General features: G+C 56.4%; 4 protein-coding genes and 1 pseudogene across 7 annotated transcripts; 2 read left to right on the top strand and 3 right to left on the bottom strand.

Moving 5' to 3' along the window:
• The first annotated feature begins 16,046 nt into the window (after positions 1-16,046).
• NLRP6 (NLR family pyrin domain containing 6) lies at positions 16,047-22,687 on the top strand. The gene is made up of 8 exons (XM_032879878.1): positions 16,047-16,142; positions 16,855-17,135; positions 17,368-17,406; positions 17,704-19,459; positions 20,274-20,366; positions 21,507-21,677; positions 21,772-21,939; positions 22,402-22,687. The coding sequence occupies exons 1-8, from the start codon at positions 16,114-16,116 to the stop codon at positions 22,538-22,540; spliced, it is 2,676 nt and encodes an 891-aa protein (XP_032735769.1). The 5' UTR covers positions 16,047-16,113; the 3' UTR covers positions 22,541-22,687.
• Positions 22,688-25,360: 2,673 nt separating this feature from the next.
• Positions 25,361-31,419, top strand: PGGHG (protein-glucosylgalactosylhydroxylysine glucosidase). Of its 4 annotated transcripts, none has more exons than XM_032879875.1 (14): positions 25,361-25,425; positions 25,729-26,012; positions 26,332-26,542; positions 26,618-27,053; positions 27,922-28,041; positions 28,230-28,361; positions 28,529-28,658; positions 28,899-28,971; positions 29,061-29,197; positions 29,335-29,468; positions 29,596-29,691; positions 29,903-30,000; positions 30,088-30,290; positions 30,399-31,418. In XM_032879875.1, the coding sequence occupies exons 2-14, from the start codon at positions 25,754-25,756 to the stop codon at positions 30,482-30,484; spliced, it is 2,115 nt and encodes a 704-aa protein (XP_032735766.1). In that variant the 5' UTR covers positions 25,361-25,425; positions 25,729-25,753; the 3' UTR covers positions 30,485-31,418. The 4 variants fall into 4 exon arrangements, with proteins under 4 accessions (XP_032735766.1, XP_032735765.1, XP_032735767.1 ...); XM_032879874.1 differs by having other exon boundaries at positions 30,079-30,290; XM_032879876.1 differs by having other exon boundaries at positions 28,547-28,658; positions 30,079-30,290; positions 30,399-31,416.
• Positions 31,420-33,655: 2,236 nt separating this feature from the next.
• On the bottom strand, positions 33,656-34,969 carry IFITM5 (interferon induced transmembrane protein 5). Its single transcript, XM_032879873.1, has 2 exons — positions 34,682-34,969; positions 33,656-34,147 (listed from the first exon to the last, which is right to left on the bottom strand). The coding sequence occupies exons 1-2, from the start codon at positions 34,871-34,873 to the stop codon at positions 33,935-33,937; spliced, it is 405 nt and encodes a 134-aa protein (XP_032735764.1). The 5' UTR covers positions 34,874-34,969; the 3' UTR covers positions 33,656-33,934.
• A 2,992-nt stretch (positions 34,970-37,961) lies between these two features.
• On the bottom strand, positions 37,962-39,093 carry LOC116880570 (interferon-induced transmembrane protein 1-like). Its single transcript, XM_032879871.1, has 2 exons — positions 38,808-39,093; positions 37,962-38,180 (listed from the first exon to the last, which is right to left on the bottom strand). Exons 1-2 carry the CDS (start codon positions 39,054-39,056, stop codon positions 37,989-37,991), a joined length of 441 nt encoding a protein of 146 aa, XP_032735762.1. The 5' UTR covers positions 39,057-39,093; the 3' UTR covers positions 37,962-37,988.
• Positions 39,094-40,880: 1,787 nt separating this feature from the next.
• On the bottom strand, positions 40,881-42,269 carry LOC116880571 (annotated as a pseudogene).
• Positions 42,270-56,126: the final 13,857 nt, after the last annotated feature.

Below are 56,126 nucleotides of genomic sequence, written 5' to 3'. Positions count from 1 at the left end.
TGCATCCTGTCAGGTAACAGGGCCAGCGACCGGGTCAGGACAGCAAGCAGGGTTTGGTCACCAAGAAGGTGGTGTCTGAGCGTCTGAGCGAAGGCAGGAAGGGAGCAGGGCAAGAGAGCCTTGGGGGGGGGGCGGGGACGGGCAACAAGGCGGGGGGGGGGCCAGGGGACGGGGGGGGGGGGGCCACTGTGGGGCCGTGGGGATGGGGGGACCACTGTGAGGCCGTAGGGATGCGGGGACCACTGTGAGGGCCGTGGGAATGGGGGGGCCACTGGGAGGCCATGGGGATGGGGGGGCCACTGTCAGGGCCATGGAGACTGGGGGGGCCACTGTGGGGCCGTGGGAACTAGGGGGGATGCTGAGGGCTGTGGGGACTCAGGGGAGCACTGTGAGGGACTGAGGGGCCATGGGAGCGGTTGTGGGTTTGGTCTGAGGGTTACCAGGGACCTGAAGGCTGAGGACCAAAAATGGGGCCGTTGAAAGAGGTATAATTGCTGGAGGAAAAGTTGTTGGAAAGATGGTCTGCATGGACTTGGAAATCACAAAGTTACACAGAAGTCCCTTTGCAAAGATGGGGACCAGGAGCTAAAACGTCCAAGAAACGAAGGGGAGGGGCTAGGGTTAGTGGGCCCTGGAAATCGGGCAGCCGGAGCCATGCTCTGAGGCCTCTGTGCAGCGCCGGGCCATGTGGGAGATGCGTGAGGAGCAGGGAGATCCCTGGGCGTGGAGCAGCGGACGGGCCCGGCTTTGCTAGAGGTGGGTGCTGAGGGTGTGGGGAGACCTGTCTGGGGAGAAGAACCCCCCCCACTGTCGTGGCAGGGGTCACCTGGGGAGCCTGACAACTCCCAGGAGAGCACTTATCCTTTCGTCCCCACAAGCACAAGTGTGAGGCGTAGAACTCTGGGGAGAGAGGACATGAGTAGTTTGAAGAAGCGAATTTAACATTTTATTCCGCTACTTATGTCCTCTCTCCCCAGAGTTCTGACCACGACATTGGAGGGCCAGACGGTCCTGGCCGGGGGTAGCCGCTGGGGGAGAGGACTGCTCCGTCTCGGGCAGGTCTTCAGAACCCTCTGGGAACTGAGCAGGGGAGGTAGGGAGCGTTGTCACTGCTTTGGCTCTCTGTGTGCACCTGTGGTGTGTCCTGTCTTGAGAGAGGAGGGAGGGGCTGAGCAGCCCCCACCCCGCCCGGGCAGGCAGGTGGCTAGCAGAGCTGACCCTTGGTGGGGGCAGAGCTGCTGGGCACAGGTAGACAGGTAAGAGCCCTTCACAGACCTGAGATAGGAGGGGGCCGTGGGAGGGGCTCCCCGTGCGCAGCAGCCAGGCCCCAGGTACTTCCCTGCGTCTGGGCCCCTTCATGGCCTCGACAGGCAGGAAAGCCCCCAACCTGCAGGACAAGAGGGACCCTAGGCGCACCCACCCGCTGAGGAAGGGCTTCACGCAGCTGTGTTTCAGGGGCTCTTTGCTCCTGCCAGGCCTTCCGTCCTCTTGGTCCTGGGCCTCCTGCAAAGGTGGGCACTCCCTCATCCATCTGACGGGGCACTAAGGCAGGCTCTGTCCCCTGAAGCTGAGGGTCCAGACCACCTTTCGTAAGAGAACTTCAGCCGTCACACTCCACCCTCCACCAAACTCTGCCCACAACATCCCCAGGGCAAGGATGGGAACTGTGGAGCCAGGCAGGAGCGGGAAGCTGCCCTGCTCTCCCCTCAGGTGGTGCCGTGGACATGGGTCTGGAGCCCCAGGCTGGTGGAAGGCGCCCCACTAGCTGCCAGCAAGGTGATGATTAATTCAACCTTGACAGGACTTCAGGGTTCTGGCCAGCCCAGGCTCTGAGAGGAAGGCAGGCCCAGGGCAGGCACCCAGTGGACTCCTACTCTCGGAAGGTAGTAAGGGTCAGAGCATGAAAAACCTGATAAAATTTTATGGGCCCTGTTCTCCCAAGGAGGGAGATAGCATTGCTATTCTCAAGGAGTTGCCAACAGCCCTTTGCTAAACAAACAGAGGCCATGGTTCCTGGCCTATCGGGGAGAATACTTGAGCTAATAATTAATCAGATTATAGTGACATTGACTTTCATTGTTTTACTAAAATTGTGGTAAAATACACAGGACATAAAATGCACCGTCTTCCCCATCTCTAAGCCCACGGCTCAGGGGCACGAAGCACATTCACACTGTTGTGTGGCCGTCCCCACCATCCGTCTCCAGAACTTTCCATCTTCCCAAACCGAGACTCTGTCCCTGTGAGACACTGACCCCCATCCCTCCACTGACACCCACCGTCCACTCTCCATCCCCCTGAGACACCGACCCCATCCCTCCCCCGGCCCCGGGGCTCACGGTCCACTCTCTGTCCCCCTGAGACTCCAACCCCCATCCCTTCCCTGGCCCTGGCACCCACTGTCCACTCTCTGTCCCCCTGAGACTGACCCCCATCCCTCACTCGGCCCCGGAGCCCACCGTCCACCCTCTGTCCCCCTGAGACACTGACCCCCATCCCTCCCCTGTTGCCCATCGTCCACTCTCTGTCCCTGCGAATCTGGAGACTCTAGGGACCCCATCTGGGTGGAATCCTGCAGTATTTGTCCCTCTGCATCTGGCCTGTTTCACTCCGCATCACGTCCCCCAGCTCCATCCATGTTGTACCAAGAATTTCCTGCTTTGCTAAGGCTGAGTAATATTTCTGTGTCTTATTTTAAAGACAGTGCAACCCTTTCTGTCTCTGGCTATGTTGCCAGACCTCTTGATAGGCCAGATGCCCACCAGGCAAGGTCTGAGCCGCAGGCTTTCTGGGGAAGGAGCTCCTTTCTGGATCCCTGAGGGCAAGGGGAGGGCTTCCCCGAGGAACAGAGGAACCGCAGACCCGAAGGCACGGAGGGCTTGGTCTGGTTTCTACGGGAGACGGAGCAGCGGAAGGGCCGTGTGGGCAAGGAGGCATCGGAAATGGGGCTGAGAGATGGGGCAGAGTCGCCTCCGTCCGCAGTCCACCGGCCTCAGTTAGGACTATCTTGGCCACATGGAACAGGGCGGGCGTCTTCACCACCCAGCGAGGCGGCGGAGCGGGGCTCGGAGCTGGCCTGGGGTCGTGGTGCCACCCTGGGGGCCGGCTCCTTCTCCCCCTCGGTGAGTAGTCTCCGTCCCCACATGCTCACTGTTGCTGGACCCCCAGGCCTGTGTCCACATCTGTGCAGGACAAAGAGGCCAAGAGCAGAAGGCTGTGCTCACTCCGTCCGTCCTCTCTAGAGGGAACACTTGGGCTCTCCTGAGCTCACCCGGCAGGGTTCCTCTTCTCTGTCATTGGCCAAGACCGTGCCCCATGGACACCTTCGGGGAAATCAAGCCTTGTAGGAAGGCACTTAGCGACCCCGCAGCAAGTGGGGCTCCGTCAGTAAGAAGGAAGGGCAGAATGGGTCTTGGGTCAGCAGCTGGCAGGGCTCCCACATCCTGCTCCATTCGGGACCCCTGTAGGCCGGGGGGCGGGGGGTTGTGTTGGAAGGAGAGCTGAGAGCCGTGGTTGAAGGTGTGGTGATGTGGGGGTTCCCCTCTGGAGAGGAGAGAGCGGCCAGCCCGCAGGGAAGCGTGCGGATGTTGGTGTGCTGGGCGGCTGTGCTGGGCCCTGCAAGGGGAGGGGAGGGTGAGGAAGTGGGCTGGGAAGGAAGCTGTTCGGGGCTGCGGACCAGGAGAGCAGGGGAGGAAAGGAAAGAGGGCAAGAGGGGATTTTTAGCCACTGCCCTGAGCACAGAACTTTGGGCAGAGGGAGGGCTTCCCAAAGAGCTTCTTCTAGGGAAACGTTGCTCTGTGAGGGGATGGCCCCTGTGCTGCCCCTCTGGAAAGCTGAAGCACAGAACAGTGTTTTCTGAGGCCTCCAGGGCTGAACGGGGGTTTTCTGGAGTGTGTGTGAGCCCTGAGTCATGAGGCTGCTGAGATTAATGTCGCTGCTCGTAGGGGATTCTCGGAAAAGTAGCCCTAACCAGCTGCTGGATCCAGATGCGAATCACTGGGCACCAGCCACGGAGGCCCCAGAGCGCACTCCAGGTCATGAGGACTAGTGGGTTGGAATCATAATTTTTTGGGAGAACAGACTTAGGACGGAGTGTCTTTTGACATGGGATTTATGCCTAGCGCACTGCCCAAACTCCCCAGTGCTCAGTGTGGCCAAGGGAGTGAGCAGAAGGGACACGCGCACGTCCTGGTCTTGCCCTTGGCAGGAGGGGGCGTGCCTGCTGCCTCACTTTTCCCACAGGCGAGTGGTGACATGGACACTTGGGGCCACCGTGGAGGGGGCAGCCCCAGAAACCCTGCATTGCCACTCACTGCTCAGGCCCCGTTCTTCCTGTCTTGTTTAGGGCGCTGTCGGGGTCCAGCCCTCGGAGCCCAGACAGAGCCAAGCCCACCCGCACTGGGTATGCTCCCCAAACCAAGGCTGCTTAGAAGATCCGTCAGGAGGTCAAAAACCGGAATTAATATTTCCGAAATATCTTTAATGAGGCGCTTCTGGGCAGCTCAGTCATTTTAAGCATCTGCTTTCGGCTCGGGTCATGATCTCAGGGTCCTGGGATCGAGTCCCCCATGGGGCTCTCTGCTCAATAGGGAGCCTCTTCTCCCTCTGCCCCTCCTTCTACCACAGTCTCTCTCTCTCTCTCTCTCTCTCTCTCTCTCTCAAATAAACAAATAAATAAATAAAATATTTAAAAAGCAAAACCAAAAAAAAAAATCTTTAGTGAGATAGAATTTATATACCATAAAATTCACCCACTTAAAGGGTGTGATCCAAGGGTCCTGAGAACTCTCATTCATAGACTTGTACAACTGTCACCACAGTCAGTTCCAGAATGTTCCATCACTCCAAAAAAGAGCCCCTTGCCCATTAGTAGTCGCTCCCATTCTCCGCCGGCCCCTGGCCACCTCTCATCTCCTTTTTCCTCTGTGGCTTTGACTGTTCTGGACATTTCATATGAGTAGAATCATACAGTACGTGTCATTCTGGGTCTGACTTCTCTCACTGAGCACAGTGTTTTCCAGGTTCCTCCACGGTGTACCGTGTGTCGGGACTCCAGCCCTCCTCGGGGCCGCGGCCGTCCATCCCGCGAAGGGCCGCGCTTTGTGCATCCACTCTTCAGCCGATGTTGTGTCGCTCGCACCTCTTGGCTACCGTAAAGCTTATGTACGTTTGTGTGGAAGTTTTGTGCGGATGTTGTTTGCAATTCCCTTGGGAAGATACCTCAGAGGTATTTGACCAGGTTCTGTGGTAACACCATGTTTAACGTTTTGCGGAGCTGACAAGATTTTTCCAAAATGGCTGTACCACTTTCCACCCCCGCCAGCAACGTCCTCCCAACGCTTGTTACTGTCCACCCTTCTACTTATAACCACCCATCACATGCGAAGTGGTATCACATTATGGTTTTTCTAAATAGACTTTATTTGTTAGAGTACTTTTAGGGTTATAGAAAAACTTGGCAGAAAGTATAGATAATTTTTGTACACATATATACACACACATATATAATATACACATAATAAGAGTCCCCTTATTAGTAACACTATGTAACGGTGTGGTACATTTGTTACAACTGATGACTGATACATTATTATTAACTAAAGCCCAAGGTTTACATCAGGGCTCTTCCTTGGCTGAACATTCTTTGGACAAATGCATGACATCCTGTGTCTACCACAATAGTGTCACACAGAGTAGTGTCACTGCCATAAACATCCCCTGAGCTCCACGATCCACCGCCCTTCCCCCAACCCCGGCAACCATTGATATTCTTACTGTCTCCAGAGTTTTGCCTTTTCCGGAATGTCACAGAGTTGGAGTCACATAATGCAGAGCATTTTCAGACTGACTTCTTCCCTAACAATATGCACTGAGGGTTCCTCCATGTCTTGTCATGGCTTCCTAGCTCGTTTCTTTTTATCACTGATTAATACTCCATTGTGTGGAGTCTCAAGGTTTGCGCACCCATTAACACACAGAAGAACACCTACTTCCAAGTATGGCGATCGTGAGTAAAGCTGCTGTAAACATCTGTGTGCAGGTGTTGTGCGTACATAAGCTTTCATCTCATTTAGGGACGCCTGGGTGGCTCAGTGGGTGAAGCCTCTGCCTTCGGCTCAGGTCATGATCCCAGGGTCCCAGGATCGAGCCCCGCATCGGGCTCTCTGCTCAGTGGGGAGCCTGCTTCCTCCTCTCTCTCTCTCTCTCTCTCTCTCTCTCTGCCTGCCTCTCCGCCTACCTGTGATCTCTGTCAAGTGAATAAATAAAAAAATATTAAAAGAAAAAAAGCTTTCAACTCATTTTAAAATCCTTTAAATTAAAATTTAAATATCGAGAAGCATGATTGCTGGTTATACAGTAGGAGTTTGTAAGAAACCACTCAACTGTCTCCCCAAGAGGCTGCGTGACTTTGCGGCGGGTGAGAGCTCCTGTTGCCCCTTGTGTGGCCCGGCATTTGCTGCCGGTGCTCTGGGTCGTAGTCACTGCACCGGGCGGGCGGTGCTGCACCGTTGTTGAAAGCTGCATCTCCCTGAAGACGTGCGATGCCCAGCATCTTTGCTTCCGCTCAGCAGCCATCTGAATACTGTCTCTGGTGAAGCATCCAAATCTTTTGACCACTTTTTAAGCAGATGCTCTTCTTACTTGGGAGTCTTGACAGTTCTTTGTATGGTCTGGATAACATTCCTTTATCAGATAAGTCTTTTGCAAATATTTTCTCCCAGCCTGTGGCTTGTCTTTTCATTCTCTTTACAATGTCTTTTGCAGAACAGAAATTTTTAACCTTAATGAGGTCAAATGTATCCATTTTCTCTTTCATGGACCATGCCTGTGGAGATGTATCTAAAATGCCATTGCCAAACCCAAGATCACCTAGATTTCTTCCTATGTTCTCTTCTAAAAACATTACTGTTTTCCATTTAATATTTGCGTCTATGTTCCATTTTAAGTTAGTTTCTGTGAAAAGTTAAAATCTGTGCCAAGATTTTTTTCTTTCTTGTAGACATCCAGTTGTTCCTGTACCATTTGTTAAACAAAACAACCCTTTCTAGGCAAAATATATGAAGGGGATTAAAAGGTAATTAGAAAATAAGCTGCACCCAAGGATGTAAAGTACAGCATAATAGTGCCGTATAGCTTTGTGTGGTGACAGATGGTAACCAGACTTACTGGAGTGAGCATTTGTGTGTAAATGTTGAGTCACTGTTGTATATCTGAAACTAACATAATATTGTATGTCAATTACACACCAATAAAATTAAGTAAATAGAAACTTTTTAACGAGAAAAAAAGAAAAAAGGACTACCCTTTCTCCACTGAGTTGCTTTTCCTCCTTTGTCAATGATAAATTGACTATTTTGTGGGTCTATAGGCGGGTTCTCTATTCTCCTCACTGATCTGTTTCTCTAGCCTGTTGCCAACAGCACACGGCCCTGACCTGTGCAGCTTTATGGTGCGTCTTGAAGCACTTGTTCTAACGCCCTGTTGTGTGAGCTCTTCCGGGTCTTTGCGTTCTCTGTACCAACTTCACAGTAAGTTTGCCAATGTCACAAAATAACTCGCTGGGATTTTAATTGGGATTATACTGAATGTATAGATCAATCTGGAGAACATTGACAGCTTAATAATATTGACTCTTCCCATCCATAAACATGGAATATTTTTCCATTGATTCATATTTTTTTAAACCTTTCATCAGAGCTTTGTAGTTTTCCTCGTACAGGTCTTGTACAAATTTTGTTAGACTTATACCTGAGTATTTTATCAGTTTTGGTGCTAATGTAAATGAAGCTCTGTTTGATTTCAAATTCCAGCTGTTCGTTGCTCGTACACGGGAAAGCCGGCAATCTTGTACACTGACCTTGCATCCTGCAACCTCACAATAGCTGCTTACTAGTCCAGGAGGTTTTTATTCTTTGGAATTTTCTACACAGACACTCATGTCATGTATGGGGGGGAAAGTAAATTTCTTCCTTCCCAATCTGTAGACCCTTACTGTGTTTTCTGGTCTTGTTGCATAGGCTAAGACTCCTGTTGTTGATTAGAAGTGGTAAGAGGGAGTTTCCTAGTCTCGTTTCCAATCCTAGAAGGAAAGCTTCTAGTTTCTCACCATTAAGTATGATGTTAGTGGAGGGTTTCTAGCCAATCTCTTTTATTAACTGAGGAAGCTCACCTCTATTCCTAGTTTGCAGAGAGTTTTTCTCATGAATGGGTGTTGGGTGTCGTCAGATCTCTTCTGCGTCTAATGATGCAATGATTGATTTTTCTTCCTTAGCATGTTTATGTCATAGATTACATTAATTGAATTTTGAAAATTAGACCAGCCTTGCACACCTGAGATAAATCTCACCTTGTTGCAGTATATAATTAATTTTACGCACGTTGGGTTCAATTTGCTAATGTTCAGTTGAATATTTCTGCATCTATGTCCATGAGAGATATTGTCCAATTTATTTTTGGTAAAGTCTTGGTGTTAAGATAATGCTGGCTTCATAGTATGAGTTAGGAAGTGTTTCCTCTGCTTCTCTCTTCTGGAAGAGATAGTAGAGCTGTTATTTCTTTTTTAGAATTCACCAGTGAATACATCTGTGCCTAGTACTTTCTATTTTGGAACATTATTAATTTGCGATTTGATTTTTTTTTAAGATTTTTATTTATTTATTTGACAGACAGAGATCACAAGTAGGCAGAGAGGCAGGCAGAGAGAGAAGAGGAGGCAGGCTCCCTGCCGAGCAGAGAGCCCGACGCGGGGCTTGATCCCAGGACCCTGAGACCATGACCTGAGCCGAAGGCAGAGGCTTAACCCACTGAGCCACCCAGGCGCCCCTGATTTTTTTTAGTAAATACAGACATACTCATAATATCTACTTCTCCTTGTGCAAGTTTTGATATAGTATGTCTTTCAAGGAATTGATCTACTTTATCTAAAATGTCAGATTTGTGAGCATAAAGTTCTTCCTTTATTATCCTTTTACACATGGGATCTATGGTGATGGCCCCTTTTTCATTCTGATATTAAAAATTTGTAACTTTGTACCTTGTCTGGTTTTTTTTTTTTAAGATTTATTTATTCATTTGAGAGAGAGAAGGAGAAAGAGCACTGGGGGGAGGAGTAGAGGGAGAGGGAGAGAGAATCTTAAGCAGACTCCCCAATAAGGGCAGAGCCCAATGTGGGGCTCGATCCCATGACCCTGAGATCATGACCAGAGGTGAAACCAAGAGTTACACATTTAACCAACTGTGCCACCCAGGTGCCCCTTATCTCTTTTTTTTCCTGGAGCGTCTTGCTAGAGGCTTATGAATTTTATTGATCTTTTCAAAGAATTAGCTTTTCATTCTTTGATTTTTTTCTATTAACTTCCTGCTTTCAGTTTCATTGATTTCTGATGTAATTTTTATTATTCCCTTTTTTATGCTTACTTTGGATCTAATTTTCCTTTTTCCCCCTATTTTCTCAGGGTAGCAGCTTATATTACTGATTTTAGAGCGCTTTTCTTTTCTAATATATGCATGGAATGCTATAATTTTCCTCTAAGCAGTGATTTAGATGAATCTTGCAAATTTTGATAAGTTTTTTCATTTTTATTTTATAATTTATATTTATATCATGTGTTATTCAGAAGAGTGCTGTCTAATCTCCAAATATTTGGGGATTTTCTAGATATTTTTCTGTTATTGAATGCTAGTTTAATTGCACTGTGATCTCAACAGACATTGTATGACTTCTATTCTTTTCCATTTGTTAGGGTGTGTTTTATGGCCCAGAATGTGGTCTATCTTGGTGAATGTTTTATGAGCTTGAGAAGAACATGTGTTCTATTGGGGTTGGTTGAAGTAGTCGATGACCATCCATTATGCCCAGTTGGTTGATGGTGTTGAGTTCAGCGGTGTCCTTACTGAGCTCCTGCCTGCTGGATCTGTCCATTTCTAAGAGGGGATATTGACATTTCCAAATATAAAAACGGATTCATCTATTTCTCCTTAAAGTTCTATCAGTTTCTTCCTCAGGTATCTGGCACTGTTGTTAGGTACAGACACATCAAGGATTGTTATATCTACTTGGAGAATTAGCCCTTTTATCATTATGTATGCCCCTCTTTATCTCTGATGATTTTCCTTGCCCTAAAATCTGCATTGTCTGAAGTTAATTAGTTACTCCAGCTTTTTTCTCTGCTTTAGTAAGATATGATTAACATACATATAAATTGTGTGAGTTTAAGACATACAGCATAATGATTTGACTTACATATACTGTGAAATAAGACCCAGATAAGTTTAGTTAATACCCATCATCTCAAATAGATAACAAAAGAAAAAGGAAAGAAAAGGTCCTTCTTTTTCTCCGTGATGAGAACTCTCAGGAATTTATTCTCTTTATGTTTTTCATACACGCATGCCATCCGGCAAGGTCAGCCACAGTCACCGTGGTGTCTGTCACACCCCTAGTGCTCATTTATCTTCTAACTGGAAGTTTATACTGTTTGACCACCTCCATCCGCCCAGTTTTCTTGTGATTAGTGTTAGCCTGTTATCTTTCTCGGTCCCTCTACTTGTACCCTATGTGTGTCTTTACATTTAACGTGGGTTTCTTATGAACAACACACAGCTGGGCCATGTTCTTAATCCACTCTGATAGTCTCTCTTTTAATTGGTGTTTAGGTCATCGACCATTAAAGTGACTATTGATGTAGCTGAATTAGTGTTTATCATATTTGTAACCGTTTGTTATTTGGTTCCTTTGTCTCACTTTCTTGTTCTTTTTTCCTTCCACTCTTTTTTCTGCCTTTTCTCTGGTTTTGAGGATATTTTTCTGTTTTCTCTCTTCCCTTAGCATATCAAGTACACCTTTTTTGAAAGCGCGAGCATAAGTGGGGAGGGAGGCACACAGGGAGAGGGGAATCCCAAGCAGGCTCCAGGCCCAACGTGAACCCCCACACAGGGCTCGATCTCACAACCCTGAGATCATGACGTGAGCAGAAATCAAGAGTCAGACGCTTAACCAATTGAGCCACCCAGGTGCCTAATTTATACTTCTTTCTTAAATGCTGTGGTGGCTGCCCTAGAATTTGTAATGTACCTTTACAATTACTCTGTCTGTGCTCATGTAGTACTGCACTACTGCACAGGCAATGGGTTATTTTATAAGAATCCTTCCCGCCCATTCCTTACGACATGATGGTCACACGTTTCTAATATTCAACCAGTACATGGTTATTATTATCTTGAACAAACTGATAGATCTGTTGAGTGTAAGAAAAATAAAATATTTTATTTACCTTCATTTATTCCTACAATAATCCTCTTCATTTACATAGATCTGAATCTACATAATATTCTTTTTCTTCTCTCTGAGGAACACCTACTAACATTTCTTGCAGGGCTGATCTTCTGGTGACAAATTTCCACAATTTTTGTTTTAGGAGAAAGTTCTTATTTCTCCTTCACTTCAGTATAATGTCATTAGATACAGAATTCTAGGTAGGTGGATTTTTTCCTTTCAATGATTTAAATATCTCATTCCCCTCTCCTCTTGCATACATTATTTCCAAGAAAGGTCTGATGTAATTTGTACCTTTGTTCTCTTGGTGAGCTTTCTTTCCCTCTGGCTTCTTTCAAAATTCTTCTTTGAGTGAAATAGGAAGGCTGGAGAGGGCTGGGACTGAATATTTCCCTTCCCTCAGTAAGGTAGGATGTATTAAAATCCATATTGGATCCCCAGAGCATAGAACATGTGAAGAAACTGGAAGAAAACAACTGTCTACAAGTCTAAGAGAAACGCCTTAGAAGAAACCAGCCCTGCTGACGCCTTGACCTTGAGCTTGTAGCCACTAGACCTCCTGAAGGCTAAGAGACAAGACAATTACCTCCAAGACTCCCAGTATACAAGAGTATTAAAGGTACGGGGTGGGGGGTGGGGAGAGTGTAAGAGGAACAGAATCACTGCAATGAAAACCCTCGTCAGAGAAAAGGAGAAGGAGAACCACCCAGGCTGCCTGGCCAGCTCCTGCTGGGGGGCGGCGGGGCACGGCAAGGACTCCTCAGTCACAGTAACTGATTCGGGGATGTCAAGCCATCCTTAAATTCCACTTAGCTGTGTTTGGGATAAATTCCACTTAGCTGTGTTTGTAATTCTTTTTATATGTTGATGATTCTGGTTTGTAGGAGTTTGTTAGCGATTCTCTGTCTGTATTCCTCAGAGATACTGGTCTTTAGTTTTCTTGTGATGTGTTTGCCTCACCTGGCATCAGGGTAATGTGGCGTCACAGACTGAGCTGGGAACGTCTTCTCGTCTCTGCTTTCCCTAAGGGTTTGTGCAGCAGTGTTTGTAATGCTTTAAATGTTTGCTAGAATCAACAGTGACGCCATTGGACGTGGACTTTCCTTTGTGGGAATTTCTCTTTATTATTAATTCAGCCTCTTTACTTGTAGATCTATTCAGATTCCTTCTTTTGCGTCCCTTTCGACAGTCTGTCTTTCCAGGAGTTCGTGCAAGTCAGCCGAGTTATCTCATGTTAGCGGACAGAGGAGGGGTCAGCTGTAGCTCCATTTTTCTCCTCATCCTTCCCACTGCTCCAGAAACGGTTCTTTCTCTGAAGTCAAGACGTGAAGCGCAACGCTCAGAACAGGGAAAGCAGCATCCTGCTGGGCGTGTGAGCACCGAGAATGAGGCTTTCGAAGGGAAGAGGACCAGAGAGGAGGGAAACCCCCGAGGAGGAGTGGGTGATGCTGAGGACACCAGTGAACCCTCATCGGCGGCCAAGTGTGAGATAGGACGAAAGGCTCAAAGGCTTTCCTCAAGTTTTCCTGGGGAGCAAAATCCCTGTGGGAGGGACCTGTGAGGGACTTCACAGTGCCGTCTCAATTACGCGGTAAAGATTGCAACATGGTGCACTTGGAGGTGCCCCTGCTCAGCTGCCGGGCCTGCGGGAGAACACGGATCCAGAATGGAAGGCACCGTCTGCCACCCCACTCCCCCATGTCCTTTCCTCCCTGCTGACCCCTTTCTGAGAAAGCAAGCCTCGGCCTTCACCCCCCCCGCACCCCTCCACCCGCTCCCCACCTCCTCTCCTTGTTCCCATGCTCCCACAACGCAGCTCAGCTCACAGCAGGCCTCCCTGATACTGGCTCCTGGCAGCAGAGCCTTTCCCGGGGCTGCTGAGAGTTTGTAGGGCACAGAGTCAACTTAAGGAGGGTCCATCTGATGAGATGGCGATGACCTTGACATCCCGAAATCACAGGCCTCAGGGCCCTTCCGGTGCTGAATGTGGCCGAACACACCAGAGCAGATGCACGCCCTTCCTCCAGCCCTACTCTCTCTCTGACTCGCCCCTCCCCGTCCCCTGGCAAAACGGAAACAGCACACATTTCAGGGAAGAATTCACAGTCAGCAGCGTGAAGTGCTGGGGGTGGGGAGTGAGTGGAATGGAACTGAAGTTTAGGAATCAGGATGTTCTCGGTGACCCAGAAAGCAGAGCTTCCCAGGACTGGAGGGGTGGCAACAACCAGGGCCTGGAAGGGGCGGGGCACACATGTGACAGCTTCACTCCTCTCCACCCTCAATACTGGAGTGCCATTACCATGCCGTTTTGCAGAGGAGGAAACAGAGACACAGAGAGGTTAAGTAACTTGTCCAAGGTGGTCCAGCCATTGGATGGTGGAGGCAGGATTTGATGCCCAACATTCTGGCTAGGAGACGGTGTTCCTGATGGTGGCACTTCCTGTCTGAAACGACAGTGAAAGGGAGACAGTGCAGCAGTAAAGAACTTGCTTTCAAGAAATCATCCCGTGGAGAGGAAAAGTGAACGTGCACTTAGAGAAACACAGCACCGGCCAGGGTGGTACATCTGTCTCTGCCCGGAGGACTGAGGGTGTGTGGAGTGTCTTGGGGTTGGAATGGTGTTCACTGAGGGGTCCATGAAGGATGCACTGGGGTCTCTGGAAGTGGAGCTGTGGGCCAGGGCCCTGCAATGCCACCGGAGCCGAGCAGGGCCCACATTCTGTCCACAGTCGAGCCCTGACACACCTATGTTTGTGGTCCATTGATGGCTGCTTTACCTCTGCAGAATCCCAGCCATGTCACTGGAGCTAAGTGAGTCGGGAGCCGGCAGATCGAGGGAGCTGGAACCCCATATAGAGCTCACGACTGTAGCACCCCCAACCCCCAACCTCCCCTGGCATCTGAGGTCCAACTCTGCTAAGGGTTTGTCCCCAGGACCCTGACTCCAAGGAGACTCAGTCCTCTCCTCTGCTTTGCCGGCTGTTACGCTCACCAGGGCCTGGAGCCAGGGTCTTGTCCCGCTCTGGAGCTGCCCCAGCGGAAGCTGCTTCAACACACAGGGCAGGTGCCGGACCCTGCTTTTCAGTGCTCTGTGGGGACCGTGAGCTGTGTTCATGTTCACAGGAGTTCTTTCAAAGCACCAAACACTTCCCGTCCATGTGTGCTGGCAGCAGCACCCCCTCCAGGCTCTCCGCTCCCAGCCCTGCCCTGTGTTCAGAAGGCTGCCCAGTGAGGGCAGTCAAGTGGGATGGGCGGGGACCTGTCAGGAACTTGGGGAGTAGGAGAGAGGCAGGCACTGTCCTGGGGTAGAAGTGAGTGTGACTAGCAGACCCAAACCTCTGAGAATCCCAGCCCACCTCAGGAAGACATGGAGCTATTTGTCTTAAACAGAAAAAAAAAAAAAAATCAGAGAGAAATGGACATCTCTGTAAATCCCCTCCTCCTAGTGGAGAGGTCTGCCAAAAAAGAGGCTCCCAGAACTCGGGTTCTCTCCCAGGGTCGGGGGGTCAGTTCTCAAGGCTCCTCCTGGAAGCAGGATTGAACACAAGGATGGCTTACGGCCAGAAGGGCAGTGGCAACTCCAGAACCCCGGTTCTTGCAGACGACCGCCCAGAGACACTCAGAGAGATCTTGTGTTCATCTTCTGGGGCTGCTGCATTCCCTACTGTAAACCTGGCTTAAGACAGTACACACTTATTCTCTTGTGGTTCCGGAGGTCCAAAGTCCAAAAGCCGTTTCGCTGAGCTGAGTTCCACGGGTTGGCTCAGCCACATTCCCTCCAGAGGCCCGAGAGGACATGACCTCCCCCTGCCTTTTCGAGCTGCATTCCCAGCTTCTAGTGCTGTGTTCCCGTGCTCCCTGGCTCAAGGCCCCTTCTCCCCACTTCAGAGCCAGCAGCCTCGTGGCTGACTTTTGGTCACTTCGCCATCCTCTGGGCTGAATCCCCCTCGGCCTCTAGCCATGTCTTTGAGATGACCTTTTCGGCCCATCTGGGTAACGCGGGACAATCTCCCATCTCTATATCCTGAGTTCCATCACGGCTGCAGAGCCCCTTTTGTATAGAAGGGGACCTTCCAAGGTTCCCAAGAGTAGGACCTGTTATCTTTGGGACCTGTTATGTCGCCGACTATGTCACCGACTACAGGTGCACTCACACAAACACGGTGGTCGCATAGATGCACACACACACACACACACACACACACGCTTCACGCAGGCAGACGCTGTCAGGGGAACCCCACATTCATTTGGTCACACGTGGCTGCACATCAGTCATACACACACCTCACCTCCCCACCTCTCCCCATCCACCTGCTCACGCCAGACCTGGGAAGCTACAGAGCTCTTCCCTGGCCCACGTGACAGCCTCCTTTCCCTGGTACTACCATTCGAGCCCTGGTGTCCCCTCGGCCCAAGAAGCCCTTCTTCCCTGCTACCTTCAGAGTGTCACCTATGTTGAGGCCCTAAAGTTGAAGGTCTAGTTCAGAGCCAGCCACTGTCCTCCCTGCTCTGCTGCCACCTGCTCACGGCTCTCCCTTGCTGCCACGCCCTGTGGGTTTTCAGAGTACAGTAATGGGGGAAAAAGATTAGACAAAAATCAAAGGTCACCCAGCAAAACTCTTAAAGGGTGATTGTGCGCACATGCCCAGGTGCCTGAGTTCGGGAGCCTGGTGACTGCTGGACGGACATCTCAGTGCCAGCTGAGCTAGAGCCCTTGGGGCTCGGGCATGGATGGAGCTGGGCAAATCCCCTAGAACTTGGCTTCCGTCAACCTGGGGAGAGGAGCCTTTCTGATCCCTGCGTCTGCCCCTAAGCACTCCTCCTAGGTGCCAGACTCCATGGACCAACCAGAGGCCTTCCGCTCCGGGTGAGTGCTGGCTTTTGGGATGGTCACTCGGAAAGCCCTCTAAGGCGTTGGGCTGCTGTCTGCCTGGGGCTTCACAGCCTCATCCACGCCCTTTCCCCAACATGCCCCAGGCTCAGGACTCTAGGGACTCCATCTGCACAGAAGGCATCGGAGGCTCTCTTCCCTACCAGGGGCTCAGACTCAGCCCCTGGTGTGAGGCCCCCAGCCTGGGCCCCACCAAAGGGTGCAGTGAGAGGAGTCTCACAGGGACCTGTGGGGCACAGTCTGGCTCTCCACTGAGGCTGGCTTGGCTCTGCTGGAGGCTCCCAGGGAGGGAAGGAGGAAAGGGAGGAAAGGGGAGAGCGCAGGCTCTGGTAGCTACGGCATCTTGGGCTTTTGACCTGGCCTGGCCCCGCTTGGCAGGGACATAGCAAGGGATGTGCAGAGCGGGAAGGCGCCCCCTAGCGCTGGGGTCAGCGGTGGCCAGGGCCTTGGGGAAGGCGGGGGGACCCACTCACCACCAGGCGGCAAAGCTTGGGAGCAAAGCCCGGCTCCCCACTCCAAGCCTCTCCTCCCCGCGAGTGTCCCCTGGAGCAACGGGGCCTCCTGGGAGCCGCTGACAGTCGTGCGTGCCCCGACCCCGGGGTCGAGTAGGGTAGGAGGCGGGGCATGGCCAGGGTCCCCGCAACCACACGCGTGTTGACCGCCACCCCCCCGCCCCGCCTGCCCCCAGCACCGACGCCCGCGCGGCCAAGGCGCGAGACCTGCTCCAGGTCGCGCTCGAGGACCTGAGCCAGGAGCAGCTGAAGCGCTTCCGCCACAAGCTGCGGGACGCGGCCCTGGACGGCCGCAGCATCCCGTGGGGGCGGCTGGAGCGCGCCGACGCCGTGGACCTCGCGGAGCAGATGATCCAGTTCTACGGGCCGGAGCCTGCCCTGGACGTGGCCCGAAAGACCCTGAAGAGGGCGGACGTGCGCGACGTGGCTGCGCGACTCAAGGAGCAGCGGCTGCAGTGTGAGCGCGAGCTCGAGGGTCGCCGGGGTCCCTGCCTCTCTGTTCCCTTCCGCCCGGACAGAGTCTAGGCCTCGCGCCACCAACCTTCCCGCTTCCCCATGCACAGCCCCACCAGAGCTGATTCTCAGGGCTCGGGTCCTGGGCGCTCCCAAGGGGGCCCCCCAACTCCCTCTTGCGGCCCCCGCCCGCCCCTGCGCGTTCGGCTGGGCCTCACTGCAGGTCTCCCTTCCAGGGTTCGGCCCCGGCTCCTCCGCACTGCTCTCCGTGTCGGGTAAGTCTATCTCCGTGCGAAGCACCCGCCCCAAGCCGTGGGGGCGGGGGGTGGGGGTGGGGGAGGGTACGGTGATCCTCAGGTCCGCAGCACAGGCCTCCGCGGCAGCTGGGGGAGGAGGGTGTGCGGGAGGGTGGCTGGGCGGAGGGGCTGGGGTGCGGCAGGGGAGACAGACCTGACCCTAGCGGGCTGGGGAAGGGGCCGAGAGGGTCCAGTGACGCGGCCCGTCCCGTCCTCGTCCTCCCCCGCTCCCCAGTTCCCTTGACTCCCCCCGGCCCCCTCTCCCGCCCCCGCCAGAGTACAAGAAGAAGTACAGAGAGCACGTCCTGCAGCAGCACGCCACGGTAAAGGAGAGGAACGCCCGCTCGGTGAAGATCAACAAGCGCTTCACCAAACTGCTGATTGCGCGCGAGAGCGCCGCGCTGGTGGACGAGACTCGGGCGCTCGCGGAGGAGCCGGAGGCAGAGCGCGCGTGGCGCTCGGACACCCACACCTTTAACCGCCTGTTCGGCCGCGACGAAGAGGGTCAGCGGCCTCTGACCGTCGTGCTGCAGGGCCCGGCGGGCATCGGCAAAACCATGGCTGCGAAGAAGATCCTGTACGACTGGGCGGCCGGCAAGCTGTACCACGACCAGGTAGACTTCGCCTTCTTCTTGCCCTGCCGCGAGCTGCTGGAGCGACCGGGCCCGTGCAGCCTGGCCCGCCTGGTCCTCGACCAGTGCCCCCACCGCAGCGCGCCCGTGCGCCAGATGCTCGCTCGCTCGGAGCGGCTGCTCTTCATCCTGGACGGCGCGGACGAGCTGCCGCCGGGACCCACCAGCGCCGCGCCCTGCACAGACCCCTTCGAGGAGGCGGACGGCGCGCGCGTGCTGGACGGCCTGATGAGCAAGACGCTGCTGCCCGGAGCCCGCCTGCTGGTGACCGCCCGCGCCGCCGCCCCGGCGAGGCTGCAAGGCCGCCTGTGCTCCCCGCAGTGCGCGGAGGTGCGCGGCTTCTCTGACAAGGACAAGAAGAAGTACTTCCACAAGTTTTTTCGGGACGAACGGATGGCAGAGCGCGCCTACCGCTTCGTGAAGGAGAACGAGACTCTGTTCGCGCTGTGCTTCGTGCCCTTCGTGTGCTGGATCGTGTGCACCGTCCTGCGCCAGCAGCTCGAGCTCCACCAGGACCTGTCGCGCACCTCCAAGACCACCACGTCCGTGTACCTGCTCTTCATCACCAGCGTCCTGAGCTCGGCGACTGCCGCCGACGGTCCCCAGATGCAGGGAGAGCTGCGGAAACTGGGCCGCCTGGCCCGCGAAGGTACCCTCCGGCACAGGGCGCAGTTCCCGGAGAAGGATCTGGAACGACTGGAACTCCGTGGCTCTAAAGTGCAGACGCTGTTTCTCAGCAAGAAAGAGCTGCCAGGCGTGCTGGAGACGGAGGTCACCTACCAGTTCATGGACCAGAGCTTCCAGGAATTCTTTGCCGCGCTGTCCTACCTGCTGGAGGACGAGAGGGCTCTCGAGGCACCGGCTGAGGGCGTAGGGGCGCTTCTGCGGGGGGACGCCGAGCTGCGCAGCCACCTCACGCTCACCACGCGCTTCCTCTTCGGGCTGCTGAACGCGGAGCGGATGCGTGACATCGAGCGCCACTTTGGCCGCAGCGTGGTTTCCGAGCGCGTGAAGCAGGATGTCCTGCGCTGGGTGCAGGAACAGGGCCAGGGCCGCCCGAGGGCGGCCCCCGAGGGGACTGAAGAGACAGACGCTCCGGAAGGCTCTGAGGAGCCAGAAGAGGAGGAGGAGGGCGAGCTCAGCTACCCGCTAGAGCTCCTGTACTGCCTGTACGAGACGCAGGAGAGCGCCTTTGTGCACCAGGCGCTGCGCAGCTGGCCGGAGCTCCGGCTGGAGCGAGTGCGCTTCAGCCGCCTGGACCTGGTGGTCCTGAGCTACTGCGTGAGGAGCTGCCCGGCCGGGCAGGCCCTGCGGCTGGTTAGCTGTGCGCTGGTCCCCCCACAGGAGAAGAAGAAGAAGAGCCTGATAAAGCGACTGCATGGCAGCCTCGGTGGCAGCTCGTGAGTCCACAGGCCCTGGGTGGGGGGATGTGCGCCCTGCATCCATCTGGGCAGGGGGAGGCCACCGCCCAGAGGCCTGTTCCCCCCAAGGAGGAGCCCGCACCCTCTCAAGGAAGCCTCCGATGTCCATCTGTCCATCTCCCTCCGGAGGGGCCCTTGCCATGCCAACTCCCAGCCGGTCCCCTCCGAGACAAACCTCTTAGCACGGCCATGTGGCTGTGGCCCAGCTTTCTAGTAAGTTCTGGAATGCACTACGCCAGCTGTGCCCTGAGCTTTGTACCTGCTGTTCCCTCCAACCAGAACACTGTTTGCTGCCTGTCGTCAGTGCTCTGGCAGGCTCCCCCAGCTGGCCTGGGACCCCTTTGTCCTCAGAAGTGCCCCATAGACCACTGTATGCCATGACCTCTGCCCATGTCTCTCCCCCTCACCAGACCCTCAGCTCCTTCAGGGCAAATCGTCTTAGCACCAACCCGGCACTCAACCCAGAGCTCAGCATCTGTTGACATAATGACTGTCAGGGTGTTGGCAGGGGCTGGGGCTGGGGACGCCCACTGCAGGTGCAAGGACAGACCCGTCTCGGAATGACGGTGACACCCTGCACGCACAGGCCGGACTCACATAGGCCATTTCAGCGGGGAGGCGCATGAGGTCCCAGATGAGCGGTTTCCCTCTGGGTTTGGAGTGCAGAGGGTGGAGGGGTCCCAGCTCAGTTTGGGGCTGAGGACAAAGGCAGCTCTGACACCTCAGGACCACAGGAAGGAGGGAGGGACTGGAAGGGGACAGGCGGGCTTCACCTTGCTGTCTCTCCCACCAGTTCACAAGCCACCACGAGAAAACCCCAGGCCTCTCCACTACGTACACTCTTCGAGGCCATGACTGACCAATACTGTGGTCTGCACAGCCTGACGTGAGTGACCGAGCCCCCACCCTCCCTTGGAAGGGATGCAAAGCAGGATAGTCTGGGCAGGGACAGAGATGCAGCCCTGGCTGGAAATGGCCAAGTGGATTCTGGTGTCCTGGGCTGGGATCAACAGGCTGTGCCCACTCAGGACGGGGAGGGAGGAGGGGATGGGGATTGGGGCTCCCTCACCAGCTTCCGTGTTCCCTCACCAGCTTCGGTGTTAGTTAGGAAGGAGGGTTTGGCCGCAGGTTGAGTAGAAAGCGTGGTGCAGCTATGCATTCTGGGGGAGGGATAAGGAAGACCAGAATATATTTTCCTTCCAAAAAAAGGAAACAAACAAACAAAGGAAGGCTTCGAGGAGCTATTGGAAAGAGGCGCTACTGGGCAGCCCCTCTGAACTCTCACAGGCAGCAGAGGGAAGCGGAGGAAGTACTCTGGCCACAGGCTTTGAGTCCCGGCTGCCTACCGCGGAGCCCTTGCGCAAGTCAGTCTGTCTGAGCTCGTCTCCTCCCCTGTGAAACTGAGCCAGTAGGTCTTGCCTCAGCAGGCTGGCATGAGAATTAACGTGGCCATGCTGAGTACAGGACTTGTCACCAAGTAAGCAGAAAGTAAGAGAAGCTGTAGGAACTTGTAGTGAGGCGTGGTGACACGGTCACTTGGCCTGGTGGGAGGGTACTCCAGCAACCTGGGAAGAAACAGAGGGCAGTGATCGGCAAGCTTGGCCCACCCACTCGTCTCTAAACTCAGTGCATGAAGAGGTTCATCACAGCATTGTTTCTAAAGGCAGCGAAGTAGAAACAAGCCAACTGCTTGATTGCTGGGGACTGGCTAACTGCATAAACCACGCCCCCCCAAACTCAACGGGCTAAACACGCGGCAGTAAGATCTAAACGGGCTCTCCAGACGCTGGGAGAGAATTGTGCCGTAAGGGAAAAGTGTGCAGGCCTGCCCTCGCTCGGATGGCCCTGGCGCCCCAGGCACACATGTGGAGACAAAGGACAGAGAGATCTCTGTTCCTGCCGAGCCAGCCTGTCCCCGGACTGAACCCCCCGCCTACACACACACAGGAGTGGCCAGTTTGCCCAGTGGGCCATGGCCAAGCAGCCAAGGGGCCTGAAGCCAGACCCACGTGCCTCTTGCCCACAGGCTGTGCCGCTGCAGACTGCCGGACTCCGTCTGCCGAGACCTCTCTGAGGCCCTGAGGGAGGCCCCCGCCCTGAGGGAGCTGGGCCTCCTCCACAACCGGCTCAGCGAGGCAGGCCTGCGGGTGCTGAGTGAGGGCCTGGCCTGGCCGCAGTGTCAGGTGCAGAAGCTCCGGTGAGACCTGGCCTGAGAGAGACCACGGGAGGGACAGGTTGTGGACCAGGGAGGGGGGTGTCCACAGCGGTCCTAAGGCTCCTCCTCCCCCAAGGGTGTGGCAGCCCAGCCTTCAGGAAGCCTTTCAGTACCTCACCGGCATGCTCAGGCAGAGCCCAGCATTGACGACCCTGGAGCTCGGTGACTGCCGGCTATCAGAGCCCATAGTGACCTACCTGTGTGCGGTCCTCCAGTACCCAGGATGCCGCCTACAGACCCTCAGGTAGAGGCGGGGGCGGGAAAGGTGTGGGGACTCAGCCTCTCAACCATGGGTTGGGCTGGTGCCTGGGGACTTTTCCCGGATGCTGAAGGGAAACCACCCCCCGCCCCCCGCCCGGCAACCACTCTCAAACCCAGCCCCTGGAGAACCGTGCTCCAAAGGCCTGCCCAGCCCTTGGCCTCAGCCGCTCTACCAGACTGAAATGTCCGTGTGTCATCTGGGGCCCATGGCAACTCTGGGCCAGTGATCCCAGCACCCTTTGCTCCCCGAAAGGCTCTGGGCCCAAGCCCCTTCCCCAGCCTCTGATGCCCCTGAGTAACCACCTCCTGTCACTGTGTCCCTTCAGCACTGCCTGGGCCAACAGCCCCATCACTGCCCCCCCTCACCGGCCTGTCACGGTGCCCCCAGTCCCAGCCTCAGCTTCCCCACCCTACCCCCCTTGTGCTCTGTGCCACGCGGCCACAGTCTGACCTCCGTGGAGCTGAGCGAGCAGTCCCTGAAGGAGCTGCAGGCGGTGAAGACAGCAAAGCCAGGCTTGGTCATCACCCACCCAGCCCTGAACGGTCATCCCAGGCCTCCTGCCGGACGCAGCAGTGCCCTCTGAGTTCCTGAAGGCCGGGGGAGGACTCAAGTCAGCCCTACGGAGTGGACTTCCTCATCCCAAGGGCAAGAGGACATTGCCGTCAGCTCTGGGTAGCTCTTCTGAGCCTGAGTTGCTGGGGGCAGGCAGATGGGAGGTGAGGACGCACGTGGTCCCTTACCTGGGACATGCCCCTCCCCCCACATCCTGGGCACATGTTACCTCTCTATCCTCCACACCAGGGGCCCCTCCTCCCCCAACCCCTACTGCTGCTCCACCCACCTGCCTCTCCTGGGGCCTCCAGCCATTCCTCCGCACCCCCCACCCCGCCGACGCCTCCAGCAACAGCAATGACACTGAGCGCCCCCAGTCATGGAGCGCCTGCCACAGGTCGGCCTTTACGTGATGTGTTCAGCGCAGACCACTGATCCCATCCCCATCCGCACTGCGGGCCCCACAGTGCAACTCTGGCTCTGCTCCTGGGGGGCCATGCGGGGGCTGACCCTGACCAAACGTGGGCAGGTCGCCATTCCTCCCCAGGGATTCGGGTCATGGTACCGGGAGCAAAGCCGTCGCTGAGGCTGTGTGGTCCCAGTGCAGAGGTGTCCGTTCATGGCTAGATCTTCGGGGATGGAGCCCAGGGGGAGGCCTGGAGCAGCCACGGGACGGGGGGCGGGCTGTGGTGGCGCAGGGTTGGTAGGCCGCCTACCCCCACCCCACACACGGGTGACACGTTCCCCTTTACATTTGCTTCTGTCGGCTTCTGTTGCACGTAATCGAGCACCCTCACAAGGGCTCCCGCTCTTTTCTCTGGCCACCAACCCACTTGTATGGGGGGGGGGCTCTATTCCCCATCCCCCGGGAGAGGAAGCCGAGTGATGCTGGAGCCGAGCCACAGCCCTCAGCCCCCAGGTGCCCAGGTCTCTGCTCCACACAGCGGGCCCGACCAGCTCCTCAGACCTCGGTCCGGGTGGATGAGAACCACGGAGTCAACGCCTTCCCTCCTTGGGGGGACGTCCCTTCCATAATCACCTCTCAAGTCCAGCCGTTCACTCCACAAAACAGACAAAAATCCCCGAGCCTGACAGGAAGAAAGACAATAAACATGTATAGACAGGCCGACCAGTGCTTTGGGGGAACATGAAGTAGCGCAAAAGGCAGGCAGACAATGGAGTTGAGGCTTTCGGGTTACAAGGTCAGGGGTCTGGGGAAGTCTAACTGAGGACAGGGCATTTGCGAACAGAGGGATGTGAGGCACCAAGCCCTGAGAGTATCTTGAAGGAACTTGCTCCAGGGAAAGCAAGAGCCAAGTACAAAAGTCATGAAGAGGAGTGTCTTAGCCCCCTCCTCTATCGTGACAAAATACCATACACTGGGGACTGGGGAAGGGTTTATTTCTCACCGTGCTGGAGGCTGGGACGTCCAAGGTCAAGGTGCCAGTCAGTCTGGCGTCTGATGAGGGCCCTCTTCATGGTGGCAGAGGGCTGTCCCCTTGCTCTCTCTTCACATGGTGGAAAGGGAGCGGGCTAGCTCTTGGGCCTTTCCTGTGAAGTAGCTAATCCCACTCTTGACAGCTCTTGACCCAATTACCTCCCAAAGGCCCCACTTCCAAATACGGTCATATTGGGGATTAGATTTCCACTGATGGATTTGGGGGCACACATTCAGTCCATGCCTGGACTGTTGCAGAAGCAGCAGGGAAGCTAGTGGGGCACCGGACACTAGGGCAAGGGGTCAGGGCAAGTTCAGGGATGCTGGCTGGCCCGTCCTCCCCATGAGGTGGGCATCACTGCAGGCTTCCGAGCCGAAGGCACAGTCCCACCCAGTCAGTCTTGGGGTGGCTGTGGCCCAGTGTTACCAAGACTATAGAGGGCAGAGGAGAAGCACAAGGTGAGGGCCGTGTTTATCCAAGAGGACGACTTGGTCTCAGAGGTTGCAGTGGGGATGGGGAGGGCTGGCAAGCCTTGGCCAGTGCAGAACCACAGGACTCGCTGGGTGGAAATGGGTGTGGGGCCAGGAGGGGCCTGAGCAGCTGGTCCCCCACAGTTTCCAACACCTGTACTGGGGGAGGTGGCAAGTAGAGCTGGTTCCAAAGGGTATGTTGACTCTGAGTGTCTCTGGCTGAGCCCGGTGGTCAGAGCACAGGCAGGGCAGAGAGGCAAGGAGAGGGGCCCAGGGCCCAGGACCCAGCTCTGGAATGACCGCATGGGCAGGTGGGGAACCAAGTCTGAGAGCAGAGGCCCCAGAGAGTCAGAGGGTGGGGCCAGAGCCAAGGGAGGGACGGCTCCTGGAGGACCGCGTCGCCACCTCTCCGAAGGGGGGACACGGAAGCTCTCGGAGAGACGGAGGAAACAACGCCAGAGCGGGGCAAGCGCCGACCAAAGGCCCTGCCCCTCTCGTACCCGTCCCTGGACACCTCCTTGGGGTCCGAGTTCAAACTGTGCCTCCCGCGCACTTTCCCGCGAGCGCCACCCGCGCAGCGGCAGCACTGGGTCTGCGCACGGACCAGCGCGGCAGGTCGCCCGCCAGCTGCCCCGCCCCGGGGGTGGGGGCCCGGTTGTCCCGCCCTGCGCGGCCCTGAGGGCGGGACCGCAAGGCCTTCCGGCGACGGGGCGGTGGCGAGCTGAGTGTCCTTTTGCCGTGGAGGGGCCGCGCGGAGCGGGCTGAAGCCTGGGGACACACAGGGCCGCGGTGAGCCCCAGACCCTCCCCAGCCTGCCTCCCGGAGCCCCGGCTCCTGCCGCGCCCCGGCCCAAGACCGCTGGCCTCCGCCCCCACCCCACCCCACCCCCGCCCCCACCGCCCCGACGGCCCCGGACCGGGCTGCGGCACATGCACCCCCTCTCCCAAGCCGGCCTTCCTGAGGACCACGGTGCGGAAGACGGAGGCCTCATCACTCCCCACTGACAGGTCGGGGCTCGTGGGGGTATGGCTTGGAAAGAGCTGGAAGGTGGGAGTTTGGGGACCCAGCTGGGTGTCTGGAGATCATTGTCAGGAGTTTGAGCATCTCTTAGGGTGGAAAGTGTTTCCTGGGGGGCTCAAAAGTGGAGTCGGTGGAAATCGGAGCTGCCCAGGAGGCCCACACCCTCCCCACCAGCTATCCCAGGCATCAGCCAAGCTGTGGGGTGGGAGGAAGGGGGCTTGGGACTTTACAGACAGTCAAAAGAGGGAGGCCCAGCCAATTGTGGGGGCCACTGACTGCCCCTTTAACAGGCCACTCTGCTGAGCAAGGCTTTCCATGGAGGATGCCAGTGAGGACCCCACCATATTCACTGCCCATTCTCTGCCCGGTGACCCCCGGCTCTTGGCCACCATGACCAACACATACCTGGGCACACGTGTGTATCATGACACACTGCATGTGAGTGGCGTGTACAATGGGGCTAGCGGGGACACACACCGGGCCGTTCTGCCAAGTCCCCTCAATGTCCAGCTGGAGGTCCCTGGAGACACAGGAGATCAGCTGACAGAGACCTTTGTCCTGGACACTAACACAGGTAACCAGCACCGCCCTGCTCCCCGACCTGAGCCATTGTTCCAGGTGACGGGATGGCAGCCCCATCCTGCCACCTTCCAACTCAGGATGCCCAACTCACAGAGAAAAGGAGGGCTTCAGCCCTACAGGCCTCCTGAACCCGGGCAAGCTTGGTGTCCTCTGTCGTCTGTGCCACTGGAGCTCTCCAGACACGGCGGCTGGCGCTCAGAGGGCGGCTCCACCTCCCTGAGGGGCGAGGAGCTCTGTAACCGTCCTCACTGGCCCTCAGTGGGGCCTGCAGGTTGCCCTGACACACACACACCCCCGCCACCCATTCCCAGGCTCCTTTCTGCACACCCTAGAGGGCCCCAGCTTCCGGGCCTCCCAGCGCATCTACGCCCACCGCGTGCTGCCTCACGTCATGGCTTTCAGTGTGTCCATCTCCCGTGTGGCCGTGGGGGACTGCCCCGTCACGGTGCTGCTGCGGTCCACCTTCTCCCCAGAAAGCCCAGACCTGGGCCTGCATCTGGGTCCTGACTTCCAAGGAGCCCGGTGAGGAGGGGGTCATGCCTGGCCAGGTAGACCAAGGAGGGAGCTGCTCCCTTAGACATGGCCACACTCTTGCAGGTATCTTTATGGCCGCACGCTAACCCCGGAGCAACCTGGAGGGTCCCAGCAGGAGGTACACATGCTGTGGACACCAGTGCCCCCGGCCCTGACGCTTGGGGAGAAAGAGCAAGACCGGACCTGGGAGTTCCTGACTGTGGTGGGGGGCAGCCAGGCTGAGGCCCGAGCCTGCCTTACCGAGGCCCTGCGGCTGCAGGCGGGAGGCGCTCTGTACCCCTCCCATGCCCAGGCCTGGGCCCAGCTCTGGGCTGGCTGTGGCCTGGATGTGCTGGGGCCCCTACCCCTGCGCCAGGCCTTGCGTGGTGCCCTCTATTACCTGCTCAGTGCGCTGCCCCAGCCCGGGGCCCCAGGATACACCTGCCACGGCCTAAGCCCTGGGGGCCTATCCAACGGGAGCCGAGAGGAATGCTACTGGGGCCACGTCTTCTGGGACCAGGTATGCACCAGTCCACCCCCGGCACACAACAGCCACAGACTGGGCGGCACACGGGTACAGACGGTGCCGTGGCTAAGGGCACAGACGAGCTGCTATCTCTGCCCTCCCTGGGATGGTGTGAACTGAGGAAGCACAGAGGCCATGGCAGAAGGGAAGGCTTCCTGGAGGAGGTGGAATCTCAACCAAAGAATATATGGACGTTTGGTGGAAAAGAGTGATTCAGGCAAAGGGGTCAGAGGGTACAAACAGCAGAGCTGAGGGGTGCGGGGCATCTGCAGGGGCAGAAGGAGGAAGAGCCGTTGTAGGGGGCTGTGAGAGCCATGGAGACTTGAACTGGGGAGTGATGCTCCCAAAGGTGTACTCTGGGAGGGCCCTCGTGGCTGCTGAGGGGAGCATGGGCAGAGGAGGGTGGGGACTTGGACAGGAGTGGGAGCCAGGAGAGCCTGGGGCTCGGTGTCCGTGAGCGTGGGAGGGTCCGAGCTGCTACCCCCGCTCATCAGACGCCTCAGGAGGCCAGTGCTGTGGCCCACCCTGGTGAGGCTGAGTCACTCACTCCAGGTCAGGCAGCTAGTGGACCGTGGTGCCACCCACGCAGCTTCTGGCCTGAGCTCCCGGGGGGACCCAGGTGCCTGCTGAGGACCAGACCCAAAGAGCACCTAGTCTGGAGGCTGGGATATGGGGTGGGCAGGTGTGGGGGGCCCAGGGTGGACCCAGGGTGGGCAGCACAGGGAGAAGCTGGACGGAGACAGGAGCTCTCAGGGAGGCGGCGTGAGCAGCGCTGGCTCTGGCCAAGGCAGCATGTGGGCAGGGGGAGAGACAGAAGGGTGTGAGAGCTCTGAACATGGGGCCCTTCCTCACTCGCTGTCAGGATCTCTGGATGTTCCCAAACATCCTGATGTTCCACCCAGAGGCCGCCAGGGCGCTCCTGGAGTACCGTGTCCGGACCCTGGGCGGGGCCCTAGACAATGCCCGGAAGCTGGGTTACCAGGTGAGGGGGCCTAGGCACCCACCCTGTGGAGTCCCTGAAGGACCTGATGTCCCCACCTCCCTCCTAGGCCTGCATCCATCGCCTCAGGCTCCTCTCTGGGTGGGGAGAGCACTGGGAAGTGGGTGGGCCGTCCCTGTGCCCCAAGGCCCTAGAAGAGTCAGGTCTGCTCCGTGCCCCCAACATCTCAGGGAGCCAAGTTTGCCTGGGAGAGTGCGGGTTCTGGTCTGGAGGTCTGCCCTGAGGACATTTATGGGACGCAGGAGATTCACATCAATGGAGCTGTGGCATTGGCCTTCCAGCTGTACTACCATGCCACCCAGGTGAGGGAATGCCATGCCCACCAGGTAGGACCCCCCCATCCAGCGGGGCCGTGCTCCACTACCCCCACCATGACTTGTTATCTGGGGCCAGACCTTCACTTCTGGGCACTCAGAAGGGTGGGCACTGGCAAGAAATTTAGTAACCAATGACGTGGTCCTTGTCCCAGCTTCTCCTGTTCCCCCAGGACGTGCAGCTCTTCCGAGAGGCTGGTGGCTGGGATGTGGTCAGGGCTGTGGCTGAGTTTTGGTGCAGCCGAGTGGAGTGGAGCCCTGAGGAGGGAATGTACCACCTGAAGGGTGAGGGCTCGAGGAGGGCGGGATAGTCGTGGGGAGGGGGCTTGGTCCCAGGAGAGGGTGAGTGGTAGAAGGGAGAGGCATGGACAGCTGTGGCAGGGAGAGTAGGTGGGCCAGGTGTGGTCCTCAGTTTAGCATGGGATCTCCAGCACCTGATGAGGCCAGGCCCACACTGGCTACTGGCATCAGGGGCAGGTCCCTAGGACCCTTCACTTAAGCACCATCCTGCACTTGTGTGCCCAGGAGTCATGCCCCCCGACGAATACCATTCAGGAGTCAACAACTCTGTATACACCAACGTGCTGGTCCAGAACAGGTCAGACCACAACCCCTTTCCAAACCTCCACCACGCAGAGGCCCAGCTGGGAGGACTCAGGCCATACCCTCTCCCTGCCTCTGCCCCAGCCTGCGCTTTGCTGCTGCCCTGGCCCAGGACCTGGGTCAGCCTGTCCCCAGCGAATGGCTGGCAGTGGCTGATAAGATCAAGGTGCCCTTTGACCCGAAGCAGAACTTCCACCCTGAGTTTGATGGGTACCAGCCTGGTGAGTGCACTGGGAGCTACCTCAGGGCCCCTTTATGCCTCCCACGGGACCTGTGTCCGCCCTGGCCGTCCCCTACCTGATGGAGCAGCGCCCCCTTCCTGCTCCCACCTGCGTCAGCAGCACCCATCCCTCCCCAGGAGAGGAGGTGAAGCAGGCTGACGTCGTGCTCCTGGGCTACCCCGTCCCTTTCCACCTGAGTCCTCATATTCGCAGGAAAAACCTGGAGATTTATGAGGCTGTGACATCTCCAAGGGGCCCTGCCATGACCTGGGTAAGGAAACTGCAGGGGAGCGGGGTGGCGGTCCTCACAATAACCCCAGCCCTCCCCCACTAGCCTCAGTCTCCCCTCCCCATGTGGTGGGCTTTGCCCCAACATGTCCTCTGACCTCTGACCCCAGAGTATGTTTGCCGTGGGCTGGATGGAGCTGAAGGACCCCTGGCGGGCGCGGGACCTCCTGGAGAGATGCTTTGCCCACATAGCTGAGCCCTTCAAGGTAGCTGGGTCTCCATGTCAACTCACATGCTTGTGTGCCTGGTTGGGGGGAGGTACACACCCACCTCCCGCTGTGGCCCTGGGGGTCAGGAGTGGGAGCGCAGCAGGGGCAGGTCCCTGGGGACACGTGCCTGACCCTTGGAAGCAGGGGCAGCAGCTCCCGGGGGCCCATATCCCGGGAGTCCGGCCACTAACTGCCTTGGCACATGCAGGTGTGGACGGAGAATGCAGACGGGTCGGGCGCTGTGAACTTCCTGACAGGCATGGGGGGCTTCCTGCAAGCCGCACTCTTCGGATTCACAGGGTTCCGGTGAGTGCATGTCTGGCCGAGAGCAGTCCCATCCCTCTCCCCACTGCCCGCTCTCATGAACGTCTCCCCTCCCCCCAGGATCACCAGTGCTGGCGTGACTTTCGACCCCATATGTCTGGCCGGGGTGTCTGGAGTGTGCATCCGTGGCCTCTCTTACCAGGGGAACAAGCTGGACTTCTCCTTCTCCAAGGGCTGCGTGACAGTTGAGGTCAAAGCCCGGGCTGCACCCTGGGCCCCACCCCTGGAGGCTGAGCTGTGGCCAACACACACTCGCCTCCCCCTGCTCCCAGGTAGGCAGCAGCCCAGACTCCCCCAGGGGTGCAGAGCAGGTGAACCACCAGGGTGAGGGTAACCCCCAGGCATGGGCCCCCACTCCAGGTGCCCTCCTCTCCCTGCAGGGCACAAAGTCTCCTTTCCCTGCTCAGCTGGACGGATACAAAGGTCAGTCCCAGAGGCAGCAAGTTCTGCTCCAAGAGTTTCCTAGGAGAATTTTTGAAGATGCTAGGCACCGGCCCCGAACCCACAGGAACCCCACGGGACACGGCTGGTTCCTCCATCCCCACCAGGGCCCTCACCCTGGCGCCGTCGTGGGTCGTGGGCACTGCACCTGAACAACCTGGGCTGCGGGGCTGTCTCCTGGGTCCTCGGATCTGGCCTCCCTCTGTGGGTACCCCCAGCTGGCTGCAGCCAGCCTCCACCCTCATGGCCTGCTGATCCCCTTCCTCCCACCCACTCTCCACCTGGCAGCCAGGCTCACAGGCTCCACGGAAAGTCTAAATTCATTGGCCCAAAGTTGAGGATGGTCCGCCTCTAGCCTGAACCCCTCCCCAGCCTAACCCTCCCTGGCCGGCAGCTTCCTCGTGGCCTCCCACTCAGCCACATCTGCACCTGCCTGTCTGGGCTGACACCTGCACCTGTACCCTTCCCCAGGACACCCCAGGGTGGGGCCAGGGTGTGGCGGGCAGCTCTCTGGAGAAGGCAGAAATGGGGAGGGTAGCCAGGGCAGGGAGCATGAGGCACGGTCCCCCGTGGGTTCCCTGGGACTCTCAGTTACAGACCAGAAAGGAACTTCATGTGTCATACAGACGAGGTCAGGCATGGCTGAATCCAGGTGCGCTCAGCTCCTCAGTGCATGGCTCCTCCAGCCCTGCGGCAACTTCAGTGAGTCCCCGCCACGAGCCTTTCCTCAGCTAAGAAGAGAGGGGGTGGGGTGCAGAACAGGACCCCACATCTTCCCTCTGACCAGCCAGAAGGACTGGGGCCGAGGGTACGTGGGTTGAAGGCCACTGGCCTGGGCCCATCTGTCCAACAGGCTGCCTCTCCGCCTGGGGCCTCAGCTCCTTGGTTGGCACATCCCCCTGGGGTCCTTGGGGGTTTCTTGAGAAGGAGGTGAGATGGTGCTGCTGCCAGGATTTGGATGAGGTCACCCGCCTGCGCCAAGTCTGCCTGAGGAATTAAAATCCCATGCTGGGACAAGTGCATCTGCCATCAGGAGCTGGTGGTCTCCTTCCCTCCGAACAGGAGGGCTGCCTGGTGGACAGGGCAGGTCGGGAAGTGCAGTCACATGCTCATATGGTGGGTCTCCCGCCCTCCTCCCCTGTTCTCCCTCCGTTCTTGGTGGAGAGTTGGTCCAAGTTCTCCAGGAAGCGGACACTGGGCATCCCAGCTGTAACGGACAGAGCCATGTGGGAGTGGGGAAGGAGTGGGGTGGAGGCGTCAGGGACCCCGAGGCTCGTGTCTGGTTCACCATGGGGAGCAGCACGCGGGAGGAAGGATGGCCTCTAAGGGAGCTCTGCCGGCCCAGCTGCAGATCCGCGTGGATATCAGTGCTGGTCCCTGAGAGCAGGTGGCCTCAGAGCCTGAAGCCAGCACCTTGGCAGGGCTTGTCCGGGTGCCCAGGGCTCTCCCTCAACGGTCGGCTGTGGGGCAAAAGCTGAGGCCGACCTGCGAGAGCGGGGTGTGGCAGCCGGGACCATGCCTGTAGAGCAGAGGCTTGTTCCCTCAGCCCTGGAGCAGGTGTGGGCACAGACATCACAGGTGGGCTGGTGGGGGACCCCGCCCTCACAAGGTGCACACAGCCTGACACTACTGCCCACAGGCCACACATGTGTGCCTGCACCTGGGCACAGAGAGAGCTGACCCTCTGGGGGACCGTGGCAAGGTGGTGGGGCACGAGTGCTAGCATGGATGGTCAGGGGTCCGTGGCAGCCCACTGCCTCAACTTGATCAGGGCCCCTCAGCCTGCCCAGGAGACGGCCTGGGAGAGGGTGGGCCACCGACACGCTCTGTGTCCTTGGCACTGGGCACAGGCCAGACTGTCTCTGTTCCCCACACCAGATGTAGTGACCGGCAGACCATCCCATGCTTAGGGACATGTACCTGGTCACACACAAGCTGATCCCCACTCCCAACCCATGCATCCAGCCCCGGTTGTCCCCTTCATGAGCCAAACCTGGAGCACAGGATTGGTGCTGTGTCCATCCTGTCCCAGCACTGGCACACTGCCCTTACCCCTGGTCCAGTGTGGGAGCAGCACCCAGCATGGGCCAGTGCACCACCTCTGGCCCCAGGCCCTAGGCACCACACCCCTGCCTGCACTGGCTGGCTTGGAGCGGTGATCACTCCGGCACGGGGCTGGGACGCTGCTGCTGCTGCTGCTGCTGCGTGGCCGGGATGCCACCTCTGCTCGCACACCGTGTGCGCAGCTAGGCCAGCTATTGGCTGTCACAGAACAGGGGGTGCTCTGAGGCTCCAAGGGTAGCAGCTGGACAGACCCCCACACCCAGCCCAGGCAGATGGGCCGGCAAAGGGGGCTCCCTGGGTGGGGTACTCAAAACCCCGACCGCCCTGCTGTTAAGGCCCCTGCAATTAGCCTGCCCTGTCATTGGGCCGGCCACAGAGAGACCTAAGGGACTTGGTCCCAGCCACACAGGGTGTGTGCATGTGTTCAAGCAAACCCCATCTTTGCCAGGCTCTGCCGGCTTCCGGGAGGGGGGAGAAGGTGCACAAGGGGGTGGGGGGTACAAGGACATGTGCCCGGCCCCAAGAATACTCAGAAGGTGCCCCCCGCCGTGTTCACTCCCTGCCCAACTCCGTGTGTGTGTGAGGTATGTGTGCGAGGGTCATGATTGTGGGCTTGTGTGTCTTTGTGTCCAGCCTCCCTGTGCCAGGAGGGAGGGAACCCACAGTGGGGACCGAAAACTAAAGGAATGCAGGCATCATAGGGACAGACAGAATGACCCAGAGAAGGAGGCTGGCCCTCGCCTGACCCACCAACAAAAACATGCAGGGTAAGGACAAGCGATGTCCCCTTCGGGGCTCCGGCTTAACGCAAGTGCACTCCCAGATAGGGAAGGGCACACATGTTCTGGAAGAGAGGCCACTAAACCACAGTGCCCAGCAGGGCAGCAGAGATCAAAAGCCCGAGTTCCCGGACTTCATTCTAAAATACGCAGGCGTCCCCACCCCAGAAGCCACAAGCCTCCCAGTGCCAAGTGAGGGCAGCAGTCGGGGCAGGGCCCAGCAGACAGAACCAGTCATCCTAGCATCAGGCTGCGTAGTCCAGGGGGATTTAGTTTTCGTGGTCCCCAGGGTAGTTCCTCTCAGGAAGAAACCCTCTCCCACCCCAGCAAAAAGCCCAAGAGACACCTTCTGGAACCAGGTGCTTTTAATTATGAAACCAAGCCTGAATGAGTCTGGTATGAGGAGGGAGGGTCCAGCCTGGGCACAAGGAGGTAGGGGAGCAGGACCATCAGGGCTGGAGTTGAGGCCACTGGGGTCCAAACAAGGGATCTTTGGGGTCAGCATTAGGTGCCCACGGTGGGATGGTGGAGATAGGGTTCCAGGGGGTCAGGGTGGAGTCCCCAGAGCAGGGCCCTGGGATTTGGTCCTGGGGTCAGGGTCCGTAGTCAGGACGTGGACAAGGCCCAGCCTATCAGTCATAGTCCGAGTCATCGAACTTGGTGCTAAAGAAGGCAGCGGAGTCCTTGGCCAGCCGGGACAGGTGTAGCGCGCCTGTCACCACCAGCGCCAGGAGCAGCAGTGGTGGCACCAGCGCCCACATCATGGCCAGGATGTTGTAGCACTTGGCTTTGGACCCCAGACGCCGGGCTGCCTCCAGGTCTCCAGCCACCTTCTGGTCCCGGGCCTGTGGACCAGGGGCAGGGCCAGGTCTCTACGTGCCCTGGCCCTGCCTCCTCCCATTCCTCCTGTGGACCCGGAGGCCATCCTGGGCCATCCTCAGCCTCCAAGGACCCTCTGTGGGTGGAGAGTCCTGGGATGCGGAGGACCCTGAGGAGAAGCTGGAGGGCTTTTGTCGTAGGAGCCCCCAGCATGCGAAAAGCCGTTCGATGAAAGAGACCCCCTTGGGTAGCCCCCCACCACCTCTCTTCTCTTCTGGATGGACTAGACCCTCCCTAGGGACCATAGCCCTGCCTCAACGGAGAAGCCCTCATGAGGCAAAGAGCTTGTCCACTGCTTGGCTAAGGGAGTGGCCTTCTCACAGCCGTCACCCCCTGGAGAGCCCCTCCCCCCACGCGCCTCTGGGGCCCTCCAAAAAAGCAACCCCCCTCCGGAGAGACTCCTGCCTGCCCACCTGGATGGAGTATCACCCCCAGACCCCCCCCCCCCCCCCCCCCCCCGTGGGGGAGTCACCCCCCCCCCCCCCCCCCCCCAGGCCCACCTTGATGGAGTAGGCCAGCGCCAGGAAGCCGAGGCAGCACAGGTTCAGGTAGAGCGTGCTGAACACCGACCAGATCAAGTGGTCTCGAGGTGGGGGTCTGGGCGCCCCCAGGGTGAGGGCCGTGTGGGCGGCGCCGTCGGCCTTGTGGGCCGTGGGGGCCCGGGGGTCCTCGCGGGGGTACGACGTGTCCATGGGTTCCAGCGCCGTCTCCTCCTCGCTCCGGCTCCCGCTTCGAGGGTGGGCGCCCCGGGCCGCTTATAGCCCCGCCGCCCCCTCCCGAAGCCCGGCCCCGCGCCGCCCGCTAAATATAACAACAAATTACAGCCCCGCGCCGCAGAGAGCGCGGCCCCGCCCCGCCGCCAGCCCCGGAGCCCCCGCCGAGCCCCTGCCCCGCGGCCAATAGGAGTCGGAGGGGCCATCTCGGGGCTGCGGGTGGGGACGTGTCGCCTCAGCTGCGGAGGAGGGCTGCAGACCCCCCAGGGTTGGGCTCTGTCCCCAGAACCCAGAGTTCGGGCTTGGCCATCCCGGGATCTCCTCGGCTCACCAGCGTCCAGCCTTGGCATCCCAGACGTCCCTGCCCCTCTGCTGGTGGGAGTTCACCGGCCCCAGCAGGAGGGAAGCAGGGCTGCGTCATGGAGGGGGTTAGCGGGGTGGGGGGGACCCCAGCACCAGCGGTACCGCCGCTGTCTGGTGCTGCCCCCAGCTCTCTCTGAGCTCTGCTGTGCGTCCGACCGCCCTCGCCGCCAGACAGCTGCTTCTCAGACTCAGTGGCTGGTTCCTGCTGCCCTCCCCGGTCCTCCGAGGTTTGGAAGGATGAGCTCAGGGCTCTGTTCTGGGCTCCCTCTGGAGGGCCCTCCGCTGTCAATGCCACCCGTACACCACTGACATTTACAACAAGGGGCAAGACCTCACTGCGGACCCCCAGCTCACATACCGACAGAAGGGCTCCCCCACCTCACAAGAGACCTCCAGTTCCTGTCCCCCAACCTCCTGTCTTCCTCAGCTGTGGTTGTTACAAAAAGTACCACAGAATGGGTGCCTCATAAACAATAGAAATTTATTTCCCACAGGTCTGGAAGCAGGAAGTCCCATGGGGGCCAGCATGGGCAGGTTCTGGTGAGACCCTCTTCCTGGTTGCCTTCCGCTAACTTCTCAGTGTGTGCTCATGGGCTAGGGAGTTCTGTGGGTCTCTGATAACAACATGAGGGCTCCGCCCCCATGACCCAATTACCTCCCAAAGCCCCCACTTCCTGCTACCAACACTTTGGGCATTAAGATTTCAAGATACAAATTTTGGAGGACAAAAACCAGGGCCCCCACAGAGAGTTTGACTTGGGCCTGCCATGATTCCTAGGACCCATTGTCACCCTGTGACCTCCGGGGTTGGCAGCGGGGCTGCAGACTGGGTTCCGTCGCCAAAGACCAATGAGTTAGCCAGTCTGTGGCTAAGTAATGAAGCCTCCATAAAGCCCCAAGGACAAGGTTTTAAGAACTTCGGGATGGGGAACACGTGGAGACCCGGGGAGAGGGGTTTGCCTGGCAGGACCTCGAACGTTTCCCCAGACCTCACCCTGGGCATGTCTGTTGGGCTGTTCCTCACTTGGATCCTTAACCAGCTGGGGATCTAGTAAGTGAAATGTTTCCCTGAGTTCTGTGAGCTACTCTGGCGAATGACTAGAACCAAGAAGTCACAGGAACCTCGGATTTATAGCCACTTGGGTCAGAAGCACAGGTGACAACCCCGACTTGTGCGTGGCACCGGAAGTGGGGGGAGGGGGACAGTCTCCTAAAGCTGAACCCTAACCTGTGGGATCTGACATTACCCCTGTTTAGATACTGACCACACTGCTGGTGTCCAGCATTTGCTTAGTACTCTCTGGGCAGTCCCCCACGCATTGGAATTGGGTTGTTAAACTTAAAAATAAAACTGCCAGTTATTTTACCAGCAAAAGGGTTTATCTGGGAATAGCAGAAAATTGCAATTCTGGAAAAGCAAGCTAGGGCAGAACCATAGATAAGTCCCCAGAAAAGAGCAAAGTTCTTTTATAGGTAGAGGGGGTAGAGTTGGGAGGCTCAGACTAGAAGTCCGTTGGAGAGAACTGGAAGCCACAAGCATAGTGGCTTCTCTTTACTTGAATTGTGATCAGCGCTTCTTGGTTGGGCTCGGCTCTCATTGGCTGAACTGTGCTGTCCTTGGCGGGGTGGTGCTCCCATTGGCTGAGCTGTGACGGGCTCTCTTGGGCTGAGTTGTGCTCCCATTGGCTGGGCTCGACTCTCGCCTCCTTGGTCTGGGCTCTGCCCTCATTGGCCCGGCGGCCCTGACGGACGCGGCCGCCTCGTCCCACCGAGAAGGCGGAGGCTGAGCGCAGGCGGTGGCGGCGGGAGACTGGCGGCCGCTGCGCGTGACTCGGGGCCGCAGGTGCAGGACAAAAAGCTTTACATCCTAGGCTGGGCCCGGGGTCCACCAGTCCTCTCGGATCTCTGGGTTTCCAGACCCGGAGAAGGCCTCCGGGCGCGGCAGGGGCCGCGGGAGCCAGGCTGCGGAGCTGGGGATCCGGGGCTGGAGGGAGGCCGCACACAGACCCAGGGTGCGCGTCCCGTCCAGGCCAAGACCGTCCCCTCCCGTCGCAGAGGCGCTCCGCGGGCCCGGATTCTGCGACCCGCGCTGAGCTCGGCCGGGATGGAGTGAAGCCCGGAGAAGCCTGGACCCCGTCCACCGCAGGAGCCCGAAGTCACCCGTGCTCAGGACACAGCCCGCGGCCAGTCCCAGTGCGGGGGAGGGGCGCCCACCTCCTCAGGCGCCCGCGGGAGAGCCGCCCCCTCCGCGATCAGAGACATCGCGGTGGTAGTGGGGATGAGCCGCGGTGGGAGGGGCACCCCCAGACCCTGCGGAGAGCAGCCGGTCAGGACTTGGGCCTGGCAGCGCTGGGGCGGCCCCGCACAGCCCCGGGGCGGCTTCACTCCGGGTGTGTACATGGGCGGGGTTGATGGGGACCGCTCCTGGGGCACAGTGGGTCCACAGGACAGCAGACCTCTGGCAAGAGGGAGCTCGACCTAAAACCAACGTCCATGTGTTGCCGCCGCTGGCAGTCAGATACAGGCCAGGCCTCAGCCCAAGCCCACCCGCCCTACACGTAACACAGAGCAGAGTACAGGGGGGCAGTGGGGCACATGCTCTCAGAGGCAGGATGGGGAATCTGTGAAAACGCGGCACCCCACACACAAGCGCTTTATTGACTGCAACAGTAGACTGACGCGGACAGAAAAGGCTGCAGCCTGGGGGACAGCCGCAGGCCACGGGCAGCTCCTAGTAGCCTCCATACTGTCTGACCATCTCGGAAATCATCTGCGGAATCATCAGCGATCCAGTGACAAAAAGGATGATGAACGTGATGGTCAGCAGGAGGCCCAAGACCAGGGCCCAGATGTTCAGGCACTTGGCGGTGGAGGCATAAGTCTGGGCCCCAATCATGTCACCCACCATCTTCCGGTCCCTGGACTGTGGGGGAGAGATGGAGGGTGGGGTCAGGACAGGGTCCTCAGGTGCCTCCGCCCCCACCCCGGGGTGGTCCCTGCCCAGAGCAGCAGGGTCCACCTGCCCTTCACCCTCCCATTCCCCGGAGCCTGAGCAGGAACCACCCCCGCTGCTGTGGGCCCCTCCCTCCTGGGGCCTCCCTCTCCTTCCTCAGCCTCAGCCTCTCAGGGGACCCCAGGGCTTGTCCTCCCTCTGTTTTGGCCCCTTCCCTGGCCTCACACCCTACGGCCATGGGTGGGGGCGGTTTCCTGTGAGTTCCTTTGTTCTTTCTGGGAGAGCCTTAGAGCCTCCAGTGCATCCGAGGGCTGTGACTTCCAGCACTGGTCAGTAGGGGAAGTCCTTGGAATCCTGGGGACAAAGGCTGCTCATGGCCATCCCCAGGCCCCCTCCTGCAGCCTCACTGCAATCACACGCGCGTGCACACACTCGCTCACATCGTACACAGTCACTCACACGCACACATACACACAGTCCTGTACACGCACGCACCAGCGCACACACACGTGCGCACCCTCTGGCCAGGCGGACCCCCGCGGGCACCTGCACCTCCCGGGAGAGCCCCCCCCCACCGCCCCAACCCCGCACACGCACCTTCACAGAGTAGGCGAAGGCCACGAAGCCCAGGCAGCACCAGTTCAAGAAGATGGTGTTGAACAGGGACCAGACGATGTGGTCGGGCACGGCTGTCTCGCCACGGATGTTGATCACGGTGGTGGTCACGGGAGTTGAGCTCTGGGGGGGCCCGAGCACAGCCACCTCGTGCTCCTCCTTGAGCATCTCGTAGGTCGGGGGGACGCCGGCGTGGGTGCCAGGGAAGAAGGGCTGGGCGTCGCGGCTCATGGTGGGACACGGAGACCCTGTGGTGTGTACACGGGTATTATACTGTGCTCTGGGCCCTCCCTTCCCCAGTAGTTTCGATTTCTCCAAAGTTTCTTTTTCCTGCTGTTTCCAAAGTTGGGAACTGGCCAGGCTCCCGGAGGGCGGACCAATGCCTGAGTGTCCGGTTATAGCAGGGCCAGCTGGAGGAGCGTCCTGGCCCAGACACTCTAACTGGGCCTGGGTAGCTGCCCCACTTCCCTATTTAGGAATGTGGGTGGGCCCTGGGGTCTTTTTCAGCCTGGGACTGTCCCCACTGCTTTAAGAGTTTCCTACAGTCTCAGCTTATTAATAACTGGTGTTGTGGTTGACCTACCCTGGTGGTTCTTACTATGATCACAAGAAACCCTTCAGCTACAACGACCAGCAAACCTGAAAAAACTTAAAATCAGAGACTGGAAACTACACAGCACAGCTGTGGCCACGAAATATGAGGGGGTTGGACGGAGGAGAGGGGGTGGAAAGGGGTGGGAAGCTGGACTAAAGGAACACCTGACACCCCAGGGAGCTCAGAATAGAACAGCAGGAAATCTGGGCCCAAACAGTACAAAATCTACCAAGATCTTTCCCATGTGTCCACTTTATCTTGTCATGAGGCTGGCAATCTGCTTCTTTGAGATTGCTGTCCCTGAAATGGGTGCCTCTGATTAGTCAGGCACTTGCTATACAAGGAAGGGAGGCGGGAGGGGGGACAGAAGGGAGGGAGGGAGGAAGGAAGCATGAAGAGCTGCTGACTTCAAGGGGAGCCCCGGGACTGGCCCAGCCCCACTGCTGGGACCCTGGCAAGCCTGGCTGCCCCAGAGGGCAAGGTGCCCCTGGAGAAGGGGTTTCCACCCTGACACCCGCCTGTGGCCACCCGGGCTTCTCCAGCCTCTCCAGGGTGACTGTGGGAGTGGGTCCCCCACCCACCCCCTGTGGGGCCTCAGACAGGAACACCCGCCTGGGGCCAGCTCCTCCTGCACGGGGCAGAGGATGGCCCCCACCCCACCACGGGCAGCCCAGCCTCCGACGAAAGCTCCCGCCCAATGCCCAAGGGTCCCTGGTGGCGGGGAGACCCTCCCCGGGGCCCTGGGCAGCTGCTCCACCCTGCAGGGCCCGGCCAGGTAGGGTGGAGGGAGTGAGGCCTTCCGCTCAGGCTTTCTGTCCCTGGGACTAAGCCGCCAGGTCTGACGACTGGCTTCTGCAGTCAGTCCACAGCCCAGAGCTCTGTCCCTCCCCCAGGCCACTCGAGGGCTGTCCCTACCCCCAGGGGAGCGAGGACAGAGCTGGTGGGCTGGAGGAGGCAGCAGCACGAGGCAGCCATGTCTGGATCCGCCAGAGGGGCTGGGAGGTGCGGGTCTCCACCAGCCGCACCCACAGAGACAGGAGCCCGCGTCGTCCCCCCAGGCCCTGAGCTGCCCACTCCCCCCAGCACCAGTGTGTCTGCACCCCTGAGCGTCAGGGAGCCCCACCCTTGGGACCAAGGGTGTTCTGGACACGGGATGTCCTTGGGTCGGGGACCCCCATCCTAGGGCCCTGGTCCCGCGCTCGTTCCCAGCAGGGGGCTGGAAACCAGCACAACGTGAGGACAGGCCCTGGCCCCTCAGAGCCCCACAGCTGGGCAGGGTGTGGGGAAGTGGGCTGAGTCTCGGGGCAGGCTAGGGACTCCGGCAGCGCCCCCCACCCCCAGGAGACGTCACAGCGCCGTCACACGCAGGTGCACTTTATTGAACTCAGCTGTAGCCAGGCAGGTCTGCAAACACAGTGCAAAGGGCTGGGCGCTAAGGGGCAGGGCCAGAGGCCCCCGAGCAGGGCCAGCAGCGCGTGGTGGACGATGGGGTCCTTGGCCATAGGCAGCTCATAGCACCCTATCTGTTGCCTTAAATTCTGAAAGACAGTGCGAACTATAAGCGGGTGAAAACAATAACTATAGAAGTGATGGTCAGCAGGAGGCCCAAGACCAGGGCACAGGTGTTCAGGCACTTGGCGGTGGAGGCAAAATTCTGGGCCCCAATCATGTCACCCACCATCTTCCGGTCCCTGGACTGCGGGGAAGAGATGGAGGGTGGGGTCAGGACAGGGTCCTCGGGTGCCTCTTCCCCCACCCCGGGGTGGTCCCTGCCCAGAGCAGCAGGGTCCACCTGCCCTTCACCCTCCCATTCCCCAGAGCCTGAGCAGGACCCCCCCAACTGCCGCCATGGGCCCCTCCCTCCTGGGGCCTCCCTCTCCTTCCTCAGCCTCAGCCTCTCAGGAGACCCCAGGGCTTGTCCTCCCTCTGCTTCGGCCCCTTCCCTGGCCTCACGCCCCACCACGGGGGAGCAGACTTTGAGTACCTTTTGCTTCTTTTGCACCAGACTTGAGGTCTGAATCCATAGTGTGAGGTTGGAGTGTCCCCACTTGGGCTGGGAGGGAGAACTTCTTGGGGACGGTGGGGACATGGGCCGACCCTGCCATCCCCACGTCCTCCCTGCCTGTGCAGCTTCAGCCTGGGCTCTCCCTGGGAGCGGTCCCACGCACACATGCACACACTCACACTCGTACACACACGCACACCCTCGGGCTTCCCACACCCCGCGCGCCCTCTGGCCAGGCGGACCCCCGCGGGCTCACTGCTCCTGCACCTCCCGGGAGAGCCCCCCACCGCCCCAACCCCGCCCACGCACCTTCACAGAGTAGGCGAAGGCCACGAAGCCCAGGCAGCACCAGTTCAAGAAGATGGTGTTGAACAGGGACCAGAGATGTGGTCGGGCACAGGTGTCTTCGTCTGGATGTTGATCACGGTGGTGGTCACGGGAGCGGAGCTCTGGGGAGGCCCCAGGATGTCCACCTTGTTCTCCTTGACCATCTCCATCTCTGAAAGGAGCAGGTGTGTCCTGGCTGACGCAGAGTGGGGAAGTGGGCTCCCGATGCAGAGACCGAGTGGGTGAGTCTGATGCGGGGACAGTGCTCAGCGGCCCTCCCCTCGGAGGGCAGGTTTTTGGCTTCTCAGAAGTTTCTCTTTCCTGGTGTTTTGTAATTGGTGACTTGGCTGGCACTAGGTGGGCCAACCACGGGGTATCAGTTTCCACCAGAGCAGGGTGGCACAAAGGGCTGTGTGCTGCTTAATCTTCACTTTCTTTTACTGTAACTGATGGAAGTCGTATTTTATAGAACTTGGCTTTTTAACCCATGTAACGTGCAAAACAGAGTTTGCCGTTTTATCCATTTCACAGTGTGTCAGTGGAGACACACTTGGTGTGCAACAACCGTAACTAATATTTAGTTGCAGATCATTTTTATAACCAAAAATATGCCCCATCCGGATCACTGACTCGCTCCCCATCTCCCGGTCCCCTGTGTCTGGCATTCCCTTTATATGTTGGCATCTCTCTGCATTTCCCTCATTCTGTCGCACGCTCTGGGAGAGGCTGCTTTCCCGTCGAGTAATGTTTGGAAGCTTAATTTTGTCTTAGCATCTGTCCATACTTCTTTCCATCTTACGGCCACATGATACTCCGTCCTGTGGGTAGAAGACCTTTCTCACCCAGTAGTGACTTGCTGGACACTTAACTGTCTCCACTACTTGGCCGCTCTGAGTTACGTTGTGCCCATTCCCCACTCAGCACCTATTTCTCCATCTGCAGAACAGCCCCGGTGTTTTCCCCACAGGCTGCGTGGCCCCTTCCCTGTCATGGCTGCAGCTCCAGGGTTCCAATGTGGGCACGTCCCCGTCAGGCTGTGGGCCTCGCTTGCTCCGTTCCAGTGTCCTGGTCTCAGCAGGGTGCGCTGTGCGCATGGCCTGCTGTGGGGGTCTGTCACGCCAGGGTGAGGCCTTAGCCCTTCACGAGCCCCCCTGCCCCGGCTGGCGACCTTTCTTTCCTGGCTTAGGGTGGATGGGAAGGCCAAGAGGACTGGGCAGGGTCTCTTCATCCCCCACAGTGGCTGGACTCTTCCCAAGGCCGTGTCTTTGCTCAGGAGGACAGAATGCTCCAGGCGTATTTCAAATAACTGGCATTCCCTTTCCTACCAGAAGCAGGAGGGAATTTTCCTCTGTTCCTCACTCCGAGAACACGGTGGGTCTCCCTTGAGCTATGGAAGTTTTATCCCTGGACTTGGTCCCCTGAGGTCTCCCCCAGGGACTCAGTGCCTTCGGGGGGGCTCCTGGTTTGCAAGCCCGTCTTCTCACCCGTTTCTCTGGTGTGGGGCTGTTCACCCTGTGCCTTCTCAGAGGGAGCCAAGACGAGTTCTTAATTTTCAATGTCTGCACCTGCTCTCCTGTTGCCAAGCCGGGAGTGACAATCTCCAGGCTCCTTAGGTGTAGGCTGGAGACCAGACCTTTTGTGTTGAACTGTTAGATTTCAGTGACTACCCTTTCCCTCGATTGATTCTCCCTCTTTATAAGAATAATGTCTATCTCCAGTACGGTACTGGCACAAAAACAGACACATAGACCATTGGAACGGAATAGAGAGCCCAGAAATAGACCCTCAACTCTATGGTCAACTAATCTTCGTCAAAGCAGGAAAGAACGTCCAGTGGAAAAAAGACAGTCTCTTCAACAAATGGTGTTGGGAAAATTTGACAGCCACATGCAGAAAAATGAAACTGGCCATTTCCTTACACCGCACACGAAAATAGACTCAAAGTGGATGCAAGACCTAAGTGTGAGAAAGGAATCCATAAAAATCCTTGAGAAGAGCACAGGCAGCAACCTCTTTGACCTCAGCCGCAGCAACTTCTTCCTAGAAACATCGCCAAGGGCAAGGGAACTATACAAAAATGAACTATTGGGACTTCATCAAGATCAAAAGCTTTTGCACAGCAAAGGAAACAGTTAACAAAACCAAAAGACAACTGACAGAATGGAAGAAGATATTTGCAATCGACATATCAGATAAGGGCTAGTATCCAAAATCTATAAAGAACTTAGCAAACTCAACACTCAAAGAACAAATAATCCGATCAAGAAATGGGCAGAAGACATGAACAGACATTTCTGCAAAGAAGACATCCAGATGTCTAACAGACACATGAAAAAGTGCTCCATATCACTCGGCATCAGGGAAATACAAATCAAAACCACAAGGAGATACCACCTCACACCAGTCAGGATGGCTAAAATTAACAACTCAGGAAATGACAGATGCTGGCGAGGATGCGGAGAAAGGGGAACCTCCTATACTGTTGGTGGGAATGCAAGCTGGTGCAGCCACTCTGGAAAACAGCATGGAGATTCCTCAAAAAGTTGAAAATAGAGCTACCCTACGACCCAGCAATCGCACTACTGGGTATTTACCCTAAAGATACAAACGTAGTGATCCGTAGGGGCACGTGCACCCGAATGTTTACAGCAGCAAAGTCCACAATAGCCAAATTTGGAAAGAACCTAGATGTCCATCAACAGACGAATGGATAAAGAAGATGTGGTATATATACACAATGGAATACTATGCAGCCATCAACAGAAATGAAATCTTGCCATTTGCGACGACGTGGATGGAACTAGAGGGTATTATGCTGAGCGAAATAAGTCAATCGGAGAAAGACAATTATCATATGATCTCCCTGGTATGAGGAATCTGAGAGGCAGGGTGGGGGGTCGTGGTGGGTAGGGAAGGAATAAATGAAACAAGATGGGATAGGGAGGGAGACAAACCGTAAGAAACTCTTAATCTCACAAAACAAACTGAGGGTTGCTGGGGGGAGAGGTGTGGAGAGGGAGGCTGGGGGATGGACACTGGGGAGGGAATGTGCTCTGGGGAGTGCTGTGAAGTGTGTAAGACTGATGATTCACAGACCTGCACCCCTGGGGCAAAGAATACCTTATATGTTAATAAAAATAACTTTTCAAAAAGAACCATGTCTATCTCTTTATTGATGTCCTCTGCTTTGTGTAACTTTGCCTCCCAGCCTCCTTCGTGTCCTGAGCAGGCTGTCCTCTAGCTCTCTGACCAAGTTCATAGGCTGTTCTGCGTCTTCTCCTGTGAGAGGCCACCTCTGACTCTGACGTGCAGGTCCTGTGGGCTTTCTCTGCGGAGAATGGGCCATAGCTTCTCGGCCTGCTCTTCCGTTTCTGCGGAAACCTGGACAGTTTCAACCATATGCTGTAGCAATGCCGGGTCCTGGCTCCCCCTTTCCAGGCTGGGGGCTGCTGTTGGCAGGTTCAGTACTGAGCGCCTGGTCCGGTTCTTTCATTCTCCCCACGGCCCCCGCTCGGGGAGGCTCGGTGGCGGCCTCGGCCCAGTGCCTCTGCCGGACTCATGCGTTGGCAGGGCCGCCCTGTGCCGAGTGCGCTGCACGCGCCCCCGTGCAGTGCCGGCTGCGCCGCAGGAGCGTTTCCTGTTTTTCCTGACGTGAGGACTCAGACCGCTTATTCCACGGTCCGCTCCTGCAAAGGGGCTGACCTACAGCTGAGACTGAATCTTCAAGGGTCCCCTCCTGTCCTCCCGCCTCCCTCCACCACAGAGGCACTGTCTCTGACGCTGACCTTGGGCTTGAATGTCACGTTCTATTGCAGAGGAAGCCAGTTTTGGGGGAAGAGATTGGAACGATCTGCTTTGTGGCCTGCTTCTCTTGCCCAGCAAAACCTCTGAGCCGGGTCTCTGGAGCTGCTGGCGGAACCTCTCTCTGAGGTGCCTCCCCGGCCCTCCAGTGGCTGAGCACTCAGTGGAGGGAAAGCAGCTTGCCTCCCTTGGCTTGGAGAGCCTCCAGCTCATGACCCAAAGCAAGGACAATCCGGGTCCCTACATGCCCAGTGCTTCGAGCCCCAGGCAGGGCCTCCGTTCCACGACTGGGAGCTGCGCAGCAGGGAGCCCCAGTCTCGGACTTCGCTCACCGGGGGCTCAGCCGGAAGTGGCCAGGCAGGACGAGAAGTGATGAGGTCCTGCTCCTGCAGGGTAGAGCCCTCCGGCTGACGCTGGGGGAGAGAGCCCTGTGTCCGGCCCTACGGTCAGGAGAGGACTCAACCCTGAGGACCTGGTGGGGCGAGGTGGGGGCAGAGTGTGATCTTGGCTCCTGCCGCGCAAGCTCTGACCCTTCTTTCTACGTGTCCGTAGCCATTCCCGGTAGAGGTCTCTTCACCGGCTATTTGGCTTTGGGGCCATTTCCAGAGCCTCTGCAGGGTCATTCGATGCAATTACCACAGGTTTGCCTGGGGACCCGGCCGGCTCATGCCTCCATGCTGGAAGGCTGCCCCCAGAGCTTCTCAGAGGCATTTCCTGACCCGGAGCTCCAGACTCCTGGGCTCAGCACAGGCAGGGCCACACTGGAGAGGGTCTTGCTTCCTCTCCTCAGATTCTGGACCGAGGCTGGGGCTGCCCCGACCCTTCCCTGCTTTCTAGCCGCTGCCTTCATCTTCGAGTTAAATTTCAGAACCCGGCAAGAATTTCTGGGAGTCGTGGGCCTCACCCAGGAAATCAAGAGCTTTTTCTGTGTGCTGGACACGGCTCCCTGTGAGCGTCTCGGATAATTCCAGAAGGGCTGACTTGCGCGAGGAGACTGGTATCTCTCACTGTCGGTTAATTTCTCGTCTGTCCCAAGTGAGACAGGTGGAAACTGGCCCGGGTTGGAGAAAGCCTCACAGAACCTCCTCAGCCCCCTTCCTGTGTCAGGACTCCCTCAGGGGGTTCCTGCTGGTGTGGGGTCTGTCCGCCCCCAGGGAAGGGGCTGCTGTGGGTGAGTGAATTAAGTGATTCTGGAGTCCAGGCTGTGCTGCCTTCCGGAGCTACAGCTCAGGGACGGACCAAGACCCCGCTATTCCTGCAACTGCCAGAGGTGGGGGAGGGACAGGTGGGAGGGAAAGGCAGAGCGAGCCCAGGCACTGACCTCCTCTGCAGGGTTAGGGCCTGGGTCGCTGCCGGCACTAGGGACCCCCAGAGCATGGGGCAGGTGTGGAGGGAGCTGACGGAGGTATTTCCTCTTGGGGCCTTGGGTTTTCCTTACACTCATTCATCCGTGAGTCACTGCCATTCATTTATTTAATATTTTTGCATATCAGTTTAGTGTCTCTCTCAGAATATCCTCTTCCCTAAGGATTATACATTTTTTTAGTGTACATACATATACCAACAAAGTATTTCTGACTAGATCTATATTTTGACAATCTCTCCTATCAAGGTGACCTTGAAGCCCTGCGTGAGCAGGAAGTGAAAACCAGAGCAGGCATGCAAATTACCAGAGTCATGAAGTTGTGTCTCCTGCCCCCAAAACCCCCTGGCAAGGGCTGGGTGATTTGCTGGTTCCAGCCTTAATCTCTGTGCACACAGGAGCTCACCACAAAAGTAACTGAATGGAAACTCAGTGTCTACGCCCAGCACAGGACCCAGGCCTCCCAGAACCGCACCTCCCAGACCCCGCGCGAACCTCCCTAAACAAACAGTGACAAAGCCCGGCGGGCGGAGGCCTGGCTTCTAGCACGGCCAGGTCATGGGATTGAAAATGTCCGGTTTTCCGGTACAATTCCAGACCAAGAGTCACAAACACACAGTCCACACACAGAGGGACGCGTTCAGCAGAGCTGTCTTTGAGGGGACAAACACGCTAGATGAAGATTTAAAATATGATCGGGAAACCCCAAAGACACGTCGAACAAGTTCAAAGGAAACAAAAATAGTGTTTCGCTAAATGGAGACTATGAAGAAAGAGCGAAAACATTTTCAGAAGAATCCAGTAGAGATTCTGAGGTTGGGCAGTGCGCAAATGAACCGAGAATTCGCTGCGGGGTGGAGAACACGCCCAACCGTCAGGAGGAGTCAGCGGGCGAGCGCGGAGGTCGCTAACGGGCATCATCGTGCGGAGGACAGGTGCGTCGGGCCTCAGAGGCCTGTGGGATGCCAGCCACGGTCCCACACGGTGAGATGCGCCCCAGAGCGAAGGCGAGAGAAAGCATAGAACGAGCATGTGAAGAAAGAATGTCCAGAAGCTTACCAAAATCAATGAAAAAAATCCCCACTAATCCAGGTGTCCAAGAAGTTCCGTAAATTCAAGGAATGACCCCAAAGAGATGTGCACGTAGACGCGTCACAGACTGTCCAAGAGATGTGCACGTAGAGGCGTCATGGACTGTCGAAAGTCAAAGACAAAGAAACTCAGGCACCCAGTCTCAGGGAGAGGAGCATCTTGTCGTCGTGTTTGCTGGCGTTGGCCCGTGACTTAGGAGGCCCAGCCTCTCCTTCTGTGCTCTCCCGCCCTTGAATGTTTTCCCTGGAGAAGTGTCTAACCCAGCCCTTGGCCATTCTGAACTGGGTCATTTGTCTTTTCCTGTATTTGTGTCCTCTGTGTCCCCTTGAGCCAGTCTGGAGATGGTGTGTGCCGGACTCTTTCATCCAGCTTTTCCGACCCGTTGGTGTGCCGCAGTCCATGGCACTCCCATAGTCCTGCTATTTCTGGAAGTCAGTTGTAGTGTCCCCACTTTCATGTCTGACTTTAGAAACCGGAGTCTTTTTTCTTCTTAGTCCTTCTAGCTGAAGGGGTGTCCATTCTGCTGTAGTTGTCAACGAACCCACTTTTGGTTCGTCAATTTTTGTTACACCTAAACGTTATCATTTCCTTCCTCCGGCCTTCATTTTAGTTTGGTCCTTGTTTTCTCTGGTCCCCACAGGGAAAGGCCTTGCACTGGTCCTCTTTCTTCTCTTTGTGTAGGAGTCTCTGCCTGAAGGAGTTCCCTCCGAGCGCTGTTTGCCCTGCTTCCCAAAATGCTCATACGTTTGGGTTTATTTTCACTCATCTCAAAGCTCTTTTTGTCTATCTTGTGATTTATTCTTTGCTTTTCTGCTTATGCAGGGAATTTCCCTGCTTTACTTCTTTTTTTTTTAAGTTTTTATTTATTTATTCATTTGTCAGAGAGAGAGAGTGCGCACAAGCAGTCAGAGGCAGAGAGAGAAGCAGGCTCCCCGCTGAGCAAAGAGCCTGATGTGGGACTCGATCCCAGGACCCTGAGATCATGACCTGAGCCGAAGGCAGTGGCTTAACCGACTGACCCACCCAGGTGTCCCCTTTTTTTTATTTTTTAAAAGATTTTTTTTTTAGAGACTTTATTTATTATTTGACAGACAGAGATCATAAGTAGGCAGAGAGGCAGGCAGAGACAGAGGGGGAAGCAGGCTCCGCCTCCAAGCAGAGAGACTGATGTGGGCTCCATCCCAGGACCCTGAGATCATGACCTGAGCCAAAGGCAGAGGCTTAACCCACTGAGCCCCCCAGGTGGCCCAACTGCTTTACTTCTGTTACAGAATTCTAACTGTATTTCATTGAGGTCAGATAAAACATTTTGTATGATTTCGAGCTGTTTTCATTAATTGAGACTTGTTTTATGGCCTCACATGTGTCCCATCTGGACAGTATGGCATGTGTCCGTGAGAATGCGCGTTCCTATGTTAGTTCAGTTGGGTTGTACTTGCTGTGAGACCACCCCACAGGACGAGAATGTCCCCCCACCCTCCCCAAAACTTCTGATCCCAGTGTTGACTGTGATGAGGCCTCACGTCCGCCAAGAGGCTGAGGTAAGGCGTATTTCTCACATGATGATGATGATGCGTTATGGGGAGAGCGAGGTGATCCCAGCAGGTCCATGAATGGCTTGAGGGGGCAGAGCAAGGAGGCTGCTTGAGGCTTTTAAGGTGGCTTAGGAACTGGGGCCGGGACGTGATTTGCCACGCGTGGTTTGGACTCCCCTCCAGCGCCAAAGGAGACAGCAGCCAGGCCTTCCTGTCAGCTTGATGAAGGGCAGAAAGGGAGGCCAAGGGTGAGGCTTGACGCTATCAACAAACATCAAAAAATGGAATTGGGGTCGCCTGGGTGGCTCAGTGGGTTAAAGCCTCCGCCTTCAGCTCAGGTCATGATCTCAGGGTCCTGGGATCGAGCCCCGCATCCGGGCTCTCTGCTCAGCGGGGAGCCTGCTTCCTCCTCTCTCTCTCCGCCTGCCTCTCTGCCTACTTGTGATCTCTGTCTGTCAAATAAATAAAATATTTAAAAAAAAAAAAGTGGAATCAGACTCTTGATCACAGCTCACACCCGATATGCGACTGTGCCTGAACTGTGCCTTGTTTCATTTCACTTCACGTGAGCCTCTTTGAGGGACCCATCATGGCACTCTGTGCGGCCTGTGGGCTGAGGCTCGTCGGGGCGGTGAAGGTCCCACTCAGCGCCTCATTGGGGAGCCCGGCCTGAGTATCTGAGAAGTGAAGCAGGTGCCTTTTCGAGGTCAGGGATCTCTGGAACCCTGGAGGTGATGAGGAGTGTCTCTGGGAGCCCATGCCGTGGTTGTAGTATGTGTAGAGACACATGAGAGATCTGTGAGACAAGAGATTGGCAGAATTCAGTTCTTTGCCCCTAAGTCTGTAAAATGGGACGATGGGCCATGCACTGACCACGGCCTCTAGTACTGACCACGGCCTCTAGTACTGACCACGGCTTGCTCCCTCCATCCTCACCCCTTTCAGGGACGCCTGGTCAGGGGACAACAAGCAGCAGCCTCCTTGAGCGCCACCAAGCACTGTGGCAACCTGGCCCCCGTGGCATGAACTAACTCGCACTGTGGGTTACAGCTTTTGTGTCCTGCTCGTGAGCTGGTCCTTCCTTAATTATAAAGCACCCTCCACGGGGGCACCTGGGTGGCTCAGTCAGTTAGGCGTCCAACTCTTGATTTCAGCTCAGGTTGTGGTCTCAGGACTGAGTCCCATGTTGGTCTCGGAGATCGGCGTGGAGTCTTGGTGAGTCTCTCCCTCGGCCCCTCCCCGTCCTACCCCGCACTCTCTCCCAATAAATACTAAGTAAAATCTCTAAAAAAATACCCTCCTTTATACCCAGTGACAACTACCTTCAAGTCTGTGCGGTCTGACCCTTAGTGTCCCCAGGGCAGGCCTCTTCCCATGGCTGCTTCCAGAGCAGATATCTTCCCAACCTGTGTGTGTTGTCCAACCGGAAGGCTTCCTGCAGACTGCCTCTCTTTGGATCACATTTCTCTTTTTTTCTGTCTTTCGATTGACTGTTTTACCTATTTACATTTAATATATTTATTAAGGTAAAAGTGACTTTGATTTGCCATTTTTCCTAAATGTCTTAGGTCTTATTTTCTGTTTTCTCTATTCCTCAATAATTGCCTTTATGAAATAGATCATTTGTATTTTAATTTCCTTTTCATTTATTTTACTATATTTATATATTTTTTAAGATTTTATTTATTTGACAGAGAGAGAGACACAGCGAGAGACAGAACACAAACAGAGGGAGTGGGAGAGGGGGAAGCAGGCTTCCCACTGAGCAGGGAGCCCGATGTGGGGCTCAATCCCAGGACCCTGGATCATGACCTGAACAGAAGGTGGATGCTTAACGACTGAGCCCCTCCGGCGCCCCTATTTTACTATATTTTTTTGCAAGTTACTTTCTTGCAAAAAGTGGTTGCTATGGGGCTTAAGATTAGCATTTTACCTTATCATAAACTGGCTTTAAATAACCCAAGTTAATTTCAATAAAAGCCAAAACGTTTACTGATGTTTAGTTCCATTCACTCCTTCATCTTTCATGACATTTTCGTCACACATAAATCTTTATTCATTGCATATAATAATATTCAATATAAATACCAGATTTATAATGTTTCTTAATGCAGGCACCTTTTAAATAAAAAGAAAAGGTACAAACAAAAATACATTTATACAATTTTTATCCAGATATAGTTACTTGTGTGGATCTTACACTTCTTCCTGTGAATCTGAGCCACTGTCCACTGTTCTTTAATTTTAGCCTAAAGAACTCCTTTAAGCATTTTTAAATTTTTTTTAAGTTTATTTATTTATTTATTTATTGCAAGAGAGAGGGAGTGCAAATGGGGAGGAGGGGCAGAGGGAGAGGGAGAAGCAGGCTCCCTGTTGAGCAGGGAGCCTGACATGGGGCTCCATCCCAGGACCCTGAGATCATGACCTGAGCTGAAGGCAGAGGCTTCACCGACTGAGCCACCCAGGCGCCCCTCCGTTCAGTATTTTTGTAGGCCCGTTCTGCTAGCCTAGAATCATTCCTGGGTTTGTTTATTTGGGAATGTCTGAATTCTCCTTACTTGTGTGGCTACTTTTGCTGGATATAGAATTCTGGACTGACCGTGACGTGTCATGGCCCTGCCTGCTGGTCTCCATGGTTCTGATGGGACACCCCTCCTTATCTTCCTGGGGATTCCTTCTACAGGAGGACTTGCTTCTCTCTTGGGGCTTTCAAAATTGGCTCTTTGACTTCACTTCCAGGGGCTCGGTTATCTTGTGTCCAGGCTGGGTCTCTGCATTAACCTTCTGTGCTGCTGTTGAACTCATGGGACATGCTTTCACCACATCTGGCAAGTTTTCAGTCCTTATTCTTCACGTCGAATTTCTGCCCCTCCTCTGTCACTCGTCTCCGCTCGGGATGTCCATGACACACACACGCGCTGATACCCTTTACTGAGTCCATAGGCTTTCGAGGCTGACTTAATTTTTCTTCTTTTTTGTTCTGCTTCTCAGACTGGATAACCTCCATTGACCTACCTTCACGTTCACTGACTGTTCTTCTGCTGCCTATAGATGCCGCTGACCTCTTCTGTGAGATCTTCGGGGTGGGGGGGACTGTCCACTCTGTAAGTTCTACTTGGTCCGCTTAGAGGACTTGTATCTCTTTACTGATATTTTGTACTTGGTGGGAGTTCCTTCTCATACTTTACTTTGTTTTTGTGGTTCCTTTCAGGTCTTTGAACAGATTTCAAGAGCTGATTTAAAGTCTTTCTCTAGCGTTACAATATCTGGGGTCCCTCCAAGACAGTTTCTATTGACCCCTTTTTTTCCTGTGTATGAGCCGTACTTTCTTGTTTATTTGTTTATCATGATGCTTTGTTGAAAATTGGACTTTTGGGGCACCTGGGTGGCTCAGTGGGTTAAGCCTCGGCCTTCAGCTCAGGTCATGGTCTCAGGGTCCTGGGATCGAGCCCGCATCGGGCTCTCTGCTCAGCGGGGAGCCCGCTTCCTCCTCTCTCTCTGCCTGCCTCTCTGCCTGCTTGTGATCTCTGTCTGTCAAATAAATAAATAAAATCTTCAAATAAATAAAATAAAACTTTCTAAATAAATAAGGAAAAGAAAATTAGACTTTTATTATTTCTTTATTTTTCACAAAAATCGCACTTCTAAAATGATACAAGGTAGCAACTTGGGAAGATGAACTCACCCTCTCCCCAGCGCGGGCTGTTCTTCCCCTTCTGCTGTGGCCGCGCTCTTGGTTCTCTTCTCTGAAGTAATTCTGGTCGGTCTATTTGCTTGGCCCTCTGCGGCCACACACGTCCCTGATGAGATCTGTGGAGAGCCAATGTTTGGACAGAGATTTCTCAAACTTCCTCTGTCTTGGGCCGCGCTGGGGCCTGCCAGGGCTTCCCGGGCGTGAGCACCGCCCCACGCGCGCGCTTGGCTTCGGGACTCCCGGGAACATGTTGGATTTTGTCTCTTTTTCCGTTTTTAAACTGAGAGGACGTTCACGTAAGGGCGATGACCGTTCGGTGCCTTCACCATGTTGTGCCACCGCCTCTCCCTCTAGTTTCAAAAAACTGCCATCAGCTCCGGGAAACCCCCACCCGCGGAGGAACCCGCGCCACTCCCCTGTCCTCGCGTCCTCTGATACCCCGACCCCGCGGGACAGCTGCGCGCTCCGGGGACCTCCGGGGACCTCCGGGGACCTCCGGGGAGCGAGAGCACGCGGTAGCCGCCGTCTGTGTGCGCCTGTCCCGCGGGGCGGGGCGCAGCTGGGGTCCGTGCAAGCCGCGGCCTGTGTCGGGCCGGGCCGGGGTCCCGCGGCCGCCCAGCACCGGGCCCGCGCGGAGACGCACCTGTTTCCCCGCCGTCTGTCCAGGCGGCGGGCGTCTCCGCGGGCGGGAATCGCGCCGCCGTCACCAGTGCGTGTGCGCTCCGGGGCGACAGGGTCCCCCCCCCTCGGGCTGCCGGCCGCGCTGGGCCCCACGGCGGCGGCCGCTCGGGGTGACTCTGCGCCCCCGCGCGCCGAGGCTCTCGCTTCCCCGCGCCTCGCCGGCGCTCGCCGCGCGCGGTCTTGCTGCGGGGGAGGTCGTGGGCCCCCGCGGCGGTTTGGGTCGCGTTTCCCCTGCGACCCGCGACGCGCTCCTGGGCTCTCCGTGCATCTTCCCGGAGAAACGTTGGTTCAAGCTTTTTGCGCAGTTTAAAACTGTTGGACATTTTCCAAGTTCCCTACGGACGTCTCGTCCCCCAGCTTTTCCTCTTGAGCTTTCGGGTAGCCCCGGGCCTGTCTGCCCCGAAACGCTCTAGGCGGACGCAGCCGCGACCTTAACCCGTTTGCCTTTATTTCTTCTCTGATGCACTTCCTAGATGACAGCTTCTAACCCACGTAGCCTTATTGATTGATTGATTGATTGATTGAAGATTTTATTTGACAGAGAGAGAGATCACAAGTACGCAGAGAGAGAGGGGGAAGCAGGCTCCCCACTGAGCAGAGAGCCCGATGCGGGGCTCGATCCCAGGACCCTGGATCATGACCTGAGCCGAAGGCAGAGGCTTTAACCCACTGAGCCACCCAGGCGCCCCAGCCTTATTTATTTTTTTAAGATTGTATGTATTTATTTGTCAGAGAGAGACCGCAAGCGGAGGGAGGGGCAGAGGGGGAAGCGGGGTCCCCACTGAGCAAGGAGCCCGAGCCTCTCGATCCCAGCACCCTGAGCGGAAGGTCGCGGGGCTCCAGATGCTTAACCAACGGAGGCACCCAGGCGCCCCTGAATCGTTTTATTTCCGCCCGAAAATTTTCTTCTAACATTTCTTACAAGGTGGGTCTGCTGACAAAGTCCTTGTTTTTGCTTGAGAAAATACGTTTCATCTCACTTTAAAGGAGTAATTTCAGTATATGGGGAATTCCAGGTAAATGGGATTTTTCTTCTTTCAACATTGTAAATATTTCACTCCACTTCTTGCTAGCATGCTTCCAGAGCCGATGTTTGGTGCAATTCTTTGATTTTCTATAGATAAGGTGTATTGGTTTAGGTTTTGGTTTTTAAATCTGGCTTTTTTCCATATCTTTGCACTTTGAATATGATATGTCTTGGGGTGAGTATCATGAAATATCCCATTGGTAGTGTTTTTCCCCTTAATGTCTACGTTGTCCAGTATTGTTACTAAAAGTGTCCCAATAAATTTGCAGTTAATGTTCCCTGGCATACAATTTCCATTTTACAAAATTCGGTCTGTTCTTATCTCAGAAATATGTGTCTCCCTGGAAGAATAAAGGCTTCTGTTTTAAATCAACTGTAGCAGTCAGTGAATTCAAGTCAGTCTGGCATGTTATTATTGGACTTTCTTTGGCTCTGCTTCTCTTCGGCCCCTTTCCTACTTTCTCTGACCAGACGATCTGTGCCCCAGTCCCGCCGCAGGGTCCGCGCCCTGTTCCTGAACTCCAGATGCTTCTCCCAGAGCCCAGCACGCCGCCCCGGTTTGTTAATACCAGTGTCTGTCAGCGGCGGGAGTACTTCCCCACGGGGAAGCGCCTTGGAGACTTCACCCCTGCTACCGGCCGGCTGCACCTTCTCTTCTCCGCGCCTTTCGTTTCTGCGTGTGCGTCCGCGGCTCGTACTTTGTCTGCGTGAATTCACGTTTTCTTAATTCATTTTCTGCAATCTCATTTGGCGGCTGAGGACTGAGTGATGTATGGCTATGTCTCTCTATTTAACTATTTTATCTTTCATTAGTGGTTTCTAGATGAATTCTGCTCTGATCATAGAACACACTATCAGTTATTTAAACATTTGAAGTTGTTTTATATTTGCTGAACACTTGGCAACTGTCGAACTCGAACAATTCCACAATTTCAACAGATTATTCGTTTGTACGCCCTGGCCTACGCAAACACGTGGAGTGCAGTGCTCGTGTAGCCCAGTAGGTCAATTTTCTTAGTGTTTTGTTCAGATGTGTGATAATATTACTGAATTTTTAAAAAGATTTTATTTATTTATTTATTTATTTATTTGACAGAGAAAGAGAGCGAGAGATTACAAGCAGGCAGAGAAGCAGACAGAGGGAGAGGAGGAAGCAGTCTTCCCACAGAGCAGGGAGCCCG

This window comes from Lontra canadensis, unplaced genomic scaffold (genome assembly GCF_010015895.1).
Source record: "Lontra canadensis isolate GAN:19392208 unplaced genomic scaffold, GSC_riverotter_1.0 scaffold66, whole genome shotgun sequence".
In the NCBI taxonomy this organism is placed as follows: Eukaryota; Metazoa; Chordata; class Mammalia; order Carnivora; family Mustelidae; genus Lontra; species Lontra canadensis.
The sequence above is the reverse complement of the archived record's forward strand: the minus strand, read 5'-3'. Positions and strand labels throughout refer to the sequence as shown.

Bases quoted from the DNA above. Each gene is read 5' to 3' on its own strand.
- NLRP6 (XM_032879878.1), top strand. From the start codon at position 16,114: ATGGACCAACCAGAGGCCTTCCGCTCCGG. The intron at 20,367-21,506 runs GTGAGTGACCGA...TCTTGCCCACAG, and splicing joins TGTGGTCTGCACAGCCTGAC to GCTGTGCCGCTGCAGACTGC. The intron at 21,678-21,771 runs GTGAGACCTGGC...TCCTCCCCCAAG, and splicing joins TGTCAGGTGCAGAAGCTCCG to GGTGTGGCAGCCCAGCCTTC.
- IFITM5 (XM_032879873.1), bottom strand. From the start codon at position 34,873: ATGGACACGTCGTACCCCCGCGAGGACCCCCGGGCCCCCACGGCCCAC. The intron at 34,148-34,681 runs GTGGGCCTGGGG...CCTGGTCCACAG, and splicing joins CGCTGGCCTACTCCATCAAG to GCCCGGGACCAGAAGGTGGC.
- LOC116880570 (XM_032879871.1), bottom strand. From the start codon at position 39,056: ATGAGCCGCGACGCCCAGCCCTTCTTCCCTGGCACCCACGCCGGCGTC. The intron at 38,181-38,807 runs GTGCGTGTGCGG...TCTCCCCCACAG, and splicing joins CCTTCGCCTACTCTGTGAAG to TCCAGGGACCGGAAGATGGT.
- PGGHG (XM_032879874.1), top strand. From the start codon at position 25,754: ATGGAGGATGCCAGTGAGGACCCCACCATATTCACTGCCCATTCTCTG. The intron at 29,692-29,902 runs GTAGCTGGGTCT...TGGCACATGCAG, and splicing joins ACATAGCTGAGCCCTTCAAG to GTGTGGACGGAGAATGCAGA. The intron at 30,001-30,078 runs GTGAGTGCATGT...CCCTCCCCCCAG, and splicing joins TTCGGATTCACAGGGTTCCG to GATCACCAGTGCTGGCGTGA.